Source organism: Suricata suricatta, chromosome 5 (assembly GCF_006229205.1).
Source record: "Suricata suricatta isolate VVHF042 chromosome 5, meerkat_22Aug2017_6uvM2_HiC, whole genome shotgun sequence".
In the NCBI taxonomy this organism is placed as follows: domain Eukaryota; kingdom Metazoa; phylum Chordata; class Mammalia; order Carnivora; family Herpestidae; genus Suricata; species Suricata suricatta.
Genome location: NC_043704.1, coordinates 131,802,084 through 131,874,172, shown reverse-complemented (window position 1 = coordinate 131,874,172; position 72,089 = coordinate 131,802,084). Strand labels below are relative to the sequence as shown.

The following is a 72,089-nucleotide window of genomic DNA, read 5'->3' as shown; positions in this document are numbered from 1 at the left end:
CCAGACTTCTGAGGAGGGGGTTCACCTAACACCTAACTGGTGCTGGCATCTGAAGGGGGAGCAGTGAAAGTTCTACAAAGTTCTTCATGCTAGAGGAACTGCAAACAAGACTCCAATACTACCACAGGGAGGAACTGCCCCTAGCTGAGGGAGAAAGCCTGGCTGGGGTTACAGTCACAGAAACAGGAAGCAAAACAAGAACAGGAAGGAGCAGGTCCGTCTTTCCTCTTTTAATCATGCAGTTTCTCTCTAGTGCCCCCTAACTGGCATTGAGTGGGATCAGCTTGTAAAGTGACAATGTAGTTTGCAGAACCCCAAGTCTAGGATCAGAAAGCAAAGGGCAAATTTGGAACTTAGAGATAATAACTTACTAGCACAAAGCAGCTCATTTTTACTGTTTGGAGGAGGAAATCATAATCCTACTCTGACAAAGGATAAGAATACCCAGTTTCTATAAGAAATCTCCCATGATTCCTAAACAACCACCAATGATATTATTGAAAGAAAAGTGCTGACTATTATTTCTTTTGGCAGACAGATTTGGGGGTGTCTTGGTGGCTCAGCTGGTTAAACATCTGACTCCTGGTTTAGGCTCAGGTTCATAAGTTCTAGCTCCAAGTTTGTCTCCACACAGGACATAGAGCTTCCTTAAGATTTTTCTCTCTCCCTCTCCTTCTGCCCTTCCCCTGCTTGCAGGTACACTCTCTCTCTGATAAATAAATAAATAAATAAATAAATAAATAAATAAATAAATAATTTTTTTAATTTAAAAAAGATAGATTTGTATAGGCAGTCTGTAACTGTGTAGATATTAAGAATTTACCTATTAAACATCTTAGGGGCCCTATTTATATATACACTATTAGCTTCCAGAAACATAGTATTTCTGTTCCTACAGAGATTATGAGGTCTTAGGCATTGGATTATTCTCCATAGATATTTATGGCACCATCATTTGAATATCTCTATTTTCTCAGGGTGCTGAAGGAGAAAATATTGATTATGGAATATTCTTAAAGTCACTCAGTGTGTTTAAAGCTAATAAAAAAGCATATTGTGGTCATGGTAGAATTTCCAAAGAGGTAATGATCATGGCTTCACTATGCCTATCTGTTTGGCAGTTTTTCCAGTGTATAAAATGTCTATTCATTATATTGTCCACATCTTTGTTGACTAAGATTAGACAGATTTAACAAGACAGGAAAATCTATATTCTTATACCAATTTTGACAGCCTTAATAGACGTAAAATCTTTCTGATGTCTTTTCTGAGACAGTTAAATATAGTGGTCAACCACAGCGTTCAGTGCCTTCCTTTAATTGCTAGATTGGAAGGTCGGCCTCAGACCGGTGTTCCTAGATGAGGCCTAAAGGTTACATATAAGTTGAGCACAGTTTGTTCTGAAGAAACTTCTTCAGGATAAATGGGCGTGGGGAAGAGCAGAGAAGGAGGGTGTCAATCCCCTTAGGTTTTCAAAGGCCTGAAAGTGCCAAAAAAAGGTAGACAAAGAGACAAGATCTCAGGCTTAATCTACACCTCTCCCTAAATGGAGAGACAAGGTAATGTGGTAAAAGGCAACTCAGTCACCAGCAGTCATATCATGTTCATTCTGCTTCCTACGGATGGCGGTTCATAGGATGAAAATCCAGAATACCTGAAAATGTAAGATGCTTTCATCACGGCCACGCTTAAACAGCCCAGTGACTCAAGAGGTCACAAAAGATAATGTAATATTTTAAAATGTGGCCTCTGGAATCAGGTTGTCTGAATGCACAACAAGGTATCTCTTATTCATTAGCTCATGCCTCAGTCTCTCGTTTGCAAAATGAGAAGAAGAAGAATATGCCTACCTAAAATTAATTAGGGTAAATAAAGTGTCCCAAAATATATAGTGACTTAATGGTTATAGCCGTTTCTTTCTCTCATGTAGCAGCTCCCAGTTTGTGATCAGGAGCGTTGAGCATGTCTGCTCTACTCATTCATTCACAGACGCCAGCTCCCCTCATTTTGTTACCCTACCTTCTCCTAGGTAACTGTTTTCATTTGCTTTGTCAAAGTTGGCTCCTGGGCAGACCTGCAAACCAGCTCACAGGAGTGAAAACAGAACAGTGATTCACGGCAGAAAGATTATCTTCTATGGAGATGACCATAAGGTGCACTTATCACTTCCACTTACATATTGACCCCGACATACTCACCTGCTTCAAAGAAAGCTGGGAAGGACACTGGCTAGCTGGAAGCCCATGTACTCAGCTCCATGCTTTTAGGAGAAAGGGTAAATGGATTTTCTTGTCCAAGAGGAGTCTGTCATCCTACTTTATAGGGTTACTGTGGAGTCAATGAGATAATGTACTTAGAAAAACACCTGACATTCAGTGTTCTGTAATGGCTGACTATTGATATTGCCAGGTTATGGGCTCTTCACAAATATTCTTTTTCTTCCTCTTTTGGGCATATGATAGGATTAAAATTCCCTGACCTTTTTAAAAAATGTATTTTAATCTTTTAAATATTCTCTTCCTTTTTCATACCTTTGATTTGTCGGAGAAACTGAGTCATTTTTTTCCTACAGGAATTCCCACATTCTGGATTTGATCATTTATCTTATAGAGCCCTTGTAGTTCAGTACCTGAATTTTTTCACTTACTCTAGTGTTGCTTTTCTACTCAATTTTAATTCTACTCTAAGTATTTTTTAAGGATTTTATTTATTTATTCAGAGAGAGAGAGAGAGAGTGGGAGGGGCAGAGAGAGAAGGAGAGAGAATCCTAAGCAGGCTCAGCACCCTCAGTGCAGAGCCCGACATGGGGCTGGAATTCAGGAACCGTGAGATCATGACCTGTGCTGAAAACAAAAGTCAGTCACTTAACTGACGGAGCCACCCAGGCTCCCCACCTCCCAGTATTTTTTTAACGGAACCTCTGACAGTTTGTAGGAAAGATTTTTGAGTTGTGTCTGAGCCTCTAGAATAGCACCATCTAGTAGGCTTATGTGAGTCCGCTTGACACATTATAAAAGCTAAAAAGAGATTAGGTGAAATTTTTAACAATAAATGTTACATAACCCAATCTCTCTAAATATCATTTCAATTTATAATTAAAATAAAAAACCATTGAGATATATTTTTTACTTTGACACTAAGTCTCCAAAAACAGCTAATACTTTCAGTAAATTACAATCCAGACTACCTTAATGGCCATTTTAGTGGCTAGTGGTTACCTTTTCTGAAGGCACAGCCCTTCAGAGATTAACTACCCCAGGCCCCTCTGATCAAGCTGGAAGTTAGTGGGACTTATGAATGGTTTTAAGTTCTCACTCACAAATAACAGCTTGGAATTCTGTTTTCTTGTTTCTCTTAATTTCCTCACCAAGTGGCAGAAGTATTTGCTGACATTTTCTGGATTCTGAGACGTTTAGAACTATTAGAACTTCCTTTTCCTCCTCTCATCTACTTTTGCGCAGTTGTTAAACCCAAAAGGGGTCTGTGAGCATCCTGCTCTTGTGGTATTTTGGGCATTTGCGGGTAGCTTGTAACTTAGCTTGGTTGAGGATGTTGCTGGTGCGTTTTCTTTGCTGTTCCAGGTACTATATCGGTTTTTATCTTAAGTTTTGTAAAACAACCCAGCTTCATTATTTTGTCCTATTCAAAAGCTAGATTTACCTACATTTTCTGCTTATTTATTTGTTTACCATATTAAACCCTTTTTTTGAGATTTTTTTAAATCTTTTGATCCTCTTCATCCATTTCACATGTCCTCCAAACCCCCATCTTTGGCAACCACCAATCTGTTCTCTGTATCTCTGAGGTCAGTTGTATGTGTGTTGTTGTTGTTGTTGTTGTTGTTCTTGTTGTTTAGATTCCACATGTAGGAGATATCAAACAGTATTCGTCTTTCTGTATCTGACTTATTTCACACAGTACAATGCCCTCTTGGTCCATCCATGTTGTCACAAATGGAAAGATTTTATTTATGACTGAATAACCTTCCAGTGTGTGTGCGCGTGTGTGTGTGTGTGTGTGTGTGTGTGTGTGTGTGTGTTTATGTTACATATATACCACATCTTCTTTATCTATTCATCTATTAATGGACGTTTGGGTTGTTTTCATATCTAGGCTATTATAAATAAGGCTGCAATGAATGTGGGGTACATATATGTTTTCAAGTTAGTGTTTTTGTTTTCTTCTGATAAATATTCCAAAGTGGAATTACTGGATCATATGGAAGTTTTATTTTTATTTTTTTGAGGAATCTCCATATTGGCTTTCAGAGTGGCTAAACCAGTCGGCATTCCCACCAAAAGAAACACATGGTTCCCTTTCCTTCACATCCTTGCTAACATTTCTTATTTCCCGTGTTTTTGGTAACAGCCATTCTAATAGGTATGAGGTGATATCTCAGCGTGGTTTTGATTTGTGTTTCCCTCATGGTTAAAGATGTATCTTTTCATGCACTTCTTGCCCCTGTATGTCTTCTTCAGAAAAATGTCTCTTCAGATTTTCTGCCCATTTTTAAACTGGGTTGTTTGGTTTTTTGCTGTTGAGTTGTATGATTTCTTTATGTGTTTTGGATATTAACCCATTATCAGATACATAATTTTCAAATATTTTCTCCTCTTCCATAGGTCACCTTTCCATTGTGTTGATGACTTCTTTTGCTGCAAAAAAGCGCTTTAGTATAATGTAGAACCACGTATTTATTTTGTTGTTGTTGTTGCTTTTACTGCTGGTGTCAGTTGGAAATAGTCACCTAATTACAAGTTCATAGAACTATTGACCCAGCATTTACTCATCTAGGTATTTATCCTACAAATACACTAGTACCCGGAGAAAATGACATATGTACAAAGTAACTCACTTCAGCCTCAATTCTAACAAGAGATTGGAAACAAAATAAATGTCCATCAATAAAGGGCTAGGCAAATAAATTATTTCTCTTCTCAAACATTTTTATAGCTCTTTGAAATGCTAGTAGTCTATGAACATTCACCTGTGATTACTGATGATTAAATTGGCCCCAACAGAGCCAGTAAGTGCCAATCTTCATCTCACTTTACCACAATGCCTCCTCATATTGCCAGGTCAGTTTTCCACTGCCTAGGAGGGTCATTGGGTAAAGAAATTGCTAGTAGACATGATTGTGCATTGTTTTCATTTATTCATTCAATTCATTCACTATCCATCAAATATTCACAGCACCTACTCTGTGCCAAGCACCATAATACATATTTTTGAAGTCAGAGATCTAATATGCATACAGACCACAGGGTGTCCTTACTGATAAGCAATGAGTTGGAAAATTCATGGTCAGTCTACCACCACTGGGCATGATATTTAGATGTAATCAAGCAAAGGTAAAGGTTTAGGTCAAACCTTTAGTGAGTTTGATAATGTAATATGAGTGGAAGTAGAACAGTTTGTACATAATTAATATCTTTCATTTCAATTGTCATGTAGTCCAATGTCATTATTATGACATTTAGAAGACATGATGGTGGAGGTTGTCAAAAGTTAAGTCCCATGTTCTACTGGCTCATGGATCCTGGTTAAACTCCAAGCAATATTGGGCAGGAGGTGATTAAATCAAACGTCCCATTCCTACCTGTCGGGGCCCGCCAAGTTTTCTGTCTGCCTCGGCAAGGATTATCACTCCAGTTGAGTGAGCCAGTAAACAAGATTTGCATCTGGAGGTTGGAGATTGCCATTTCCTGGTCAAAACAACTTTGGCGACTGTCTTGCTGAGCTAGACGTGAGTGGCCAAGGCACACAAAAGATTAAAACCGTATTCAGTGTTAGTTCTCCATCCCCCAAGATTGCTGAGGCAAAGTCAGGGCGCTTCTTTGATATGCATTCAACTCTGTAGCCTGCCTAGATCAGCTTGCCTTGTCTTACCCCCCTGAAGACTCTATAAAGAACAGTTCTTTGAATAAACGCTCTCTTTCACCTGATCGGAGAACCGGAGAACCGGAGAACCGTGAGTTCTGTCTTTACTCTCTGCATCTCCCTCTCCTGCCCCCTTTTTCTCTCCCTCCCTCAGGAGAAGGACAGGCGATTGCCTCTCGTGGGGACCAGCGGCCCCAGCCTTAGGGTTACGACACCTACCACTTCCCAAGGGATATTTGATGATGTTACAGAAGTATCATCAGGCTTTTCAAATGGAAAGGATATGTATTCAGTTTATATTCCAATCAGGAAGCATCTGTTCCTGCACTGAAGAATGATATTATTACAGAGAGAATATAACCACCAAAGAAACCAAAAGCACGATTTGTAGAGACAATATCTAGGTAGCTCTTCAAGCACCTAGGTGAGATTTTGACAGTATTTTTGTGATATTATCATTTTCACTCAGGGATTCATTCATTCAGTTCATATGGTATGTGCCAGATACTGTACTTGGTACTGAGTTATACTGGGGTTACCAAAACAAACATGGTCCCTGCCTTCAAGAATCTTCGAATCTAATAGTCTGGTCCTTCCATGCCAGGTGTTCCTACCATTCTGCAAAAAACTTGCATCAGCTACCCAAAGAATCAGTACATTACTAACCCCTTATTGGTGCATTATACCTTAATGCAGAACCTATAAATGTGAGTTAGACTGCTCATATTAGGCAACATATTGGCACTCTGTCTTACTTCCAATATATCTAAGCATTTTATATAACATAATAAAAAAAACTGCCACCACAAACACCATAATCAAAAATTATAACATATGATAAACCAAAAACAATAGGCTCATTGTATTAGTTATCTGTTGCTGCATAACAAATTACCCCAAAACTTAGCAGCTGTAGACAATAAACAATTTTTTTATCTCACATAGTTTCTTAGGTCAGAAATCTAGAAGTCATTTAGGTGAGTGGTTCTCGATCAAGGTCTTTCATGAGGTGGCAGTTAAAATGTCAGCCAGGGCTGTAATTATCTAAAGGTTGGAGGATCTGCTATCAAGGGGCTCCCTCACATCCCTGACAAGTTAGTGCTGGTTATTGGCAGGAGACTTCAGTTTCTCACCACATGGGCCTTCTCACAGAGCTGCTGGAGTGTTCCTGTGACATGACAGCTAGCTTCCCCCAGAGAAAGTGATCCAAGAACAAGCAAGGTGGAGCCTGCAATGCCTTTAATGACCTAATCTCAAAAGATACACACCATCTCTTCTACCACATTATACTATTTCGAAATAAATCATGAAGTATGGCTCACAGTTAAGAGGAATTAGGATCCACAATTTGAAGGGATAGTTTCAAAGAATTTCTGCACACATTTTAAAATGACTCTGATCATCTTGTATGCTTCTAGTCCCCCAAATCAAAACCACACTGAGATACCACCTCACACTGGTCAGAAGGGCTAAAATTAACAACTCAGGGAACAACAGATGCTGACGAGGATATGGAGAAAAGCGAACCCTCTTGCACTGTTGGTGGGAATGCAAATTAGTATAGCTTCTCTGGAAAGGTGTAGAGGCTCCTCAAAAAATTAAAAAGAGAACTACCCTACGACCTAGCAATAGCACTAGTAGGAATCTATCCAAGGGATACAGGAGTGCTGATTCATAGGCACTCATGTACCCCAATGTTTATAACAGTACTTTCAACAGCCAAATTATGGAAAGAGCCTACATGTCCATCAACTAATGAAAGGATAAAGACGATGTGGTTTATATATACAATGGAATACTACTTGGCAATGAGAAACTGTGAAATTCTGCCATTTCCAGCAACATGGATGGCACTGGAGGGTATTATGTTAAGTGAAATAAGTCAGTCAGAGAAAGACAGATATCATGTTTTCACTTATATTTGGAACTTGAGAAACTGAACAGAAGACCATGGGGACAGGAAAGGAGAAAAAATAGTTACAAACAGAGAGGGAGGGAGGCAAACCATAAGAGACTCTTAAATACAGAGAACAAACTGAGTGTCGATGGGAGCAGGGGTGGAGGAGAGGGTAAAATGGCTGATGGGCATTGAGGTAGGCACTTGTTGGGATGAGCACTGAGTGTTGTGCGTAAGCAATAAATCATGGGAATCTATCCTCAAAACCAAGAGCATACTGTCTACACCATAGTTAGCCAACTTGACAATAAATTATATATATATTTTTAAATCCTTTAATATATCCTGTAAATCTGCAATTCTCTAACAAAAAGAATTTTATGCCTAACTTTTGCTGAGCCGGTATCTGAAAAAAATCATGACTTTTGTGAATATGATAATCATATAAGCAAGTTGCTGTTTTCACCATGAATAAATTAATATATGCTTGATAACTGATAATTTTGCAGTTTTTCCTTAAATGCTAGTTATGTTCATCACAGACCAGCCTGACTTTCTGAAGTCTGACTTCCTTGCACTCTACAAGTGAATTTTTCTTTCCTTTTCTAAATCCTTTGATCTCTGAGAGTTCCTTCGACAATGTCTGAGTGGGACCTCCCACCTGGGACCTCCCACCTTACTCTCTAATTCTTCCAACCAGCCTCATAGAGAAAGGAAGTTGTAAAGAAATGGGAAGCCAGAAGGCCCAAGCAAGACCAGAGAACAGCAGGAGCTGAGAAAGGGTAATTGTTGTATGTTTCTACTTGCCATCTCACACTTCTGTCGTTGCCATAAGAAGGGCCCTCCCCAGGCAGCTGCTGCTCCTTCAGCCCGGACTCCAGAATGAATATACATTGAACAGAGCTGACCCGGGAATCTGCAGGCCTATAGCATAAAGCAGAGCCACCCCAGTTGACCCTCAGACTCATGAACAAGAATAAGTGTCATTTTAAGCCACCAAACTTTGGTGTAATTTGTTTGACAGCATAAGCTAACTGATACACCAAGTTTTATTTAGATGACCACTCCCACATCAATAACTTGTGACTGGAAAACATGACTGTGACAGACAACTACATTTCCTGCACAAACTACATTTTGGAAAAAAAAGGAAGAAATGGTTCTCAGAAAAAGGTTGCGGCAGGGAGTGAGGAGCATACTGGGCACACAAATCAATAGGATTATACCAGAGTCTGGTTTCCCTAACCTTTATTCAATAGGACACTTCATCCAATGAATTCATTTTTTTAAATTTTTTTAAAGCTTTATTTATTTTTGAGAAGGGGGAGGGGCAGAGAGGGAAACACAGGATCTGAAGGAGGCTCCAGGCTCTGAGCTGTCAGCACAGAGCCCAATGTGGGGCTCAAACTCACAAACCGTGAGATCATGCCCTGAGCTGAAGTCAGACACTTAACTGAATCAGCCACCCAGATGCCCCCAATTAATTTTTTTCTCTCACCTAAAACTTTCCTACTACAATTTAATAAAAGTGCTTTTTTTGGAGTTGGTGAGACTCAAAGACTTTGAGAAAAAGGGAGACCACATGGTTTCGAGCAAAGGGCTCAATAGTATGAGTGAGAAGCTGGAATGAAGGGCCAGGGTCATGCTGGCCAGGACAGAAAGCAAAGAGCTGGGGGCGGGGGGGGGGGGGGGGGGGGGGGGGGGGGGGGGGGGGGGGGGGGGGGGGGGGGAGGATGACCTGTACACAAACACCTGACCTAAAAGGGCACACATGAGACTGGTCTAGTCTTTCCCACTTTTGCTGCATTCTGTGCAGTACCACAGGAAGAGTTCTTTGAGAAAAAAATGTTGAAGGACCCACTGAAAATCATGCCAAGAGAAGGCAAGAGGACTGGGGAACAAAAAATGGCAGTCATAACTGGTTATTTATCCTTTTTTCTTATAAACCATTTTTCTGTCTTTCTTCCTTTCTCTCTCCACACATCACCACGAACAGAACTAAATAAATGGAAGATACAAAATGAGTATTTGGAGCCGACATATATACTATCCCTCAATTACAATAATAGCCTGTCCTTTAATCCAGAACTTTTCTGTAACATACCACTAATCATTGGGGGGGAGGGGGGAGGTTGATTCCTCTATTTGAAGTGTGCCACATGTCCTGTCAAAATAACTTCTTCTAGCTGCATAACAATTGTGGGTGGCCTGTGATCACCTTGTCAGAGCGTCTTTTACACCCAGAGCTGGTTGCCAGATTCCATGTTACTTACTTCCTGGCCCCCCTCCTGATAACTTATGCTCTATATATTATCTCCTTCCTCTTTTTTTACTGGCAATTGGTGGGGCCCAATAGCAATTTTAGTTATTTATGCAGCTTAAACCCTATTGTCAACATCCTTATCCTCAACACACAACCATTCCAGTGGTGTGAGCTGAGTTTTTCAGGAATAACGGATGAGCAGGGGAGGGAAATGGGCTGAGGGTAACAGAAGCAAGGCTTCCTGGGGTCCTCAGCCAAAGCACACATTGTTGCTGAGCTGCTTTTTTCCTTCTTGCCTCTATCTGGGGTGGATTTTCATTTGGAATTAAAAACAGATCACAGCTTGCTGTTTGTTTGCTATTGTCAGGTCAGGCCAAGCACTCAGGAAGAGGGTGGTATCACTATGTGCATAGAATTTTCTTGGCAGTTTAATAAGGATGATGGAATTTGCCTGCATTTGCATAGCACCTTCTCTTCTGGGCTTTCAAAGTCCTCCCAAAACAAAACATAATCCTCCCAGAAGTCAGATGTGCCTTGCCACTTTGTTCATCCTCACTCCCTTAAGCCCATTTTAGAGGACATCGTTCAGGGGAAACAGGTGAAAGCAAACAGGAGTGGGAGGTCAAGTCTGATGCTTTCCTAGAGAGCCACAATTGCAGCACTTGGGCTACTTACAGAAAAAGGATCCCTTTGTTTGGATTAATTTCATTCCCCTCTGGACCGACAGCCTCATGCCAGGGCCCACAGCTTGGTGAGTGGAATATGGGCGAGATTTAGGCACCCACTCACCACTTCAACCCAGCGTTTTTGTACGGGCACAAACACACAGCTCAGCCCTGAGTTCTTACATCCAATGAAGTACCCCAGGTCTTTGTATTTAGGGTCAGAATTCTGTCAAAGGGGCTTGTTGTATCCCCAGGACACAGTTGACCCATTGAAGAGACCATCAGTGCCTAAACATCTAAGCCAAAACTAGTTAAAAGACCTTTAGGAGTCCCTGCATGGCTCAGTTGGTTAAGTGTCTGACTCTTGATTTCAGCTCTGGTCATGATCACACGCTTTGTGGGTTCAAGCCCTACATCAGGCTCTGTGCTGAGCGTGTAGAGCCTGCTTTGGATTCTCTTTCTCCCTCTCTCTTTGCCCTTCCCCTGCTCATGTTCTCTCTTAGTCTCAAAATAAATAAACTTAAAAAAATATTTGGAAACCTCTAAAAGTCGTTGCAAACATCACCTCATTTATTCAATAAATATTTATTAAGCACTTATGTGGAAAGCACTAGTCCCCTCCAGGAGCCTAGAGCCTTTTGGGAAGACAACAAAAATTGTAATAAATAACTGTGGCTGTGGTAGGCAGCTTCTGACACGGTCCCCAGTGATCCTCACTTCCTGGTACTAATGCTGTTGTGTAGTGATCCCCTTGAATGTAGGCCAAATCTAGTGACAAAAGAGTTCTAACACATTCTGACAAATAGGACACAACAAAAGTGATGGCATATCACTTCCATGGTAAGATACAAAAGACTGTGCTTCCATCTTGCTGCTCTCTTTCTCTTGCTGGTGCTCTCTCTTGCTCTCTCACTTGCTCACTCTGATACAGCATTCAGCCACATTGCAAGATGCCCTATGGAGAGGCCCATATGGCAAAAAACCAAGAGAGGCATCCGGCTAACAGCTTTTGAGGAGCTGAGGCCTCAATACAACAGCCCACGAGGAACTGAATTCTGCCAACTACATGAGTGAGCTAGGAAGGGGATCCTCCCCACTAAAGCCTTGATAATTCCTCTTCTACCATGCAAGATTTTTCTCAGTCTAACCCAAAGTGCCTTACCAGAAATATTTCCTACTACACTCCAGCCAAACAGGTACACTCTTTGTCCTTAGATCACAGCTAGTTGATCTCCCTTTCCATGGCTTTGTTCATATTGTTTCCCCTGCTTAGAATATTCTCCCCTTTCTTTCAGAATTTGGCCCCAAATTTCATGACTCAGCTAAAGTCCTAACTCCTTCTAGAAGCTTTAACACTTATGAGTGAATACCTTGGACATAACTTTACTGGTAAAGTAACATGTTAACTTAGTTTGATTAGTCCGGATCTAGATGGCCTTTCTCCTCCTTATTCTTGAACCACCCCTCCTTCTGATTCACTGAATCAGTGTGACACATCATAGACTTCTGTTAGTTTTGCAATTCCAAGAGCAAATAATAAGTTATCAAATATGCTTATTAATTGAAGTATGAAACAAGTTAAGATTAAAGATCCCAGCTGAGATGTCTAGTTTGGGAAGAGTAGATTCTCCCATCAACCTTGACCACAGTCAAGGTATGTTCAAGAGCCTGGGATTCTATTGCTTATCATCATGTCTTTAGTAATTCATCATTACTAGTTCAAAGAAATTATTGCAATGTATATTCAAAGCATGAAATTCTTATAGTTCTCAAACACTATTTCTTACCTTAATGAATAATGTAGTAAAAAGAATGCTTCTTTTGAAGTTTACAAAAGGGGAGGAGCAAGAGAGATCCCTCATGATTCTTTGAGACTCAAGAGAAGGATATATGAATAGTCATGCACATAGATATATGTGTAGGTAGAGTTATGGCATACAAGAAAGGTCCTGATGACCCAAAGGTGATAATTGAAGAAGAAAATAAGAACTTGAGGAGCTCCTGGATGGTTCAGTTGGTTGAACATCTTGACTTCAGCTCAGGTCATGATTTCTCGATTCATGGGTTTGAGCCCCCCATCAGGCTCCATACTGACAGCATGGCATCTGGGATTCTCTCCCCATCTCTGTGCTACACCCCCCACCCCGATGTGCACTGCCTCTCTCTCTCTCAAAATAAATAAATAAACTCTTAAAAAATATAATAAGAACACGAGAAAAGGGGAAATATTTTTGATAAATTGAAGTGGTAATTGATTAGGAAAATGTAAGAAGGCTAAAATTTCATTCACATACTACCGATTGTTAGTGATCTCCTACTAGCTACCTTAAATTACATTATCCTCTCTAATTATCATAACAACCCATTTCACAACAAAAAAAAAATGAAGGCCCAGACATATTAAGTAATTTGCCAGAAGTAAATTATTCCCGGTGAAACCAAGATTCTAACACCAGCATGACTGATTCCAAATCTCCTACAACTCCCTTTTGGACATCACAAGCATGAGACATGGCCTCATACATATTTAAGAGACCTCATATTTTGTTTGGTTATCACTGGATGAAAGGCAACCTGTACCATTCTTCTTGAAATGATTCCATTATTTTTTAATATTTCAATTTTTTTAAATTTTACCAATCTAATCTGTGTCTATAGGAAAGCCACCCTTCTCTATGTCTTTAAGTGAAATGAAGAGCAGACTAGCTAACTTACCAAGAAATTTTCATCATAGAGAAGGAGAGATGGTGAAATTTGATGGAATCAGTTTATCCCACACCAGGTCTTTGGATCTTTATTATCCATGAAAAAAAAAAACTTCAAATAGGTTCTTCATTCCAGACACAAGGGGTCTTCTTATGCCCCTAAAGGAGCTTTTATGAAGAGATATCAGCATGCTATATTTAAAAAATGTTTCCTGGAAATGCAAGAGGATGTAAGGTACAGCCTTGTCCCAGAAATAGATCAATTAGCTTCTTGATTGGTAGTCCTTCCTGAGCCTTCTAGAGTCTTCCATTCAAAGAATGCCAAATGATAGTGTCTAATTAATGTACTATATTGACATTAGTCAATCTTCTGACAAACCTGAGGGTACAGAAAGAGTCGGGGAGATGCTGAAACTGGATTTATCAGGGCCTGGGAACCATGAATGCTGGCCTGTGAACAGAGGGGGGCAGCAGAGAGCTGCTAGAAAAGTGCACTCAGGGAGCTTCCAAGTGGGTAGCAGGTTCTGGTCATCATGGGGACATTGGCTGGGAGACGCTACCCCAGAGGGTGTAACTCAGCTGAAGGATTTAGTCCTGCTGAGATCCTTGGCTAGGATCCACAAATAGGATCCTCCATTTCCCAAAAGGTGGCCAGAGATCCTCATAAACCTGCTTCTGATCATGTCATCCTCTTCCACTTTCATCAATGGCTCCCCATTGCCTCAAACACTGATTCTCAAACTTTAGAGTGAATCATCATCAATCACTTGGAGGAAGTGGTAACACAGATCTCTGGACCTACTTCTAGAATTTCTGATAGATTAGTTTTGGGGCAGAGCCCAAGACTTTGCTTTTCTGGCAAGGTTCCAAGTGATGCTGATACTGTTGGATTCTGTTGGCCCAGAGACCACATCTGGTGAAACACTGGCTTAGAGAATGCTTGAGCTGCCTATCTAGCTCCAGTCCAACTTCTCTTCTAACTACTCAGTCCCACTTGCATCCCCCCACATCCTCACACTGGAAACCTCCTTCAGCCTCCCAAGGGAGCCATGTTTTCCCACACCTCTCAGCTTATTCACATTTGCCCTCTGCTGATACACCTTTCTTCCATCTCTTCACCTGGCCAATACTTACTTACCTTAGATCCCAAGTTAGAGGCTCCCCTCCTGTGAATAATGCCCTGCACTTTATTTCTACACTATGTATGTTTGTGTCCCAACTAGTCTATCAGCCTTGTGGGAGCAGAGGCTCACATTCACACCGTTATAAATCCTCGGTCACCAGTCACCAGTCTCATCTGGAGTCTCACAATAATCATGCCACATTTCTCTGATCACCTCCCTCTTCCGTTCTCAATGACTATTTCAAACAGTCTTCATTTTCCTCAAATCCTTAACCTTCACACCTTCTCTGTCACACTCAACAGATGGTCTTGCCTACTCCTTCACAGAGAAAATAGAAGCCACCAAATAGAAACCTCTCGTCTTCCCACCACTAAACCTACAAGCCCACCAGCATGTACACTCACCACAACCCCCTGAAATTCTGTTACAGTAGAGGAGTTGCCTGTGCTTTCTAAGGCTACCTAAAGCCAATTGCTGCATCTCTACTGTAGTTTTTGTTGGACCCTGTTTCCCAGTGTGAGTCACTGAGAATGGAATCCACAAACACAAATGAAGCTGGTTATTAGGTGTTTATTTTAGTTTGGCGAACGGCCCCTCCCGAGTAGGTGTAATTCCCAGGAAGAGTGCGCTGCTGAGCAGAAGCTCAGGGTTTATATAGGTCAGAGTAACCAAGCACCATATTACAGCATTTGATGATACCACAGGGCAGTGACTAGATGCCGTTCACCTATTGCCTTTGCCTTTTCCAGGTGGGATTGTTTTAACAGGATCTTAACAGATTTATTGAGTTACTTTCCTAGGGTTACCAGAATGGAAGTGGGCAAGTGAAAACAATAGTTGGTAATTTAGGGTCTAACGGTTTTCTCCTTCCTGCTTCCACAAAACCCCCACTCTCAACATGCCCTCTTCACATGTATTCAACTTCTTCCACTCCCTGGTTTTCTTCCTTCCATTTTTAAAATGTATTTAACTCTCTCCTCTATGTATTACCATCCTCCTTCAGCTACATGTCACTCTGAAATTGTCATCTTATTTCTCTTTTCTCTTGCCCACCCAAATATGTCCTAATTTTATGTTTTCCATTTCCTCATTCCACATTCATTCCAGAAGACATTTTTCCTCAAAAAAATGCTCTTACTAAGGTTTCCAAGGACCTTTGTTTAGCTTAATCCCATGATACTTCTCGGTTCCCATCATACTTGGCCCAGTTGAATTTTTCCTCCACTGTGAAGCCTTCTCTTCCCTTAGATTCTGTGACATCCCAGCCTGGTTTTCTACCTCTTTGGCCTCCTTTAAGTTCTGGTCGTCCTCTGCTTCACTTGTAAATGCCAGTGTTTTGTTGCACTCCATCCTAGAACTTCTTGCCTAAAGTCTGCCTGGATAAGCTTATCCATTTCCATTGACTCGCTTACTCTATATGTGCCAAGCACACCCTTTACTGGACAGGTCTCCAGTTCTCTGATGTCATATAACCAATTGCCTATCAAATTTTCTTTCTGTGATGCTCTGCAGGCCCTTCATACTCCACTGAACTTATGCTCTTCCATCAAACCTGTTCCTTCTCTCTTTTTTTAAAAATTTTTTTCTGTTTTTTATTTATTTTTGAGAGACAGAGAGAGACAGCACAAGCAGGGGAGGGTCAGAGAGAGAGGGAGACACAGAATCCAAAACAGGCTCCAGGCTCTGAGCTGTCAGCACAGAGCTTAACACGGGGCTCCAACCCACGAACTGTGAGATCATGACCTGAGCCGAAGCCAGACGCTTAACTGACTGAACCACCCAGGCGCCCCCAAACCTGTTCCTTCTATGTGCTTCTTATTGAAGAAATTGAATGTCAGTATTCCTGAGGACACATACTTGACATCTCCCTTTGTCACCTACTCCATATCTCACTAAATCTACAATTCCTGAATTCTACTAGTCTCTCTTCATCTCCTCCAGCAAACCAGTATCCCATCTCTCATGAATTACAACTACAGCCTCCAGTTTCCTTGTAACATCTCTGGACCCCTCCAATCCAATTTTCCCACTTTGCTAGAAAGGTCTTTCTAAAAACAAATGTCACTTCCTTGTTTAAACCCTCAATAGCTATCCATCACCATTGGGATAATTAAACCTTTTTTCATCCCTTACCCAAGCCATTTTGGCTTTCTTCAGCTCCTCCAAAGCTCCAAGCTCCTAATCACCTCAGAGTCTTCACACATGCCATTCTCTCTCCCTAGAATACTTGCCCTCCTACCCTTCTTTGCCTAGAAAATTCCCACTCATCTTTCAGGGCTCAGCTTCAGATAGTCCGTGAGAAGTTTCACTGAACTTCCACGACCACTCATTACACGCTGAGTCAAATCTTACCAGTTAAACACTATCATAGCATGCTATTCTCTTCCTTCATAGCACTCTTCACAATTGTGGTTAATTAATACTTGCAAAATTATTTTTCAATGCTTCTCTCTCCTCCTAAGCATCATACAAGAAAAGATAAAATCTTTCTTATTCTCTACCATGTCTCTACTATCGTTCACACTGCCTGGCTTGTGCTGAGCTGACAACAAATCTTTGCTGAAAAAATAATGGAAAATATATGTCACAATCTGAGATCCCACACTTCATGGGATGGTTGGTTTCTAATTCTCTACATTTTGCAGTCCTCTATATTTATTAGAAGACAAAATAATAACTCATATTTCTTCAAAGTTTTCTATTTGGCTGACACTGTCCTAAGTGTGTTCCATTCTCATGAAGTTCCTGTGCGCTGGATATTATTATTGTCTCCATTCTACAGGAGGAAACTGAGGCACAGAGACATTAGGTATCTTGCCCAAAAACACAGAACTAATAAATTATGATCTGAGATATAAATCAAGATAGTCTGATCTAGGTGCCATATTCTTAAACACTACAACATACCATCTCACAGTTATGCACAGGGGGGACCTCCATGAGCGTAGGGATTTGTGCTTTATTAAGGCTGATGTTAGAAAGGAAGACAAAAAATTTGATACACCAGTGGTTCTCAAAATTGAATGCACATTACAACCACCTAGAGACATTGTTAAGATACAGATTATAGGACTCCATTACCAGCTTCAGTAGGCCTGAGGGGTAAAACCTAAGAATTTGCATTTCTTTCTGTTTGTTTGTTTATGTATTTTTGAGAGACAGAAAGAGACAGAGCATGAGCAGGGAATGGGGAGAGAGAGAGGGAGACACAGAACCTGACGCAGGCTGTAGGCTCTGGGCTGTAGGCACAGAGCCCAATGTGGGGCTTGAACACACAAACCATGAGATCATGACCTGAGCCAAAGTCAGACACTCAACCAACTGAGCCACCCAGGCGCCCCAAGAATTTGCATTTCTAACAAGTTCCGAGGTGGTGCTGACACAACTTGTCAAGGATCACACCATGAGGACTACTGCAGTCCGTAAAGGATTTTCCCAAGATTTCTCCATTTAAAAAAAAATACGTTGTCCCCTTCTCCTACAATCTGCCCTTCTATAATACAAAAATAAATAAAAAAAGAAAAGCTGTCCAAAAGACAATATTTAAATGCAAACAAAATAGAGCAAAGATAAAATGGTGTTTCACATTCCTCATCCACTAGACTCACCTCTCTTTCCTTCAATCTTACTGCATCTGTGGCGAGGCACCTCCTTTTGAAGAAATAAATTTTTTGCGTCTAACAAAGATGAGAGTGTTACCTGGCTTATCTTCTTAATTCTCACAACAACTCCATGAGATCCCTATTATTGTCTTCATATTAGAGGTGAAGAAACTGAGAAGTTAAAGATCACAAGATCCAAGATCACAAATCAAGTACAGACTCAAATCCAAGTTGGTGTGATTCCAAACGCCTTATCCTTTCCATTAATTGACACTGTCCTTCATATTTCCATTGGCCTTTTTAATTCTTCTAAATGTACCAAAAAAACTCCAAAAAGTAATTTCTCCCACACTCATAGAAAATGTCAACTGAAAAAAGAAAATCTAAATCCATCTCTCCCTGCAAAATATGCTTTTAATGCGTCCCTGAATTACTTCTTTGAAATTGGTTGCTATTCATTCCAAATGTGTAGAAGTATTAGAAATGTTCTCTTTGTTTTCTTTTTACTTGTATTTGAGAGAGAGAGAGCGAGCACATGGGGGAAAGGGGCAGAAAAAGAGAGAATCCCAAGCAGACTCCACACTCAGCAAGGAACCCGACATGAGGCTCAATCCTACAACCTCAGGATCATGCTCTGAGCTGAAATCATGAGTTGGATGCTTAACCCTCCGAGACCCCCAGGTGCTCCTATTAGAATTTTTCTAAGAAGTATATAGCACCCCAAAATAACAATGGCCTGGTTTGTCTTTGTAGAACCACCAGACAATACTGTATTCTATCACCTTTCCGGTGTGGGTGAAGAAGGCTTTTAGAATTCCATTGCAGTGGTGTGAGGCCATACATCCCCCAGGATTAATCACAAATATTTTTTTAAAGATGAAGTTTCGTTATATCTTTGTTCTTTGTATCTTGGCTTTTGTTGGCGCATTTTAATTAGGATCTGGTATCTGCAATAAACAGTAAACATAAAGAGCTTTGCAAAAATGTATTAGACTGTTTGTTTTCACACTCTAATGCATATTTGCACAATTTTACCATGAAAAAAGGAAAACATGCTAAGCTCTTGGGCTCTATCCCAAATGTCCTGGAATAGAATCCGGAAATTACTAAAAATGCAACCAAACCTCATCATATTCCAGCAATTAACCTAAGAAACGAGGGTCCATTCTCTGTATGAAAAAAACATTTTCAAGGGGAGAAGTCTGTGGAGGAGAATGCTTCTCGATAACACACGTATCGCATTCTCCAAACCTGTTTTGAAAGTTGGACTTTTTCCCTTTCATGTAAAAGAGCTTAATAAACAAATTAGGTTGGGTAATGTTTTATTTTTCTCCTTCAGAGTGTTAAGAAAGCTTCTGTTACTAAATGAAAATAGGAAGGACTGTTAAGCATAAAACAAGGGATAAAATAATCACATGTCACCTCCTTTTTAAAAGTAGCTGGGGATTAATAATCTTCCTGTTAAATAGTTATACACTAGAATGAATTTTTATTAAAACAGTAGAATCATAGCAAGTGCTGATGACAAAGGACAGGTTGGGGGAGGGGATTATTTTAACACATTCTAATCAAAAAGTAGCAAAAACTTAAAAAAATTTTCCAAATGTGTCTCCTGTGTACAATTTTTGTTGATAGGACACCTTGATAGTGTTTGAATGCTATGCCAAATCATAAAAGTGTGAGCAGTTCAGAGGCATAAAGTCATTTTTCCTTCTAAATCTATCCCTTAATATGTTTCCAAATAAAACACAGGATTAAGTAATTTATTTTGTTGCATGATTTATTTATGGGTTGAAACACAGTAAACAGCAGATAAAAGGCATAGTCCCAGGCATCAACTTGAAAGATAAAAATCACCATATTTTATTAGAGGGAGATATATAAAAATGCCAATGTGAACTGTAAAGGAAGGAAAATTACTAGATCACAGGTCCCAAGTCTGAGTTAGACTTAGTGTCTGTAACTCCCCTTTAGGGGAATGATATGCCTGAATTTAATTAGAAATCTGCTTTTTTAAGATTAAAGTTGTGAAAAAGTTAAAAGGTTGGATAATGCAAAAATAAAAATGACTCTGAGGATCTTAGGGAATTTGAACTGGTAAACTTAGATTTTATTTCCTGCCAACTGTTTGCACGAGGATTAAGAGATGTACAGGAATTATTAGTTTTAGATAAAAGCCAGCGTTTTATAAAGCAATTAATTTTTCATTAGTTCCACATAATTTTGGCAAAAAATAGTTTTGTTCCAATAAAGCTATTACATTTCAAGAGGTTACTTTAAAATATAGCCATTAGCTTCGCATTAATTTAACCAGATTTATAATAGGTTAAACTACAGGCACGAAAGCAGTAATAGTTTTTTACAGAATATATTAGAATTAAAAGGAAAAAATTAAGATGAAAAATATTTTAAAAACAGGTCATAAAACTTCTAAATTTCTAAGCATGGTTATGCATTTATTTAAAAGGCATTTTCCTATAATGTTTGTGAAGCAGACAAAATGAATTATATGAAGTCCACCTTGAGTTTTTGCATGGGGTTATCTCGGAGCTATCAGAAATAGTTATTTTTATTACAATACGTTTATTTTATGTTACAATAAATAAAGTATACTTTTTTTTTTAGAATTTAAGTCTCCTTTGCCAGAGATGGGTTTTTTTTCATAATATTTTATTGTCAAATTGTTTTCCATACAACACCCAGTGCTCTTCCCCTTAAGTGCCCTCCACCATCACCACCACCTCTTCCCCCCCCCTTCCCCTTCAACTCTTTAAAGATGGAGAAAACAAAACTCGTTAGCCCTGAAAACTTTAGCCAAAGGGCCATAAACTCCCCTCCCCAAAGCTTGAGCTGCTTTTAATGCAGCCACAAAATTCCACTCAGATTGCCCATTCACCAGGATTGCTGGAATGTTTTCACCTCCAGTGAGTTCTTTAATTCTCACTGGAATGACAAAGAAGTCTGGGTGAGTCAAGATAACAGACCTCAAAGTCCTGACTTGAACAACGTTTCTTGACTCTTTCTCTCCAAACAGGCTTCAGTGGTTATCACTCCATCTCGGCCACTATCCACCAGCTCCAACCCAGAACCACCTCTCTCCAGCTCCCTGGGTTATTCTAGTAACTCCCTCAAATCCCACAGTTGTTTCTAACCCCACTCAGGTTCCTCACTGTGAACAGAATATTTTTGTTAAAAATGTAAGCCATGTCCTATCACCCCTGAGTTGAAAATCCACTGGTTTCCCCTGCCTCTTGAGGAAAATCTCATTCCTTGCCATGTCCTGTAGAACTCAAGACTTTTGTTTCTTTCCTCTTAATAACACATTCTATTGCAGTCAATACATCCCAAACCCACAAGTTTCCTTCAAGCACTCTGCAGCCACTCCCCCACTCCATACCGTCATGCACCAGGCACCAGGTGAATGCTGAATCCCTGTGTTCCCACCACTTTGGTTCTAAGACATTTGTTCCAACATGTTCTTGGTGAGACTCTGCTGACGTAGCTTTCACATTTGTTGCTGTTTTTGTACCTCTCTTTGTCCTTTTGATTAGGCACCCAACACACTTATTCATGTAGGATCTTAATTCCCCCTCAAACACCACTTTGTAACGTACTCTCCCTACTTCAGCGTAGGCCCAGAATCTTCTACATAAGCATTGCTCAGATAGGAAGCAAACTAGCTGTTCATACCAGCCATGGTGGGTCCAGGGAAATGCCACATTTTAACAATAAACTGTTCTCTAATGATTGCACCTGTATTGATATTGTCTGTCCCGATAGATCATTAGGTCTCTGAGGGTAAATAATATACTTAAGTATTTAGGTCATGTTGGTAGTATGCTGAGGACTTATCAGATGTCATATTCAACATGGACTCTGCTCAGGACATGGTAAGACCCTGTGATGAGCTGGCTCAGAGAGGGACATTAAGGCAGGACTGAGGAAACGAAACTAGGAGGAGGCAGACCATTCATTCATTCATTCACTCACCATCCACACAGCAACTTCCATGTCCTGATAGCTATACCAAAGGATGCAGAATGAAATAAATAAAACATAGCTAGTTGCTTTTTATTTATTTTCAAATTCTTGGCATCCTATCATCATGAACATGACACACACCTGCACATACACACAGTTTTGTTTCTCTGCTCAGTATCATTAAGTTCACCTTAAAAAGAAAAGTAGATCAGTGTGTGTGTGTATATAGAAACCCCAAAAGATAAAATGGAAAACAATGAAAACTATTAATAGAATCCACTTAAATGGCACATTACTGGATAAATGTACAAAAACCAATAAATTCCAATACAAATAATTATTTGAGTTATTTATACAAAAATAATTAAGTAAACAATAGCCAAGTAGAAATTATTCCCATTTGCAATATCAATGAAAAGTTTAAGATAGATAATAATAAACCTAATAAGAAATTAGTATAAAGAAAATTCTAAATTTTTGAGGCACATACAAGTTTGTGTAATTTAAATGGAATATAATGATCTTGTATCAGAAAAGCTCATATGAGGGGCACCTGGATGGCTCAGTTGGTTGAGCATCAGACCTTGACTCAGGTCATGATTTCACAGTTCATGAGTTCAAGCCCCACATTGGGCTCACTGCTGTTACTGCAGAGCCTGCTTCAGATCCCCTGTCCCTCTCTCTCTCTGCCCCTCCTTTGCACTCTCTCTCTTTCAAAAATAAACATTTAAAAGAAAAAGAAAAGAAAAGCTCATATGAGTTATCAATTGGCCCCAAAATGATTTAGAAATATGATGCAATACCAATTGAAGCCTTCTAAAACTTTTTGGAATAAAACAAAATCATGTTCTCATGAAAGGATAAATGAGGAAGAATAACCTCCAAAATGGAAAGAATAATTTTGTTAGTTATTTACTGTTACATTAAAAAATCACCCCAAAATTTAGCAGCTTAAAACAATGAACTTTTCATTCATTTTTTCTTTGTTTTCTTTTAAAGCTTATTTATTATTTTGAGAGAGAGAGAGAGAGAGAGAGAGAGAGAGAATCTCATGCAGGCTCTGTGCTGTCAGCACAGAACTGGACACGGGGCTCAATCTCATGAACCATGAGATCATGACCTGAGCCAAAATCAAGAGTCAAATGCCTAACCACTTGACTGCGTCATCCAGGTGTCCCCAAACTTTTTATTATTTCAACTTCTGTGAGTCAGAAATCCAAGCATCGTTTATTTAGCTAGATGCCTCTGGTTCAAGTTCTCTCACAAGGCTGAAATCAAGGTATTAGCTGGGGCTGTGACCTTATAAAAGGCTCAACTGAGTGGGATCCACTTCCAAGCTCACACATGTGTTTGTTGGCAGGACGCCTCCTGAGCTATTACACTGAGGGTCTAAGTTGTTTGAGTACACTTACAGCATGGCAGTTCGCTTCCAACAAAGGGAGAAATCCAGGAGAAGGAGAGAGAGAGAAAAAAACTTCAGTGTATTTTATGGCCTGGTATCAGAAGACACACTCCATTTCCACAACATCTACTCATCAGAAGCAGGTGACTAAGTTCAGCCCATACTTAAAGGAAGAGGAATTAAGCTCCAGCTTATGATGAGAAGTGTCAAAGAATTTGTGGACTTATTTGAAAACTGCCACACTCATGATATCAGGCTCCGATGTTTGTGCTCCCAACCAGCACATACACCACTTCTCTCATATGAATCTTTACACCAGTTTGTATGTGTAAAATATTTCAGAATAGTTTAAAGGTTAAATGTAAAAATTAAAACCATTAAATGAATCATAGGCAAGTATTTTTAAATGTTAGGAGGGGTAAAAACCATTCCAAGCAAGATACCTAAAGTAGAGGCCAAAAGAAAGAAAGAAAGAAAGAAAGAAAGAAAGAAAGAAAGAAAGAAAGAAAGAAAGAAAGAAAGAGAGAGAGAGAAAGAAAGAAAGAGATAACAACACTAAAAATAAAGATGCCTACATACCAAAAACCACTGCAAAAATTTTTAAAGTCAAAGAGAAAACTTGGGAAAAATTTTGTACCATATCTGATAAATGAAGAGCTCCTGTCACCAACTTCAAAGGGTGCTTTAAAGTCACTAAGAAAAAGATATATACATTAGTAGAATATGAAATTGACATAAATATGCAATTGAAAAGAAGAAATAGAAAATACCAATAAACACATTAAGGAAATATTCAATTTATTTGACCTTTAGTCATCAAAAAATAGCAATTAAAAATGAGATCTGTATGTTCTCTCAAGTTGGTAAAGATTGGGAAAATTACAGCATTGTCAAGATTTGGAGGGAAAGGGAATTTCATACATCTGCAGTGTGTATACATTGGTATCTACAATGAAGTTTTCAAAATGTACCAAAAATCTTAAAGAGTTGTATTCCCTTTCACATAACAACTTTACTCTTAGCAATTTATCTTAAGAACTAATTGGACAAAGATAGAAAGAGACATGCTATTACAGCATTTTTTATCATAGCAAAAAAATTTTTTAACAACTTAAATGTCCAAAAACTGAAGGTTTAGTTAAATAAATGATGGTACAGCGGTGAATGATGGAATATGATGTCATTAATAACCGACATGGAGAAATTCATGAGGTTAAATGAATAACATATTTTAAACAGCACATATAACAGGATACCACTTTTGGAAGAAAGCTTTTTAAACTGTATTGCATAGAGCATATGTTAATAGGTTAAAATGCTGTATAGAGCAAAATGTTAATATTGTTATATTTAGATGATACAATTTAGAATGACTTTTTATTTTCATGTTTATTCCTGTTTTTAAAATTGTGCCTATGAAATAAGTGCAAATTATAAATCCAAAGTTATTTCTTTACTGACCCCTTAGTCTTTCTCCTTGCTCCCTCACTAATCGAATAAATGATAGACAAGGCTGGAACCTGATATTATCAGTTAATAAATCATTAACCCCCTCACCCCAGCACAGCCTCTGTAATTTGCATAATAAAGAAACGAGTCTGAAATCCCCTGCCCAGGGATCTACATCTGGTTTAATGAACCTACTAGTGTTCTGCTTTTTAAGCTAGAACTTTAGGCAACATATCCAAAATGATAATGTGTTCACACTTAAAGCAAGTGATCAAAAACTTACATGAATATGAGTCTGTCTTACACACCTAAAAAGCTCACAGTTGCTTTTATCAAGGTAGACTATCATTTCTCAAAACCGTGCCTATGTCATTTGCCTCTGTCATTTCCAAGGTGGTTGAAAGTTTAATTTTGAATATGAAAAACTTTAGACTGTATACACAGGTCTACAATTACCAGTCAATCATTCATATTGAAATGGAGCCAGGGCCAAATAAATGATCCATGTATTACTCTTATGTTTTAATGTATTAATGTTTTTAATTAAATTAGGCAAATTCTGGCAAACTTTCTATCAAGGAAAACAAAGTCCAAGAAAACAGGTACCATTTTTTGACCTGAGACTCTTATTGACGTCAGTGTTTTAAAAAGTCAAAAATAACTACAGAAATTGCATAATAATAAAACACATTTCAAAAGGCAATAGCCAACCTAAAGTCATCATTCACTTTTTTTTAAGTAGAGTATTTCTATATTCAAAAAAGCAAGAAAGAATTTTCAATACTTTGTAACTTAAGAGGAGGAAATTCTAAATTGTAATTGCTAATAAAGAATAATTGCTAATAACTAATAAAATTACAGAAGCTCCTTTATTCCTTTAAGGCAGCATATACCAGATCAAACCAATATAAACTTGCAAAGACTTTTTGAAATTATTTGATTCATTTACTCATTTGGGAAGAGTTTGATGAATGACTTGCTAATATTTTCTTGTATTATCATTGATTATCTTTGGAAGAGAAGTGGCTGAATGGTACTTGTCCTTTCAGAACATTGAAAGAAAGGTTTTATCCTTTTAGAGCTATCAATTCCCACTGAGAACCAACCCCCTTGATGGTATTAAATAAATAATAAGAATAAAGCTATAACATCCAATATCTGATTCAGCACATAGCTTAATGAGTTGTAAGGTACTGTTAAGTGCTTTGAAATCTTCAGAGAGTGGAAAGGACAATATACCATATCACCCATCTGGAACATAACATCATCTTAGTAGAGATTAATATTTCAATTCTTCACTTTATTTCAATATTTTCACTTGGATCTCTTTTCCATTGCCTACCTGCATTTCATGGAAACAGCTAGAGGTTAAGATAATAGTGAAATAAGCACAAATTCTTAAGGAGTTTAGAAATATTTGGGGGGGTGCTTTCTATCACTGGCGTTTAATACGTGCTTATTGTATTACATTGAGTAGCGTCCGACTAGTACTTAGAAGAAGCATCTGTTACAGCAGAAACAAGCTAAGCCTCAGGAGATTGGGGTTTTCTTTTCAATACCTGTGGGACAACTAGCTGATCATGCACCCAGTCTGGGTCTTCAGAGTCTTCTCATCAAAAAATGACGGTTAACTAGGTAGCCTGGATGGCCCAGTCAGTTGAGGGCCAGACCTTGGCTCAGGTCATGATCTCAAGTTTGTGAGTTCAAGCCCTGCATCTGGCTCTCCACTGCCATCACAGAGCCCACCTCAAATCCTGTGTCCCCCTCTTTCTGCCCCTTCCCTGCTCATGCTCACTCTCTCAAAAATAAACATTAAGAAAACTTTTTTTTAAAAATCTCCAATTGCAATATTCTTTGAGCACATGGTATCCAAGTAGAGAAAACACCTATATCTGCAAATATCTAAGTAGAAATTTGCTATAATGTAGAGGTACTTCCTTAGAAACCTCAACCTAAGTATGCTCAATCTGTGAGAACTCCAAGCTCATACACTGAGAAAACCAAGTTCCCTTCCAAGGAAGGTAAAACAATCACCTACCAATATCGATTCACCTTGACTGATGACACAATTTGTTCAAAATGCTGTTAGAATCAGACCAGCAATTCAGAGCTTACCCATTCTGAACCAAGGAAGTTTATTTTTTACAAGTGAACATATCAAAGACTGTCATCTGCCAGCTACACCTAAATTCTTTAAGGGTTAAGTATGTTAAAAAAAGAAAAATAACCAAAAGATTTCCAGTAATTATTTGGCCTAACAGCTTCTTTCCTCTTCAATATTGTCAAGAATTCATTTCACAAAACTAAGTTGGAGAGTTTTAAAAATTCTACTATGATTTCACTCCTGGTAGGTCCTGCTCCCCTGAGATGGAAATGTTGATTTGGGGAGGGGGAATTTGGTACCAGACAAAGCCGTGCCTCCCCTGAGAGATGAGTACACTTCCTCCTTTCAGATGGCTAATTTGTAATCTATCGTGCCTCCCTCTTACCCAGCCTGCCAAGAAGCTTAGATATACAGGTTGAAACTCAACCATGGCAACCACAGCTAAGTGATAGTTAGCATATTTTCCTTGTCCTTTCTTCTATATCCTGCTTTTCTATTTTATTAACCTTGTTGCTAAGTCATTTTTTATAAGCCATTACAAACTCTTGAAAAGAGGTGAAGTATAAATAAATACAAATGTAAAATGAGCATAACATATAAAAATTACAGTCTACATCCAAAGAACAACATCTTTCACCTCCATACAAGGATATTAAAATTAGAAGTGAACTTATTTGGAAGTGAACCACACAATATCAACAAAATTTAGACAAGTAAGTAATGTGTTTATTAGATGTTTGTCAAGTATCTCAAACCATTTTGCTTTATTAATCTCTTGGGGTAAATTGAAACCTCTCTGAACACTTAGAGTGCTCAATTAAATTAAATATTTTGTAAAAAATACATGGAACTAATTTTTAAGTGAGTATCTTTATTTTTTTAAGTTTATTTACTTATTTTGAGAGTGAGAGAGAGCAGAGGAGGGGCAAAGAGAGGGAGGGGTATAGAATCCCAAGCAGGCTCCATGCCAACTTGAAGTTCGATCTCACAAACCGTGAGTTCATGACCTGAGCTGAAATCAAGAACTGGATGCTTAACTAATTGAGCTACCCAGGCTCCCCATGAATGTCTACCTTTAAAGTGAAAACAAAACCATTTAGAACCAGAGACCCTGTTTTATTTAAGGGAGTATTGGCTGCTCTAAAAAACCCAAAATGTGTAAAACCTAAACCAAATTTGAAGTTTATTTTTTGCTCCTCTAAGAGACTGAGGGGGTTTTTCCTAGTTAGCAGGCAGATCTCTACATAGCACTTTAGGGACATGGATTCCCTCCATCTTTGGGTGGCCATCCCTTAGGGCATCAGCTAGCAGAAAAGGAAGAGAACATAAAGCATTGGCCTGTAAATAGTGTCTCACTCTCAATCTTATTTCATTGGTGAAGACCAGTCAGGTAACCACATCTAGATTTAAAGCAAGGGAGGATGGAGTGTTGGGGGAGGTGAGGGAATTAGGACTAGGGAAGTTCAGGGCTAAATGGCCACTTTCCAGTAATGACTCTATACAATGGAAAGAAAGCACATAAATTTTTGTGGACAGCTTGCCCTGCCTGCTACAGGTTAGCGCCTTTCCATTCTTCATGTTTTCTTTTTCCAAACTCTCTATTGTCTATGCAAAGAAAAACACTCAAACACAGAGTTGCAGTTTGGCCGCATAGCTTGCTGCTTGTCAGAGCAGGGTGCTGGCAGGGAGAGCTGCTGGTAAAAGGTGGTTGAACAGAACCAAGCAATCACACCAAATGCTAATGGACAAGTTTATCAAATGAACATCTTCCTTCTAGGTTGTTGAGTCCATGAGAACCAGATCAACTAGATATTCCAGAACAGATTCAATCTTCATGTTCTTTTCATCGGTTTAATGCATTACAAAATATGAAACCTCTGAAAGATTTCTCTGATTAGTAAATTTACAAATGACAAAATTGCCTTTGTTGAGCCATATATCCTAACGTTGTTCAGGAAATATGGTTATCACCTGGGTTATGGGTTTAGCTTAGCCAATAAATAGCTGTGTAACTTTAGACAATCCTCTTTACCTCTATGCACTCAGATCCTTCACTAAAAAATAAATCAAGGGATTGAATCAAATGGTCACTTATATTCAATCAAGATCCAAGTGAAAAATTGCAATCTAAGTGGCAATATAAAGCTAATTCAACTTGAACATATTTTTAACTTAATATATTCTAGCATCAATGATAAACCAAGCGATTGTAATAAATACATCCATTGACTAGATTTTGAACAAGCAGTGGTTTGTTAAATCTAAAAATCTAAAAATTGCCTATGGCGTATGCCTGGGTGCTCAGTTGGCTAAGTGTCTGACTTCAGCTCAGGTCATGATCTTGTGGTTCATGAGTTCAAGCTCCACATTGGGCTCTATGCTGACAGCTAGGAGCCTGGAGCCTGCTTTGGATTCTGTGTCTCCCTCTCTCTCTCTGCCCTTCTCCTACTCAGGCTCTGTCTCTGTCTCTCAAAAATAAATAAACATTTAAAAAATGTAATTGTCTATGATGGAGGCTAATTTTTTTTCATACACCAGCCTAGAGTCTATATAGGTCTTTACTTCTTTACAACCATGACATTGCATGTAAATAAATCACATTGCACAACTTCTTAACCTAGTTATCTAAAAAGAGAGTAAGTAAATTAATCAAAATGTGTTATAAAAGTAAATACCAGGGGCGCCTGGGTGGCTCAGTTGGTTAAGCGTCCGACTTTGGCTCAGGTCATGATCTCATGGATAGTGAGCTCACACCCAATGCCAGGCTCTATGCTGACAGCTCAGAGCCTGGAGCCTGCTTCAGATCCTGTCTCCCTGTCTCTGCCCCTCCCCCTCTCAAAAATAAACATTAAAAAAATTTTTAAGTAAATATCAGTCTTCCCCAATGGGTATTTTTTGGGCCAGTTAGAATGTCATTTAATAAACAACCAAATGCCTAGCTTAGTGAACTATAAATCATAATCTAGTTACCCAATTGGATAACTCTGCCTTCCTTAAGCAGTGCACTGGGCCAGGGAGCTGCTGCAGCAGAAATGTATGCCTTTTCCACCCACTCTCCCTTAGAAGAGTCCATGGTTGGGGACCTGTCCAACTCATTTCTCCATGGTCTTCTGAGAATTTCATCAGAGTTCTATATCCATTGTGCCTTCCCTACAAGTAACTTCAAAATACATCACTCAACATCTAACTCTCTGATTAAAAAGCAAATAGCAAATCTTTAGCTTTGGCTTAATTTGATTTCCAAACCCACTAGAGACATTTGATGCAGTCCTAGAAACTGGTAGACATCATAAAAGAGGGAGGAATCAACTCTACCTAAGTAGGGGATCAAAGGAGGAAATTTAGAAAAGGTTTTATAGATAAAATAGCACTTGAGAAGGCTGTTCAAGGACAGGAGGGGCAAGGTGGCAGACAAGGAGAGGCATGAGCTAGAGAAATAAACCAGGACCAGGTCATGAAGGACCAGACACAGGAGGCTAAAGAGTTTGAATTCCATCCTGTGGATAATGGAAAATCCCTGAAGGTTTTTAGGCACTAGTAATATGATAAAAATTTTGCATTTTACTAAGATTATTATTTTGGCAACAGTGTGGAGGATAAATTATGGGCCAGAATGCAAATAGGGAGCCAGTCAGGAGGCAATCGTGGTAGTTATTACAATGCCAGCTTAACATACACACTATGACAAAGTTCCTAGCCAGAAATCACCCCAACCCGTAGGCAGACTCACAAGCAACAGGAAATTTCACACAGACAAATGCTCCTAATCTGAACATAGATGCTTCCAGGCAGTAATGTTAGCTCAAGTTGTATTTATGAAATGTGTAGAGCTAGATGAGAATGCTTTCCTTTTTATTGATTACTTTCAATTACGCATTACCTGTGATAGTCCTTCGCCAGACTCAGTGCTCCTCTATCTGTGGGAAAGGACCAGGATTTGTGTTTTCTTTTTCCAATTTGTTGTGGACTGACACTTTTGTCAAATACGACAATGGCCAATTACTAGGAAAATGAAATGAAAAAACAAAGAGTACAAAACACAAGCTCTTTTGCTAATTATATTGAACAAACATAAAATAATTCTGTCAAATTGCTATCAGAGTTTCTGAACGTTTACTCCCAGCTTCTGCCACAGACCAGTAGGAGTTTGCAGACTGGCACAAGTCCACAGACCACACTGTAAGTAGCCCCGGTCCAGATGGACATAGCAAGAGGTATGGAAGCACAGGAAAATTGATAACCTCCAAGAGCATCGCAGACCCCTTCTTGTTTAATCTCCCTGAAGAGACTGAATAATGAGAGTACTAAAACTATTAGACAGAAGTGGTCAGACACAAAGTCCACATTTGTATCATGAAACAATTTAAACAAAGCAGCATTTTTATTAGATTTGGGTCGTTGGGGGTGTTTCCCTCCTACACAACTTTGCTTTAAGCAACCACTGAGACCAATATTTAAACATGTTAGCGCTGATGAGCAATGCCAGAAAAAATATAATCAAACAAAGTGACTAAATTAATAATTTATACACTAACAACTATGTGAAAATATAAGGCATGAGGAATTCAATTAGAAAAAAATGTAATCCAAATTAGAGTGCGTCTCAATTAAATTAGATTCCCCAACAGTGCTGTAAGTTTAGTTAAAGCCCATAGCACTACAATGACCTTAACATCACTAATGGCAACTTGACTTAGAGCATATGTGGTATATTTGAACCACTTTATAAATACTTATGTGGATGCTTTACTTCAGCTTAAGTGGTAATAAGACTCTTCTCAGACTTCTCTTTACAGTGTAATAATAATAGTTATTGAACATTGGTGATGCTTCAGAGACATTATCTCTTTAAATATACCCCAATAACCCTGTAAGGTAAGTAGTGCATTCTCTCATTTTAAAGATGAGAACATTGAGATTCAGAGAGGTAAGTATCTTATGAAAGGTATATAGTTGTTAAGAGCAGAGGCCAAGTTGAAACCATATCTCCCTGATTCCAAAGCCTGTCCTTCTAGCCAAGTTGCTCTGTTATACTCTGCCTAGATGGCCAGCTTCAGTGGTGGCCCAGAGGTTGTAGACTGCCTGGATGGAGTCGTTTTATCAGCTTTGAAAGAGAGGGAGATACACTAGTTCTTGACTCTAAATAGGTAGTAAAAACCCTAACAAGGTGCTACCATCCAGGTCAGCCCTATCTCTGAAACTGCCAGTCTTTCTTTGAACTTTTTATTTTGTAATAACTATGTACTGATTAAAAAGTTGCAAAAGCAGTACAGAGGATTCCCATATATCCTTTATCTGTTTTCACCTAATGCTAACATTTCACATAACCGAAGTGCCATTTACAAAGTCAGGAAATTGAGGCTCCTGGGTGGCTCGGTTGGCTGAGCATCCAACTCTTGATTTTGGGTCAGGACATGATCTCATGGTTTGTGGGACTGAGCCTCGTATCAGGCTCTGCACTGACAGTGCAAAGCCTGCTTGGGATTCTCTCTCTCCCTCTCTCTCTACTCCTCCCCAACTCACACATGTACTCTCTCTCTCTGTCTCTCTCAAAAAAATTAAATAAACATAAAATAAAATGAAATAAAACAAAATGAAATAAAATAAAATAATACAACCAGGAAATTATATTGTTATGATAGTCTTACTTAAGCTACAGACCTTATTTGAATTCTGGCAGCTTTCCCATCAATGCCATGTTTCTTGTCCCAGATCCAATCCAGGATCTGTCATTGCATTTAGTTTTCTTCTCCCTTTGGTGTCCGTCAACCTATGACACTCCCTCAGTCTTTCTTAGTCTTCTATAACCTTGACACTTTTGAAGAATACTCTGTTATACTGTAGAGTATCCCTTGATTTAGATTTGCTGGATATTTTGTCATAATTAACTTAAGGTTATGGGTTTGGGGGAAGAACACCCCAGGGGTTATGTGCCCTTCCCAGGGTATTATGTCAGGGGATACATGTTGTTGATAGGTCTTATTATTAATGCTATTAACCTTAAACCCTTGATTAAGGTGTTATCTACCAGGTGTCTCTACTGTAAAGTTACTATTTTTTCACTCTGCAATTAATAAATATTTATTTGAGGGGAGATGCTTTGAGATCATCCTGCCAGGCTTTTTAATGTTGACATGATAGGTTGCGTGTTAATTTTAGCATTTATGATGCTGACTTCAGAGTCACTCTTTTATGTGACTGTTCAGAAGAGGATTGTTGGGGTAGATGATCAGAGCACAAACCTACTCATTACCAAAAAGGAAGAACAGCCTCTAGGGGCCTGGAAGAAGGGTAGAGAACAAAGTGAGAATGGTTAACAGAGAAAAAATAAAGCCCTAGAGAACCCTAAGAAGAGACTACAAATGGTCTTGCATCCCATTTTTCAATATCCCTTTATTCCTATAAAGGAATGATAGGAATTATTCCCATAAAGGAATTTAATTCCTATTAAATTCCTACAGTAATTTAATTTCCACTCATGCTCAAGTTTTAGGAAGACTAGTGGTCTTCCAGCTTGACACTGTTTCGCAGCTAGATGTGGCCCTGTGATTAAGTTCTCAGCGATGCCATGTGAGCTGAAAGTGTTGAGTGCACGTCATCTAAAGACAGTCCTTGCCCTCTTTCCTCCTTCCATAACCCTAGAACAGAATTTCTTACTCGTTTTGTGTCATAGACCAGTTTGGCACACTGGCGAGCCCCTGAGACCTTAACAGAATGATGTTTTGAATACATAAAGGTACAAGGGTTGTAAAGGAAACCAATCCTCATGAAATATAGTTGTAAAATATTTTTATTTTTTATTATTTTTTTTCAATTTTGGAGAGAGAGCACATGCAAGAGGGGGAGAGGGGCAGAGGGAGAGAAAGAGAGAATTTTAAGCAGGCTCCATGATCAGCATGGAGACTGATGTGGGGCTTGATCCCGCAACCCTGGCCTGGGATCATGACCTGAGCTGAAATTAAGAGTCAAACGCTCAACCAAATGAGCCACCCAGATGCCCCTATAAAATATTCTTAAATAAATGTATGGTATATTACTCTATGTACTTCTTTATTGACATCTTACATAAAAAGATTTAACAAGGGGTCTAATGACTAGCATAGTTTTAAAGTGATAAGTGTACGTGGTAGTTTGAGATAACTGTAGTAACGATACAGTGATATGGAAATACCTGTGAATTCTATTGGTGTCAACGTCACTAGTCCTGCTAACACTACTATGGTTTGTTGTCTATAATTGTAAGATACGTTACATTTCCATTAGAGGTTTTCCTACTCAAGTTCATAAACATCCTGAATCTCATCCATTGTCCCCAGAACAGAGAATATTGGAGCAACAGGTAGAAGAAATCCGAGAACCACCTGTCTGCCCTAGACACCCTCCTTATTGACCTCTGGACTATTACTCAAAAAGAGAGAAATTTCTATCTTGTGTGAACCACTTTGTCATGCCTTTTCCATCTATGCCTCTTGGTTACAATAGTTAAGCTGTACTCCAACTCAGCAGTTCTCAAACCTTTTAATCTTTAGACCCCATTACAATCTTGAAAATTATTGACAACCTCAAACATCCTTTGTATGGGTTATATATATCAATATTTACCACATTAGAAATTAAAACTGAGAAATTTTCATTTTTTCATTCATTAAAAAATAACAATAGTAAACCAATTACATGTTAACATAAATAACACTTTTATGAAAACTAGCTGCATTTCCCAAAACAAAAAAAAAATTAGTGAAAAGAATAGGCATTGTTTTACACTTGTGAAAATCTCTTTAGTGTCTGGTTTAATAGAAGACATCTGGGTTCTCATATCCTCTTCTGCATTCACTGTGTTTTGTTTTGTTACTTTGGTTGAAGTAAATGAAGAATCAATCCTCACATAGATATGGAAAAGGGAGTGTTTTAAATAGCCATTTCAGACAACTGTGGGTCTTCTTTTTTGATATTATACAAAAACTTGACAAGTAGTACTTTCTTAAGTTTGTGGTAATGTGGAATCGGGAACCACATCACTGAACTTTTATATTCTGTCACATTAAAATCTCTTACTCTATAATTTGAATGTCACTCTTCCCCTCACAAGATTTTGTAACATTATGGGGGCACCTGCATGGCTCAGTTGGTTAAGTATCTGACCCTTGGTTTTGGCTCAGGCCATGGATCTCATGGTTTCCTGAGTTCAAGCCCTACATCAGGCTCTGCACTGGCAGCATGAAGCCTATTTGGGATTTTCTGTTTCCCTTGCTCTATGCCCCTCCCCCCCACACACTGCCTCTGTCTCTCTCAATATATGTAAACTTAAAAAAAAATTTAAAGATTCTGTAACATCATGAATCGGTCATTTTGAATATACTGGTTCACTGAGTTATGCAGATCTTCTAAATGTTGACACATGTCATTATGCAATATCAAAAAATCATGTTGGCTAACATTACCATGGATCTCATAAAAAAAAGTTTTTAAGAATTGAGAAGCCGTCGAGCTCATGGTGGTGGATACAAGTCTTCCAAAATTATAATTTTCACTTGAAAGCTCAAATGTCATCATTGGCAACAGATACTGTCATTTGTTTTCCTTGAAGTGACAGGCTTGCTTTCTTCATTTTTGAGGAAATGTCTGCCAAACACCATAGCTTGTCTATCAGTCTTTCTTTCAAGTAAAAATGGTTTTCCGCAAAAAAAGTGGCTAATTCATCTCACAGCTCAAACAACCCTTTTCCTTGAGACAATGATCACACAGAAACGTGCCTTATGTACGCTTCTCACTCTGTCCCCCAGAGTACTGAAAAAACATACCCATTGGTCAAAATTTGATAAAAGTTAATTTTATGCTATTAATAAATCTAATAAAATTTCTATTTCTTTGTCAAGGAAATTTTCAAATGAAACTGGCTTTTTATATATGTGCTGCAAGTGTATGGCAGTGAATGCCGTCACTGCTGGTATTTTGGTACCATGGCTTTGATGTGGGCTGAGATGCCAGCAATTTTGCCTGTCTTTGCTTTTGCACCATTGGTGGGATTGTCAATACGGTGAAGAGGCCAAATAAAATCTTAGTATTATTATGAAAATAGTCTGACCTGTGGAATGCCTGAAAAAGTCCGGGACCCGTGAGGACAAAGGAAGCTGACTTTGAGAATCGCTGTTCTAACTAATACAACTTCCAGGCTCTAAAGCAGGTAATAGTTTGTATGGATGTTGCTCCAGGAAAAAGGACATAAAGCAACAAGAAATTAGTCAGTGTGAAGTTCAGTGCTCTACACCATGACCCTAGCCAGTCTCATCGCTAGGAAAGTGGGGACCTTGATTCTGCAGGCTGCCCCCGAGCAGGCCAGCACCTGGGTCTCATTAACTTCCCTGACCACTCACATCGAGGCTTGGCCTAGAGAGTAATGTGATTTACAGTGTGAAGATCTGGCCCTCATTTTTCTTATTGTGTTGCCCACGTAGCATTACGTCCACCCTCCACTTCTTTTCCAACTGTCTATTTTCTGAAACTGCTCTCAACTCCACCTCTGTCTGGTTGTTTTGTAGTGGGATGAGTAAGGGTATGGTATGACCCAGCTCTCAGGACACAGCTAATCAATGCAGGTGAGGGCCTGACACCAGCTGTGCCCATAACCCTTTCCTGAAAATTTTGACCTTGGGATTGCAAATTGGTCAGTCTTTCTCCAGATGCCTGAAGCCGTGAGATAGAAACCAGGAATTCTCAAAATTGGCAAACATTAGAACCTTGTAAACCAGACTGCTGGGCCCCACCCCAGATTCTGATTCTGTAGGTGTGGGGCAGAGCCAGAGATTTCATAGTTCTAGTGAGTTCCCAAGTGAGGCTAATGCTACTGGTCTGGGACAATACTTTGAAATTGATGTAAATTTCCAGAAGTATGAGGGTTCAAGATCATGTCTTCATTGTACAACTAAAGAGGTTGGGGAAAAACCTGTGGTGAGAGAGAGAGAGAGAGTCATAAAGAAAGAGATGGAGAGAAAGAGAGAGAGCATGCACTTGAAATACAAAGATGGTTTTCACAGAGACTATCCCTGAAGTTCTCCTTGGGTCCATAAACCAAGGCATGGACATAGAACGGGTGCCACAAAGCCTCTTGCAGTCACCTGGAGGTTCAGCCAAGATCTGCATCGAAGCTGCTAGATAGTGAAGAAGACCCCCAAATGCCAACAGTATTCTCCACTGTAGCTCAGGAGAGAGCATAAAGGATGGAAAAGTACTCTCTGGGTAAGAATGCACTGGTTTGAATCTGACTCTGCTGCTTGCTGGTTGTGTGATCATAAACCGTTACTATAGCTCGCTAAGCCTAAGTTCCTTATATATCAGGGAGTATGACAACAGGCTGACATGTATGACAACAGGACTACTCATAACATCCCCGTGAAAACAAAACAAGATATGCAGGGCAGCTTGGCACAACTTCTGGCACATGGTAAACATTACGTAAATGCTGATTATGGTTATTACTATTTCTTGTCTCTAGTCTGTTCTCATTGTGATCCTGCATCTATAAATGTAAATTCATGGGTCCTGGTCTGCCTCCAGTCTCAGTCCTCTGAATTTGCTTCTTATGCTTGATCTCTGAAGGCTGTCTCTCATGCACAGTTCCTCACCCCAGGTCTAGCTCTAAGGGATCTAACAGATAGTTTCACTAGGAGATAGTTCAGACCTCCAAGCCATCATGGTTGTAATTCCATCAAAGGTTGAGAGTCTTCAAGGGACTGTCTTGGCCCCAATCATCTGGGCAAGATTTCCAAGGCAAACAAGGCCTAGGAAGGTGGATTTTAGCAAGCTGGTAAGAAGAGTCAGCTTACCTGTGCTGAGATACCAAGATAATGGAAGTAAGACAAGGTTGGAAGAGTTCAGATCCTAGATTCAGGTGTTATTGTGGCTTCTTTATGCAAAGGCCATGGCTCTTGGGGATAGGCATCTGGGATCAGATAAAGAATCTGATAAGGGGTAGACCCCACTCCTGTCAGCTATAACACCAGCAGTGCCAGACTTTGTCATCATCTGCCACTCAACCATTTTAAAAATCAATCATGGTCTTCCATTTCTTCCATTTTTAACTTGGTTGGTCCTGTGTCCTAAAAATCCAGGACAGCCACCTGCCTGCTACAGGGCCAACCTCTATAGGAAGCCAACCCTGACTTTCTAAGAAGGGACAATGCAGAAAAACTGTTAACCCTGTGAATATTTCCATCTATCACCCTCCTCTTTGTCACTCTCAGAAATTCTCTCTCACACACTTATATGTTTCTATGGTCCTGTTCTTCCCCCAATTCATCTGGCTTCCCCTACTACCTTGGTAGGCAGTATTTCCATGACACATGTTTAGTGTTACTTTAAGCTACTAATTGAGTTAATTCACTATGCAACATGACAGGGGGGTAGGCACTAGAACGCAGTGGTGAAGATGAGAGATGATACCTCTTTCCTTCAAGAAGCTTGCAGACTACCTATGCCCTAGTCTTTCCTTCATGATCATCAAAACATTGGCACCTGATCACGGTTTACTATTCCAGACTCACTCTTACATTTCCCAATAAATATCCACAAGGAGGATCATTCAGTCCCCCTGCCTCACAGCTCCTCAACCTCCTATAGTCTGCATCTTCTCTAGTTCAGCAACCCAGTCCTGTGATCATGCTGTGATCTTGTCCTCACCTATACCTGGGCCAACTGTAAAAAGTTCAACTCTAATATATGACTTTTTCCCCCCACAATGACTAGTTTTCCCCTCTTGGTTATTTGTCTACTCTTATACCTGCTCTGACCTCCTTAAGAGATCCAAGTCCAAGGAGCTCTCCTGTCCCCTCCCAATCTATTAACCGCTTCTTACTTTATTCCCTGCTTTATCCAGGTTAGATCCCATAGTCTACCACATCAACCCCTTTTCTGCCATGTAACCTTTCCTTTTTGTCCCCAGACTTCGACATTTTCCATATCTATTGGTGCCTCACTCATCCTCCTCATTCACCCGTATCCCCCCAAAGACTGACTACAATGAATACCTGCACTTCCATCTCTGAAGACTTTTTCCTAGCTATGGAGAGACTCAGCCAGAGTACACAGGGCAAGTTAGAAGTGCTAAAGAGTTAATGCTTCTGGAAGCAACTCTCAACTAATGGTGAGTGAGGAGATACAAAAACACCATGTTTGGCAGGTCACAGATGATCCTTACCATTGACCAGAAATTCTCCTGCTTGTGATGGTCATCTCTGCCTCTCATCTCCCAGTGCCCAGCCCAAGGAAAGTTCTCACTCCCTCTTCATGCATCTCTTTTTGCTTGACAGATGAAGTGGAAAAAATATCAGAGGAACGTCATTAAATTCCTTTTCCCATGCTTCTCCCCTGCCTTTAAAAAAGAAAAACAAAGTAGCCTTCCTTGCTTCTTTCTCTCACTCATTTCCAGGAAAATTTGTCCCTTCTATCCACAATTAATCTTTCATCAGGACTCTGGATCCCATAGCGCCCTGCCTTCATTACTAAAGGTCTCAAATCCCCCCTGAACTGACACATTGATGAAAACATCTCAACTGTCATTGTAATTTACCTCCTGGCAGCACCTACCCTGGTTGACCACTTCTGAAACTATTTCTTCCTAAATATCTGCGATATTCTTACATTGCCATTTTCATGCTGCATCTCTCATCACCCCCTGTGTTGGCACTAGTCAGACACCTCTTAAATGTCTCTCCACCTACTTCCAGTCTCATCGCCAGTACCATCATCTCAAACCAAGGTCACTCGGTGATTCTGCTACTGGCCTCTTCTACCCTGCCTCACCCTCCAGCCCAAATCTATTCCTTAGACCATAGCCAGGGTGCTCTTTTACAAGGTCAATGCGCAATTTAAAGTCTAGCAGTGACTACTCATCAATTGGGCCTGGTGGATGTCAAGATTAGCAGCAGAGACAGGAGTTGTTAAAGCTGGGCCCCTTCCTCACCTTGCTCTGCCTTGGAGATGTGTGATGTTTTTTCACTGGGGAACTACTATATCTCTCTTGGAAAATCTCACCACATTTATGCTTGAATACCAGGACTTTTAAACAAGCACATCTGACTTTCTAACCCAGCAACAAGTGTGAAACACTGTGTATGTTGAATCATTCTTTTGTCTTTTTTTTCATTTTTCATTTTTTTTAATTTATTTTTGAGAGAGAGAGAGAGAGAGCATGAGCAGGGGAAGGTCAGAGAGATAAGGAGACACAGAATCTGAAGCAGGCTCCAGGCTCTGAGCTAGCTGTCAGCACAGAGCCCAACATGGGACTTGAACCCACAAACTGTGAGATCATGACCTGAGCCAAAGCTGGACACTCGACTGACTGAGCCACCCAGGTGCTCCAAATCATCCTTTTGTCTTGACTTCTCACTCACTTCTAAGCCCTAAGCCCTGCACATCAGCTGCAACTTTCTGAAACCACTACCAGATTGATATTGATCAACAATTGATATAACAATTGTTAAACATTAACTAGGCTCCATACTTAATATGGGGCTTGAACTCACAATCCTGAAATTAAGAGTCACATGCTCTATCATTAAGGCAGCCAAGCACCCCTCAATGCTCATGTCTTTTAAGTCTTCAAGAGGAATCATATGCTACACACAAAGTGAATTCAAAATTTTGGCCACCAAGAGTTTCAAAATTAAACCTGTGTTTTAACTTCATAGATGACCAAAATCCCTATCTATAGTATCTACAAAACTTTGTCCTTATTTTCTATTTATGTCTTGATCTTAAAGTCTTATTTGGATTTTCTCCCTGATGTGTTAGTTTTCTATTGCTACATACCAAATTTAGTAGCTTAAAACAATGTACATTTACCAACTCTGCTTCTTTAGCTCAAGAGTTGGACAGAACTTAGCTAGTTCTTCTGTTCAGGGTCTCACAAAGCTACAAGGTAGGTTATGGCTGGACTGCATTCCTTTATGGAGCTCAAGATGACATAGTTGTTGGCAGAGTTTAGTTTTGTGCCGATGTAAGACTGAGGTTGTCACTGTATGCCTGGCTGCCAATCAGGGGCCATCTCATCTCCATGGAGCTTCCTCCTAATTCCTTGCCACATGGTCCTCTCAGACCCTCTGACACCATAGCAGCTTACTTCTTTAAAAGCTAAAGGAGAGCTTCCCCAGTCTGCAAAGACAGTCTTAGAAAATGTCACATAACCCTGGAAATGGCTATGCTATCACTTCTGCCATATAAAGTAGCTTAATCAAGGGAATAATTATCCCATTATATATACAGATCCTTGTCATATTCAATATAGAGGGCATGTACCCCAAGGGGCAAGAATCTGAAGGGCCATTTTAGAATTTGGCAAGTCACACCTATTTTAAGTTTTTATTAGTTACATCAGAAAAAAAATTTTACATAACTATGTATTCTGAACTGTATCTCAAAAATTTGGGAAAGCAAGTTATATAGAATCTTAAGAGAACATCTCACACTGTATAGTAGATTGATTCTAAAAATGACCCCCCTCAATTTTTCCCTTCCCTACATCCATACCTAATGCAATGTGACATTGAAGTGCATCCCAGAGATTTTTAGACTGTCATGTCTTGCTTTGGCCAACAATGCAGTTAAAGTAACAGTATGAGAGTATCAAGCCTAAACTTGAGGAGTAGTTGCATGCTTTTATTCTCTTTGTTTTGAAACCACACCATCGCCGTGGTAACAAGCCCAGGATTGTTTGCTAAAGAATGACATATGCTGTGGGGCAAAGATGAGCTCCCATCCTGGTGAGTCCTAGACCAGCTGGCCCCGAGCTAAGCTACCAATTGACCACGGACCTATGAGTGAGTGACTCAAGACTAGCCAAGCCTGTTCCAGATCAGGAGAACCTCCCTGTCAATCCATCAACTCATAAGAAACAGTACAGGATTGTCATTTTAAGCTACTAAAATTTGACTTGTTTGTTATACAGCAATAGCTAACTGATGTATGTGGGGAAAGGCAACACACAAAGGACTTGGCCTTGTAGTAGAAGTAAAGTATCCTAAAAAGGCGTAATTCATTCAGAGTACCCTCAAATTTCTGTTTCATGTAAAAAATCACTACTGCTGATGATGGGATGTTTTCAGTCTGTGTGTCTAAGTAATCTCCATTCAAAAGACTGATGTGTGACCTGCAGTTCTTTCTACAATGAATAGAGCAATAAAGAGATAGAGAAATCAAATAGCAGAAAAAAGAATTCTGCTGTGCTGTTCTAGACACAGCTGCCCTAATAGAGAAATGTGCAGTTTCTACTTTCCTTGCAGTTTTTCAGTTCAGAATTACTTTAAAATAAATCCCAATGAAAGCAGTAATCAATTATGTCGAGAAGAAAACAAAGTTTGATCTGAAAATACTAACAGAATCTAGCATTTTAGAAATAAATTACTGTGTCATGTCCTGTGGCAACATTGTATCAAATTCCTTAAAGATAAATTGTAACATCAACTCCTGAATGTCTGCATGTGGATTATCCTTTTTGTAGATTATCAAGGGCAAACAGTTAACTTCAGGTTTTTATCCCTCTTCTCCTCAGTGTATTTCTCTACACATTTCTCAATAATATCAGTGATAACATGGTAAGGGGACAGAAATTTAGTGAAATACAGTGATAATTCACTTTTATCGCATTCTACAAGAATAAGGTGTTCAATATGAGTAAATTTCCAAGATAGCCTAAAAGTTATCCAAGTACTCTTGCTTTTTAAAAACCTGTACCATTCTGATACAAAATTTTCTAAAGCACATTTTACATTTTTCTCCCATATGAAACAGAATGTACTTTACTCCTTAAACCTTTATTGTACAAGGTACCTTAGTAGACAATAAAACGAGGCAAAGGTGAATCACACGGGATTCCAACCACAAGTGGCTTAGAACTGAAGGAAAGAGAGCAGATAATAAAACATGTACATAGATTATTCTAATAGTGACATCATAAAAATGATAAAGAAAAGTGAGATATAAATTTTATTTTTTAAATTTTTTTATTTTATTAATGTTTTATTTATTTTTGAGAGAGATAGAGAGAAAGAGAGAGAGACAGCATGAGCAGGGAGGGTCAGAGAGAGAGGGAGACACAGGATCCAAAGGCAGGCTCCGGGCTCTGAGCTGTCAGCACAGAGCCTGACGTGGGGTTCCAACCCACAAACCGTGAGATCATGACCTGAGCCGAAGTCAGACGCTTAACCAACTGAGCCACCCAGGTGCCCCAAGATATGAATTTTTTAAAATATTGAATGCATTTAGTGACATGAGAGAAGGCTTTGTGGAGTTGGATCTGAGAACAAGAGAGCTGAGACTGGGTGTAAAGTTTAAGGAACTGCTAAAAACTCAGCAATCAAATATGTAACAGTTTAACATATGATTTTTAAAAGTCAAAATCAATGCAAAAATATCTATAATGAAAAAAATGTTGCAATATTGAAGAAAGACTGGGTTGGAAACAGTACCATGCAAAGCCATATTGGTGTCTGAGGCCAAAGGAAAAATCAATAGAAGACTACTTGGGTTGGTGACTAAAGACCTCAGTTATAAGTAGGAAGTTATACCATTTTCTGGAATTATAGTCTATCGTGAAAAAATAACAGTCTACCACAAGCAATGATCATTTTTGTGATCATTTGCCTCTTTTTACAAATTTTGGGTGCCACCCCGAGTGGAATATTGAGAAAGTAGACTGCACAGGCATCAGCGGCTTGCTGCTAGGAGCAGATAGTGGCCTCAAATGCTTTGTCTTCTAAACAGTTAGTATTTTAGATGGAACCTAAAACCTGATACCAACCTTCCAGCTGTAAGTCAGAACATTGGATCAGAACTGCTCTAATAACAAGATTAACGTGTTTTTCTCTACCCTTTCTGCTAGACAGCTCACAACGCAGCCTGAGGCAGCCATCACCTTGGAGGGGATTAAGATTGTTAAACAGGAATGCAAAGAAAAAGAGAGCTATAGCTTTCAGCTATAAATGGCTTGGAAAATAGGATTTTTAAACATGCAGCTAGACTTCAAAGTTAGGCCTTGTCAACAGAATCGGAATTTCTAAGTTCCCTTATCTCTCCTTTTAACTTATCAAGAGGGAAGTCGACTCTATATAAAGTCTCAGGGAAGGTAAGTGTCCCTCCACGGTTGGCCAAAGCCATGGGAAAAGAGTAGGCCCCAGGTAATGAGGATCTTATCTATAGGAAATGAAAAACCCCATACCTGCTGCTTCTTATACAAAGGTATTTAGGGAAGTGAGAAACAAAGGAGGAAGTAGATGACCTCTTCTGGAAATAGCATGTTTGAGACTTGAAGGAAGTGAAGAACACAGGGGATTTTCCCAAATGCAATCTTAAGGCGTGAGAAAACGCTGCCTCCCAGACTGCCCTGATTCCAACTTCACAAACAGCCCCATTAAAGTCAAACAAGAACAAGGTTAGCCAGAGTAAGAGCCAGGGTTAATGTTTTCTAAGGTATGCAAAGAACTTGAAAGTTCCTCCAACCTGCCAAGAGGAGATGGAAAAGAAACTGAGATGAGAGTCAAAGGATTTCTGGAAACGACCATGACAAAAGACAAGGTCACCACATAGCAGAGACCATGTGGTAAACTGCCTAAGTCATGACCAGGGGAGGGTGTGCCAATGTGAACCATGGCAAGGCCTAATAAATAGGTATGCCTATGGGTGCACAGGTTACACAGTGGGTGGTCACATGTGGGAGATTTCCAGGTCCTGAGTATTTCCTATACTCTCAGTTAAACAAGCTACCCCTTTACCAGTTTGTGTAATTTAGTCTCTCCTCTTGGCTACATGGTAAGATGAGAACCATGTAGACAGATGACAATTCTATAGAGATCAGATGAGCCAGAAAACACCATGAGATGGACACTGTCAGTGCTCGACCCAGACCCTCTTGGATCCCTTTATAGGTTCTGTGTGCACCAACACACACACACACACACACACACACACACACACACACACATACACACGTGCTTTTACTTCCAATGCCTGTGCCTGAGACTCTCCTTCAGAGGTACACAACTAGGCTGCTGGATCAGCTTTATGCACCTGCCACCTAGAGCTAGAAGTGTCATGGGAGTAGACCTTAAGAAATGATCGACGAGGGACAAGGATATGTGAAGGGAATGGGAAAGCCCAGTCTCTGTTGGGAATAACTTTGAGAAATAATTTAAGACTACTACCATCCACCTGCCTTTGCCTGAAATTGCACCCTTACTTGGCTGCCTCCTCCATTTCCTCTCTTACTGGTTTCTTCTGTTTGTTATAGTTGCTCTCGTTCTTTTTGAGTTTCCCGAAATACAGGCTTAATTCATTTATTTTTATCCTTTTCAGTATAACATTAAAGTCTATGAATTTTCCTCTGGGTGCAGTTTTGATGTATCATGGTAAATTTCAATAGAATCTGAATATAATAGTCATGTATTTCTAAATATTTGGTTGGTAATCGCTGGCTTAATTTTTCTCTTTGATCTAAAAAATAAACTAGAAGATTGTTTTATCATGTGTTTAAATTTCTATTTGGTTAAATATAAGTAAATGTCCATGTAAAAACCTGTACATGAATGTTCATAGTAGCGTTATTCATAATAGCTAGAAGGCAGAAACCAGAAACAACCCAAGTGTCCATCAACTGCTGAAGGGATAAATGAAATGTATTATTTACATTTATGTATGATATTATGGGATATCATTTAGCAATGAAAAATAATGACATACTAATACATGCTATAACGTGGATAAACCTTGAAAACAATACCCTAAGTGAAAGATGCCTTTCACAAATGACCACATGTTGTACGATTGTCAAATATGGGCGAATCCATAGAGACAGAAAGTAGGTGAGTGGTTGCCAGGACTGGGGGAAGGAGAATGGGGAGCAGCTGCTAATGGGTATAGAGTCTCTTTTGGGGGTGATGAAAATGTTGTGCCATTAAATAATTAGAATGGTTAAACAACTCTGAATACTAAAAATCACTGAATTGTACATGTTAAAAATACTTTTATGTTTTTTGAATTATATGTCAACAAAGCTCTTGTTTGCAAGATACTGTTGGAGCGCAAAATGTTAAAAAAAAATTGGATGCTCCTGTATCCATATATTATACCCATATATTCTAGATCCATTAGTTGCTTGTTTCTATATCCATATCCAGAAAAAATAGAATTTTTAAAATATAGCATCTATACATGAAAGTATACAAACTGGTGTACATCTTGATAAATTTTCTAATGATGAACACACCAGTGAAATGACTGCCTAGATCAATATAAAAGGCTTTTTTGTCACCAGCACCCTAGAACCCCCCTAATTACTTCCTTCCAGACGCTACCTGGAAGAATCCTCATCTCAAAGTCTGCTTCTAAGAAACCCAACCTAAGACAGTGTGACTCATGGATCCTTTTTTTTTTTTTTTTTTCCCTTAACCAAACAACCAGAAGTCATTCGTGTGAGAAGAGAGGAAGAAAAAGGAAATCCAAGAGTCTAAGCTTTTCCCAGAAGGAACTATAATTAGAAGTTATTCTTTGTGGGAATGCCTATGTGGTTCAGTCAGTTAAGCGTCTGACTCTTGGTTTTGGCTCCGGTTACGGTCCCATGTTTTGTGGTTTCGAGCCATGCATCGGGCTCCATGCTGACGGTGCAGAGCCATCTTGGGATTCTCTCTCTCTGCCCCTCCCCCAGTCACTCTCTGTTTCTCTTGAAATGAATAAATAAACTTAAAATAAAAAGTAGTTGTACTGTATGTGACACAATTATTTTCTCCAAATTTTTATTGAATTCTAGTTAGTTAACATGCAGCGCAATATTGGTTTCAGGAGTAGAATCTAGTGTTCATCACATACACACAACACTTAGTGCTCATCATAGCAAGTATCCTCCTAGTACCTATCATCCATCTATCTAGTCCATCTTCCATTCATCTCCATCTACCCTCAATGTATTCTCTATCGTTGAGTCTCTTGTGGTTTGTTTCCCTCTCTCTCCCCTTCCCCCCCCATATGTTCATCTGTTTTGTTTCTTAAATTCCACACATGAATGAAATCATATGGCTTTTGTCTTTCTATGACTGACTTATTCTGCTTAGCATAATGTACTCTAGCTCCATCCACATCATTGTAAATGACAGATTTCTCTTTTTGATGGCTAATATTCCCTTGTGTATATGTGTATGTGTGTGTATACACCACATAAAGATTTTTTCATGTTTATTTATTTTAGAGAGAGAGGGAGAGAGTGCATGAGTGTGTGCCCATGAGTTTGTGAGCAGAGGAGCGGCAGAGAGAGAGGGAAAGAGAGAATTTCAACACAGGTCTCAATCCCACGAACCATGAGATCATGACCTAAGCCAAAACCAAGAGTTGGATGCTTAACCAACTGAGCCACCCAGGTGCTCCAAGATTTTTTATTTTTAAGTAATCTCTACACCCAATGTGAGGGCTCAAACCCACAACCCCAAGATTAACCCCTTCACTGACTGAGTCAGCCAGGCACCCATAGAAGTTATACTTTGAATATCCTGGTTAAAATGAAAAAAAAAAAAAGACTGAAATAGTAGTGAGTGAACATCATCACAGCTATTCAAGGACTAGGGGACCATGAGGAAAGTTAAAGCTGATATAGTGACGTGAAGCAACCACCAGTTCCCTGCACATTTGAAGCCAGGTGTGTTCATGAGGTGACCCCATCAGAGAGACACTGTGTGTAAGGCACAGAGCTCAGGGACTGACATATAGCTGTGCACCCACTGACGGGTAGTTATTAACCACTGTCTTGTACTGTGACCCTAGAGAAGTAATTTAACTTTTCTTGGCCTTTATGTCCTCAACTATAAATAAAAGAAAAAGATGCTGTATTATAGGTGGTTTTCACATCAATAGTAATCTAATTGTAGCTGGTTCAAAGAAGTTCCACTTTTACATCAGAAAAGGCAAATATTCATCCAAATAAATGACCAGCACGGCATAGATTCCAGCCCTGGAGAGGCCATGATGAAGACACCTGCTTCTAGAGGGCAGAGAAAGAAGTCAAGTTTCCCTGTGGCCTTCAGCTGCCTAGGACTCTCAGGGTGCTCTTTGAAGAGGCAAATCAGTCCCATGGTGGAAGCATGTGCTCAGCTGTCCCTTTGACAATAAGCTAATCCCCTATCCTGTGAAAAAGACTTGGACTTGGTCAGTTATAAGCCAACAGTTAAAGAGGCCTACTTTAAAAATACAACAACCTAAAATGCTGTAGCAAAAGAACTGAGTGAAAAGGAAACTAGTGGCAATGAATCTCACGCTGGTGAGGGTGCTCTTACAGTTGAGTATTCAGTCCTGACATTGTCAAATTTTATAGGATGGTAAAGCCTACCTCAACAGAAGAATGAATTCAAAGCTCCTTTGAGTAATATTCAAGATCAATCATGATCTGGTTCTTTATACTCCTTCAAAGTCACTTCCCACCAATTCTATGTGCTGTTGGGTCTTAGAATATTGCTCTGCTCTTCCCCCCAAAACATGCCCTATGTTTTTGCACCTGCTTTCCCTATTTGGGACTTTTTATGTATTTTATATTCAACAATTCCTATTTTGCTTTGAAGGTTCAAACTCGCTTAATAGCCAAATGGATTGGATTGTGTTTTTTAAAAATACAGCTTTAAAAGACAGTTTGAGGGATAATTGGAGAATTTGAATATGGCCTGGATATTAGATCATAGTAGGAAGTATTGTTAATGGTATAATGATTATGTAGTAGAATGCCCCTACTTTTAAAAGATGCACATGAATTATTTACTATGGAATGCTTGATGTCTATAACTTACTTCCAAATGGATCAGAAAATATGTAAAGAGTAGATAAAGCAAGTATAGCAACATATTAACAATTGTTTTATCTACACAGTAGGTATTCAGATATTCCTTGTGTTGTGTTTTTCAGTATATGTGCTGCCAAAGCGAGCACTTGAGTTGTGTTTTTCAAACCTCTATGTTTAAAATTTTTCATAATGAAAGTTGGAAGGTAGGGGAAACTAAAATAAGTTCTTGGTATTACCTTAAATCAAATGTAAACAATATGTTGATTTTTTTAAGTAATTACTTAGATGTTGTCTTCTCAGTGATGCTGTCTTCAACCTCTACATTGTGGGCCTACATCTTAGCCCAGTACAAGTACCAGGATAAGGCATTCTTGTTGACACATAAGCAGTAGGATAATTTTTCAACTTACTGTTTGTGTCTGGTTCCCACTGGTTTCCCCTCTCTCACTTCTCCAATGTGAGCAGGACTCAAGGGACTTTGGCCTAAAGAGCCAAACCTGGGAAACCGCTTGTTAAACTGTAGGGTCCTATTTTAAGTGTGTTCAGTCAAGTTACTTGTATAAAAAAATTACTTCTATTGGAGTTCAGAACCCCAGCACTGGAAACTAAAGTAACCATGGACAGTTTTATGAAAAAAAAGTGGTAAAAAGAGAAAAGAAAAGAAAAGAAAAGAAAAGAAAAATCATAAGCAAAAATTCAATTTGGATTTGGGAGAAGGTATTCTTGGTAGGATATAAATATGGCTCAAATAAATATGGGAATGACAGAATGGCTAAAGTCTGTTTGTACAGCAATGGATAGAATTCATTCATTCATTCATTCATTCAATCAGCAACTATTTATCGGTACTTGCTGTGTACAAAACAATGTACCAAGGACCTAGAGTAAAATGGTAAGCAAAACAGACAATATCTGAAGTCCTAGATTAGATGTTGGCAAGTTTCAGAGCTGTGGACAAAATAAAGTCCACCACTTATTTTTGTGAATAAAGTTTTATTGAAACATAACCACTTATATTTGCTTACATTTTGTTTGTGGCTCTTGCACTACAATAGCAGGGTTGGGTAGTTGTAACAGAGTCTTATGGCCCACAAAGTCTAAATTATTTATTATTTGGCTCTTTACAGAAAAAAAAAGTATTGGCTCTTGCCTTAGAGCATATAGTATTGTGAGAAGACAGATATTAGTTAAATAACTGCAAATAAATTTAAAATGTACCTTTGATAAGGGCCATAATAAAGGAACTTGACCTAACCAGAGCAATAAGAGAGGATTCCCTAAGGAAAATAAAAATTGGGGTCAAAGCTGAAAGTTGAGTAGGAGCTGACCAGAAGAAGCAGAAAGAGAAGGACATCACATGCAGAGGCCCTATGGGAATATGGTAAATTTGAAGGAATAAACAAACTTCACTGTGGCTACAGTTCAAAGCACAAGGGGCACATGGTACAGGATGAGACTGGAGAGGAAGGCAAAGATCAGACTACAAAGGACCTTGCAGGCCAGGTTTGGAGGTTGTCTTTAAGCTTAAAGTAAAGAGATCTATTGATCTCTTCAAGCAAGTGAGTGATATGATCCATTACATTCTAAAAACATTGCTCAGCTTCCTGTGGAAGAGATGGGAGTGGTGTCATATTCCTCCTTGCCTAAACCCCTGCTTTGCCACTCAGAACAACAAAGAAGGGGCCATGATTTTACCAAACTACCCAGAGAATTGTTTGTTGTCTCTGAATCTCAGCCTCACAGCCCTTTTCATCTGATGTGTCCCTAGCTGCAACCTGGGACAGTTTTGCTTTAACCCAAGCAGGTATTTCTGAGCTCAACTAGCCACAGGAAAGATTCCCTGTGATATATCCTAATAGCCTGTTTGGACCAACACAATTGCCTTACACTGTACCAACCCAGAATTTAGCACTTGAGCTTCCCCCACCTGCCTTACCGATTTCCTGCAATTGGTCCACTGCACTGGGTGTTTGGAGTTTCCAGGCTCTCAAGTCTCAGTGTGGCTCATGCAAATGTTTAGTCAGAGCTCCTGGCTCACCAGCTTTTACAATTTGATGACTTTCAGAAGACATCAATACTACTGATTATTAAACCCTTGCATCCTCTGCAACACTTGTGACCACAAGGAATTGTTCTAGCACCTATCCAGTTATGCAATCCATGAAAGTCATCCCTGACACCTCTCTCTACCTCCCATCCAATCCATCACCAAGTTCCATCCATTGTAGACATAGCTATTGAATTTGCCACTCCCCATCGCAATAGATTAATTGACAATTCTATGTCTTGTTTACATTTCACATCCATTGGAGGGTCAGCTGTGTGCTGCCACATGCTGTCTTCACTTTGTGTCCCACGCTGAAGGAGCAGCCTCTATCCAGAACATTGCTGGTGGTCTGGCAGATAACAGACAACATGTGAACTTCTTGCTGTTCACAAATGCCCACGTCAAACATCAGTCTTGTGTGTACAGTCTTTTGACCCCCAATGAACAACACACAGCCCCCACTTGGCCTGTAACACTTCTTTAACAAGAGGTAAAGAGCCCACAAAGCCCGTGCTGGGTTTATCACCTTGAATGGGAATATCTTCCCTTGTTTCAAGGTCAATGCTGCTCCTTTGTTCCATTTAAAGCACATACGTCAAATGGCACCAACTTAACTGCAATCTCTATTCTCCATAGGGAGTGGGGTAGGGGTCCTTTCACTACACACAAGAGGGCTGTACCTAGGTGAATTGCCCTACTTGCCCACAGGAGAAACCCGCTGGCCATGGGGGACCAGCCGCCACTATTCAGGATGATCTTGCTTTTCTTTTCTCTATCTAAGTAGAGCATTATTCCATCCAGTGCTTGACGTTGTTGTGTTTTCCTTGGAAATTCTGATACAAAGATGCAGTAGGTGGAAGTGTTTAGAGTCCTTCTGGGGATTGATAACCAGTGCATGGCACTCTGCTCCTCTGGGCTTGGTAATTTGTGCAAGATACTCTGCTCCACAGCTACCCTTCTTCCACCATTTTATTAGTCAAAGCAAGTCACAAGGCCATGCCTGAGTTCAACAAGACAGGAATATATAATTTTCTCTCAAGAAGAAGATATACAGGTATGAGTTGTGGCCTGAGCTTCAGAGACAACATACAAGTCCTTGAGAAGTCTAGTAAAATCATGGTCTCCATTTTGGGACTCTGACTGGCAAAACAGGTTAACAAAGAAGAGATTGCAGCATTGGGAAACATGACAAGGGACAGTCATTGAAATGAATTAAAGAGAAAAGAGACCTAAGTCAGGAAAAGAGTCTCATACAACCTATAGTCATGACAGAAATCTGGGAATAAGAGCAACTATGAAGGAAGAATTAACAGAACCGATGGGTAATCCAATACGAGAGGTGAGGGAGAGAAAGCGTTAGAGACAATAATACTCTGAGCTCCCTAGGAAACTGCATTCTGATAACTTTTGACTTTTTGACTCAGCAAAGCTGGAACTACATTTCCTAACATTCTCTTTTCTCTAAGATTCCAGGTTGGCATTTGCCACGAGAGACCTTCTGCGTGAAATTTGGAAGTCAGAAGCGAAGCATCACTGGAGGTCAGTGCAAGGTGCCAGAGCTGATGGGAGCTCGTGTGCACTGTCACTGATCTGCACAGGGTAGCACTAACTGGCAGGTCCTCCTGCTCCCACCAAATGTCTTCCTTCAGCTTCTCTGAGTGCTCTCTCTCTCAGAACAGCATGCCCCTGTCGGAGGCAAAAGGCATCAGCCTCCCCCACAGGACCCCCATAGTGCCAAGGCTGGAGTTAGAGATGGAAATACATATCCATCCTTCCTCACAGATTTCAGATTGTCTTCGCTCTTGACCACTTCCATCTGTCCTTCTAGATGGTCTGGTTGACCTACAACAACCTCAGCTCCAACACCTTTGACTGCCCTGCCAGCTCCCACAGGGGTAAATATAACCACTTTAGTAGTCACTCACAGCAGCTCTGTTTTTCCCATTGATCCTGACAGATCATGCACCTAATGCCTTTTATGTGATGACAATGCTCAGCCTTAAAGTGTGGGGTTTTCTCTGTCTTTTTAAAGAATGCTCTTCATGGGGTGCTTGGGTGGCTCAGTCAGCTTAAGCACCTGACTCCTGATTTTGCCACAGGTCATGATCTCACATTTCATAAGTTCCAGCCCAACAATGGACTCTGCACTGACAGTGTGGAGTCTGCTTGGGATTCTCTGCCCTTCCCCTTTTCTCTCTTTCTCTGTCTCTCAAAATAAATAAATAAACATTTAAAAAAAAAGAATGCTCTTCAATACAAAAGAAAGAAGTGTGTCTAAGTGAACTCACTTGTGGAAAGTCATAGCTATGAGTGGGAAGCGCATGCCCACTTAAGCTGCATCTGTTAATGTAGTCCTTATGTAATGACATATATATGTCATCTACTCAACCTTTCTCCTATGACTCATGAAGACAAAAACGGTTGCAGGAGACCTTGACCAAGGCTTCACAGAGAGTCTCGCCAAAAGCAAAGAAAATGTAATTAACTCCTTCTTCTCACTCATGTTTGTCTCTCACTGCAGACATAATTCCCAAGGCTTCCCTCTGCAACCTGCCCCCACCTTCCCAGCATGAGTTCCTTACCATCAACGAGAAACAGAAGATGACCAAGTTCAATGCTGACTTGCACTTCCCTTTAAGGAAGTTCTTATTGTCCTTCACCCTCCCTGGATGTTCAATGCCCTATCAATACCAGTGATAATTTATGTTTCTCCCAGGTACAGGTGTGACATGCATAGTTCACCCACTGTTCACCAGCTTAGCATACAGTACCATCCTACCACCCTTTCTTCAGTACCCTGAAGCCTCCATCTGCCAAATCAGAAGAATCCAGTTCGTTCCAGAAGCTGTCCTTGTCTAACATGTGCAGAGAGACTCATTTATATTCCAGATCCTGTTTTTTGTTTGTTTGTTTGTTTGTTTTACTGTTTGTTAATGGGGCAGAAAGTCAAACACCTTACTAAGATGTCTCACGAAATAATTTGGACTAATGGGTGGAGAGCTAAAATTGTCCAGGCAGTTCAGTGAGATGGTGTTCTGGGATCTCTACCTCAGGCACACAGTGACATGAGTAGGGGTAGATCATCCAGTCACGAATATATTCTACTAGCACTGTGGGAACTGACCAGCTCCAGGTTCCAAAACTGGTACTTTAAAGGGAATGCCCATCAGCTGAATCCTACTACACAAAAAGCTACACTTGGGCTGATGCTGTATTCAGGGCATCCAGATTGGTAGGTAAAGAACCATAGTTACTGATGTTACTAAGATTAACTCTAAACCCTACCCATTGGTGAGCATGCTGCTCACCTGCTGCTAAGCAGAAATAGGACAGGTAAGATACAAAGCTACAGATAATGATTTTTCTGTGATGGTAACGGGGTGGATTAGTTCTCCTCTAAACATGTTAAACATTCCAGTGTCAGGCATTAGAAAAAAGGCAGGTCCTCAGACAAGAAAGTGGAAGTTTGGAGGTGAACCTAACTCCAGGTCTTAAAGAGGGAGGGTTTCTAGGCATGGACTTTTTCCTAGTATATGCTAGAATGACTATTGATGCCTTGAGAAAGAGAGTGGTCTGTGAGGTCTGAAGGGCAAGGCCATAATTTAGACACCAGATAAGTGGCTTCATAGTACTCTTAGTATTTATTTGTTTCACATTGTTACCTTTTATCTGGCACAATGGTTCTCAACCTTGACTGCACATTAGAATTGCCTGGCAAGCTTTTAAGTCTACCTCCCCTCTAAGCTGCACTCCAGTGAATTTAATTAGAATCTCTGAGGGTGGGGCCTAAGCATTATGTATTTGGTATTTATCCCTATCTAATATTTGTGTGTGTTCGTGTGTGTATACAAATACACATATATATGTAAATATAAAATTGGTGTGTATGTATATATATATGATTTCTGAATATGCATTGTGTTGTATATATAATCACTGTGTACATATATATAACCTATGTATATGATCAGCATATATAAGGTACATATTCAATAAATATATTCACAAATATGATTATAGGATTACATACATGTGTGTATGTATTTAACACTGCAGGTGATTCTAATATGCAGCCAAAATCAAGAACTGCCTTAGTAATCTTTCTTGGATATATTCCAATCCTGCCTCAACTTTGCTACTGAGACAATGTGAGGCACATATGCCGAAACAGGATGATCATGACAGTGCTTTTACTGAGAAGAATGTTAAATGAGTTAGGGTGGCTAAAGATTTGCAGTACAAGATCTAGTTTTCCCACCCCATATGAACATTGATAAGTTCGGCACATATAAATGGTTTTCCAAAAGATAGACATAAGCTTTCTTGGAGCGACTCTCTGAAAATGACTTGTTTCAATAATACTATGGTAAAATATTTTTAAATTTATTTTTGCCAAGGGTTGTCAATATTTTAAAGAAAAGAAAAGGTGTCTAACATTTGGTTTCCTTACAAGCAATGGATGAAATTTAGGGGAAGGTAAGGTAAGAATCTCCTCCAAGAATCTCAGCTAAACAACATGTATACCTGTAGAAGACCAGTCCTTTCCCCTTGCACTTTTCCTCCTGAATAATAGTTTATTTTTTAAATTCTTCATTCATAAGCTGAAATTCTCACTTTAACGATTCACACTGGTTATAGTTCATGCAATATATGACTATAACTTAAGGTGAATGGTTTTTGCTTAAAAGTGTCTCTTGATGACAGCGGCTAAAGAAATAGTTTGGAGTTTTCTTAATTGCCTTTGAAGATGGTCAGTGAATATAATATATACCCAAAAACCCACTTTAAAAGTTGTGTTTTGGGAAACATGGCGGACAACGTGGACCAGGAGGCAACAAACCACCAGCACTGTAGAAGAGCCCCTGGATCTCATCAGGCTCAGCGTGGATGAGTAAATTTACATGAAAACGAGAAGCAACAGGGGCACCTGGATGGCTCAGTTAACTCAGGTCATGATCTCACAGTTTGTGAATTTGAGCCCTCCTGTCAGGCTCTGTGCTGACACCTCAGAGCCTGGAGCCTGCTTTGGATTCCGTGTCTCAATCTCTCTTTGTCCCTTCCCTGCTCGCGCTCTGTCTCTCTGTCTCTCAAAAATAAATAAACATTTAAAAAAGTAGTTTAAAAAGGAACAACAGAGAGCTTTGAGGTGATTACATACTTATGATCAGCATTTAAGTATGCTGAGATGTGGAAGAAACTGTGATCACTATAGAAATTGATGAGGAAACATACAAAAGGATATATGAATCAATAAAACAGAATACTCCGATGATCTTTGTCCTGGGAGATGGTGTGGTACTAGTTGTAGCCCCTCTATTGAGAGTTGGCTGAAACAAAGAATTTATTATGTATGGAATATAAGAGACTTTGCATGCTTGCCTCTTTAAATGAAGAAGACATTCAAAAGAGAAACTTATGTAAATTTTATTATTAAGAAATGACCAAGGATTCTTCCACTCCTGAAATGAGTTGATTTGCAGATAACTCAGAAATTCTTCAGTTAAAGACCATTTTTATGTATTTTTTAAGACTTTCAATAAATGTGACCATTAGGATGCAACACTTTTTTTTTAGTTGATTTGTTTTGTTGTTTTCTTGGACAATTTCTGATTTTTTTTAGTGAATGTTTCCTTTCTTTCTTTTTTTAAATGTTTATTTATTTTTGAGAGAGAGAGAGAGGCAGAGAGACAGGAAGACAGAGGATGTAAAGCAGGCTCTGTGCTGATGCAGAGAATTGACATGGGGCTCAAACTTATAAACTGTGAGATCATGCCCTGAGCCAAAGTCAGATGCATAACCAACTGAGCAACCCGGTGCCCCTGATTTTTTTCTTTAAATTAAATTCTATGTTTCTTTTTTAATTTTTAATAGAAAAAAACAGTTGTGTTTTGTAGATGGAATCCATAAATCAATTTGATATACTTTTAAGTTATATACTTTGGAGATATTTATCTGTTACAGCAATGATTCTCAAAAACATTTTTCCAGCTTTATTGAAATATAATTGGTACATAACATTATATGAGTTTAATGTATGTGTAAAAATATGATTCATGTATATACATTTGACCATTGAACAGTACACATTTGAACTGTGTTTGAACTATGTGAGTCCCTTTATGTGGATTTTTCTTACAATATGCTACAGTACTGTAAATTTATTTCTCTTCCTTAGATTTTCTTAATAACATTTTTTTCTCTAGCTTACTTTATTATAGGAATGCCATATATAACATACAAAATATAAACTATGTGTTAATAAACTGTTCATGTTATTGGTAAGGCTTCTGGTCAGCAGGAGGTTATTAGTATGGTAGTTTTGGGGGAATCAAAAGTTTTACGCAGATTTTCAGCTGAGGAGGAGGTCAGTGCCCCAGTCCCTGTGTTGTTTGAGCTTCAGGTGTATTATGAAATAATTACCACAATAAGGTTAGTTAATACCCCATCACCTCACATAGCTATCATTTGTTTTTGTGTCATGAGAACATTTAAGATTTACTCTTAACGACTTTCAAGTATATAATACAGTTAACCATAACTATTCATTGTTAACTACAGTCATCATGCTGTACATTAGATCTCCAGAACTTATTTACCTTCTAACTGGAAGTTTGTACCCTTTGATTAACACCTCCCCTTTCTTCCCATCCCCCAGCCCCTGGCAACCACCATTCTGGTCTCTGTTTCTAGGAATTCATTGTTTCTGATTCCACATGTAAAAGAACATGTAGTATTTGTTTGTCTTATTTCACTTAGCATGATACCCCAAGGTCTACCCATGCGTTTTTTCATCCATTTATCGATCAATGGACACTCACCTTGTTCCTATGTCTTAGATACTGTGAATAATGGTACACTGGATATGGGAGTACAGATATCTTTCTGAAATACTGATTTCATTTCCTTTAGATAAATAGCCAGAAGTGAAATTGCTGGATCATGTGGTTGTTCTATTTTTAATTTTTCAGGAACCACCATCCTATTTTCTATAGGGACTGTAGGAATTTACATTTCCACCAGCAGTGTACAAGGGTTCTCTTTACCAAAAACATTTTAAAAATCTACTCTTTATTAGTTTAAAAAATCCATAAAGCCCCTTACACCATACACAAAAATTAATTCAAAATGGTTCAAAGGCCTAAATCGAAGAGCCAAAAGTATAAAATGCTTAGAAGAAATCATAGGGTCATATCTTCATGTTTAGATTTGAGGACAGTTTCTTGTATATGACACTAAAAGCACAGGCAACAACAACAAAAAGGAGATAAACAAGACTTCGTTAACATTTAACAATTTTTGATAATATTTTGTTTTTAAACTAATTACATATATATACGTTAGTCGTGTATTATTAAACACCTTACAGTTTACCAAAGTTGATGTTTTTCCACACTTACATTACATTAAAAATATTGTATTCAAGTTACTCACCTGTGCCTTTGACATCGTCATCTTCACTATTATTCAAATCACTTTGGAGTTACTGAGTATGGTTCTCCAGAGCACATTATTGTTTTATTTTATAAATATGATTCTGGCTCTGAAATGTTTATTCTAAGCCAACAATAGCCATTCACAGAACACTATCAGTTGGCTTTTTCACTCATGTTATAGTTGCGTAGTCTTAATCTCTAAACATTACCATTTGATGTATGATTCTTTAGAAAAGTATATTAAATATTGAATAAATAAAAAATATAACATTAAAAAAATAAAAATTTTCTGCATCAAAGAACACTCTCAAGAGTATGAAAAGACAAACTACAGAATGAAAGAAAATATTTGGAAATAGCATATCGGTAGAGGTTTAATATCCAGAATATATATAGAACTCCTACAGCTCACCAACAAAAAGACAACCCAATTTAAAAATGGGCAAAGGACTTGAATAAACATTTCTCCAAAGATGATATACAAATGGCCAATCATAACATTAAAAAATGTCCATCATCATTCATCAGAGAAATGTAAATCAAGACCACAATCAGATACCATTTCAAATTTAATAAAATGGCTATAAATAAATAAATAAATAAATAAACAAACGAACAACTGAAAATAGGTGTTGGCAAGGATGTAGAGAAAGTGGACCCTTGTATCTTGGTGGTGGGAATGTAAAATGATACAGTCAAATTGTTCCTCAAAAAGCTAAACATAGAATTACCACATGAACTACTGACTTCATTCCTACGTGTATGCCCCAAAAGAACTGAAAACAGGGATTCAAGTAGATACTTGTATGCCAATGTTCACTGCAGCACTATTCTCAATAGCCAAAAGATGGAGACAACTCAGTGTCCACTGACAAATGAATGGTTAAGCAAAATGCAGTATCCAAACAATGGAATATTATTCAACCATAAGAATGAATGAAACTCGGATACAAGCTACCACATGGATGAAACTTGAAAACATTATGTTAAGGGAGAAAAAAACAAAAAAAATTATGCTAATGGGGAGAGAAAAAGAAACATTATGCTGAGGAAAATAATCCAGACACAAAAGGGAAAATATTGTGTAATTTCACTTACATGAACTATTGAAAATAGGCAAGTTTATAGAGATGGAAAGTAGATTAGGGGTTACCAGGAGCTGCAGAGAGGAGGCACTGTGTAGTTATTCTTTAATGGGTACAAAATTTCAGTCTGGGGCAATGAAATAATTTGGGGAATAGACAGTGGTAATGGTTGTACGACACAGTGAATGTAATTCATGCACTTAATTAATGTAAAAATGCTTAAAATGGCATTATGTCATGTATACTTTACCACAATAAAACTATTTTTAAAAAACCCATTAAACCAACTATTTTACTTACTAACTTCTCCCAGTTTCTACTGTCAGATAAATGTCACTGAGATTAATAAGAAATGTGAAGTTACTTTTGATGAGAATAAGGAATGCATTACTAATTTATGCCAGACACCAAATACAGATGTTGTCAAAGTATAAATATTACCAACACATGGCATTAGTTCATAGGACACTCAGGAGACCACCCTAATATGGGAACAAGGCTTCACAGACCACTGATCTAGAAGGAAATGTATTATGGAATATATATACTCTGATTCCAGAAAGACAGATTTCCTTTTACCTACTGATTTAATTTTCTCTTTCAGTCAATTCTATTATATGTGGATTTATTATAGCTGAAGTTAGTTTTTAAAAAGAAAATAAACACAGAAGGTAATGTGGGTTTTGAGTAAGAAAATCAATTTAATTTGCCATTATTCAGAATTGTTGTTTTAAAGGAAAAAAACATAAATTCTGACTGTCTCTATATTGTCAACCAGGTCATCATAACACAGATTATTTAGACATTGCCAATAGATTCCAGTAAAATTTTGAAGCAGGGGAATACAGGTAATGTTGTTTTTTTTTAATCACAGGTCTTTCTTTATGCTGAATATGTATTTGAGCATGCAAAAAAACAATGTATTTTCAAGCCCATTAGAAATTCAGATGCACAATTTCCTTTCATCTGATCATGTAGAAATGGATTAATACAGATAATATGAACAGAGAAAAATAAAAAAGATGTCATGTTGGATATTCAATAATCCATTACTCTAAGATAAAAGTTTTCTAATAGCCATTAAAAAGGAAATCAAAGAATATATAAATTTTAATTTAGCATAGCATTGCATCACATCATAGCTGATGGGAGGCTTCCAAAGCATCTAGCAACAGATGGATTACTGGTCATTGACTAAGAATTTAAAAATGCCAAAGGTAAAGAAAATTGGGCTGCTCCAAAAAGATTTTAAATAAAAAGAAGTTAAATTCCCCATAGTAAAAACCTTATGGAGAGCTATTATAGATTTAGGCACTACTGAATAAAACTGTAGTTAAGAAAGCCAATTATTTTTATAGAGAAAATAAATTTTCCTATGATAATTCAGATAAAACTGGAAAATGGATAACTGCCCTAATAAAAAAGAGAAAGAAAGCTCAACATAACAGCAATTTATACAAAACAAGGAGTGACAATGAGGAAAGAGACAAGGGATATTTGTAAGGCATATATGAGTATGTAAATCTGAGAACATGGTAAGTGTGGTAGATATAGAGAGTGGGGAGGGGGTTAAAATTTGCAATTTCTTCTTAAATAAGTTTTTTTTTTCTTAATATGAAAGACTGTACCTACCTTAAAAGTGTGCATATGGGATCATCCAAATTTGGGGGAAGTCTAAAATAGGACCCATGTGTCCATGTTTCTGTAGACATATTTCAGTGTGGAAGACTCAATCCCACATTTAAGTCACTGTGTTTTACTGAATTGCTCCTAAATAATTAGCCAGTCCTGTGATAAAACATTTACTTACGTTAGTCAGGACTCTTGATTATAAATGACAAAGACTAACGTAGGTTGGTTTAAGCTGATAAGCAGGCTACATTGGTTACCACAGTGGAGCAAAAATATAGCTGCTGAGCCTAAGGCTTGGTGATCTGGATTTACCACTGCCTGGATTTTCTTTCCATTTCTTCTTATCTCCAGTCTTTGCCTCTAATGTCTGCATCCATCTCCATTTGGGGAGAATAAAGCTTAGTCAAGTCAAGCTAGGATTAACTAATTAGAAGCATGAGAAAGAACAAGAGGAAAAGAATGTCTTTATGGCAAGACAGTCCCAATTTCTTTTTTTTTTTTAGTGTTTTATTTATTTTTAAGAGAGAATGTGTGAGCACAGGAGGGGCAGAGAGAGAAGGGGACAGAGGATCTGAAGCAGGCTCTGCACTGAGAGCAGTGAGCCCAACATGGGGCTTGAACTCACAAATTGTGAGATCATGACCTGAGCCAAAGTCAGATGTTCAACCAACTAAGCCACCCCAGGCACCCCAAAGTTTCCCCAGTTTCAAACTCTGAGATTCCCCAGTACCAACCATGTTTTTGAAACTCTTCCCTCTGGTTCTGTAAGCTATTGCAATATCATCCAGATAAAGCCCCACGTTTGGCACAAGCTAGTTTGAGATGGATTTCTGTCACTTGTAACCAACATGTCCACATTTACATAATATACCTCTCTAAACAGTGCTGGAGAACTGAATTCCTGAAAGGGGAAATGCATGGGCAAGTAAATGTCAACCCAATAGTTTATGATTTGTTACGAAAGGAAGGAAGACTATTGTTAAGTGGGGCTTCAGGTGAGGGGCTGGTGCAAGTAATATGTGAGGCATGAAAGGGAAGCAGAAAGTGAAGCAGACCAAAGTTATAAAGAAAGGAAATGGAGTTGATGATTTGGATATGTTATACTGGTCAGCAGAATTGTTAATTGCCATGCTTGACAAGCATCTACTGAGCACTCTATGGGCCAGGCACTGTGCTAGGTGCTAGAGAGACCAAAAAGATGTATGACACACATTTGTGCCCCCAAGGGGTCCATGTTGTGATAAGGGACACAGAATTTCTCACATTACAGTTCAACAGTTTTAGTGATGTGGTCCAAAAAGAAGACAAAGTAAATATTTATTGAGTCTCAATTTTGAAAGAGATTTGTCCCAGATGGGAGGGTGAGGCAGAGTTCATGCAGAGTGACATTAACATGGATATTGACAGATGGGCATCCTTAGCACAAATAAAGTGGGAGGGTGGGGAAGAGAAAGGATGGAAAAACAAACGCTCCAAATAGAAGAAAAAAGGCCACAGCACAAGAGTGTGTGGACATCATTTTGTTAGAATGGTGGGGGGTTGCTAGAAGATACCACTTCTTAAATATCAGGCTCAGGGGTTTAGAATGAAATCTACTGAATGAAGCATGAGTGCAGGTGTAGAAACAAAATGGAGCCGGATTAATAAGACAATGGCAGGAGAATGAACGGACACTAGAAGGGAAGGAATTCAGGACAATTCCTCAGAAGTCTATTAAAATGGTTCAGATGAGAGGTAATGTGTAAGTCATTTGATAAGTCATTGAGGAAAAAGGGAAATTGTAGTTTTAGAAAATATAGAGGAGGTAGGACAGACATTGGCAACTGATTGGACAAAAGGAAAGATGATGCCAGGGTTGCATGGTCTCTAACTGAGCTGGGCATGGAAAGAAAGAAGAGCAGGTGTGTAGAGGAAAAGGCTGGTTCAGGCCATCTCAAGTTTCAGGTGTTTTGTGAACATCCTGGGATAGAGGATCAGGAAGCTGCTAAGTGTGAGACATTGGAGTTCTGATGAGAAGTTGGGAACACAAGTTTAGATTTGGAACTACTCTTCAGAGAGGGAGTAGTAGAGGTCAAGAAAGTGTAGGAATAAGGAAAGAAAGAATGGAGCAAGAGACCTAAACAGCATTAACACATAGAAACTACTCCTTCCTTTATTCTCTGATCTCTCCTCTGGTCAAATGAAGGCTGTTGTGGAGGCAAAATGAAATAAGAAACACAAAAAACTTTGAACACTGCCTGGAACAAGGCAAGTGGTCAGTGAACATTGTCCTGGAGGATCAAAGAGCGTTTTGTTCCAATGAATGAGATTATTAAATAAATATTATATGTTTTCATGACAGGATATTAAGCCATTGCTTAAAATCATGTTTCTGAAGAACAATGAGATGACTTAGGGAAATGCCTTTAATTTAATATTAAGAGGAAAATCAGAATATAAAATAGAAATTTTATGGAGCACATGGGTGGCTCAGTTGGTTAAATGTCCCACTAGATTTTGGCTCAGGTCATGATCTCATGGTTTGCAATTCAAGTCCCTCTCAGAGCTCTACACTGACAGTGTGGAACCTGCTTGGGATTCTCTCTCTGTCTCCCTATCTCTGCCCCTCCCCTGCTCTCTTTCTCTCAAAAAAATATAAATAAACATTTAAAAATAAATAAATAAGAATTTTACTAAGTAAAATATGCAGACACACAAACAACACTTGCAGTAAAAAATGTTCATGGTAGTTATTTCTAGATAATGGGAAAAATAGGGATTTGTTTCTTCTTTAATAATTTAATTTAAATACTTAAATAAGTGTAAGTATTTCACTATATTGTCTGTATTTTTATGATAAGTAACATTTTATAATCAGAAAACAATTTTTAAACAAAGAAAGTTTGATCAGTAGCATCAAATCATGTAGAAAGTTGAAGGAGGGAGGCCATTGGTCTTGGTATCTAGAGGGTCACTGATGACAGTTTTAGTACAATAACAATGGTCAAAGCTACTTTAAGAATAATTATAAAATATTCCATCTATATAAAAATATTTAAAGAAACAGAACATTATCAAAGTGGTTCAAAATTGTTGAAGCTTTCTGTCTCCTTTTTTCTTTTTTTAAAGCTTTTATTTATTTTGAGAGAGAGAGCAAGCAAGCATAGGTGCATGGGAGGGACAGAGAGAGAGAGAGAGAGAGAGGGAGGGAATCCCAAGGAGGTTCTGTCCTGTCAGAGCAGAGCCCAATGCAGGGCTCAAACAGAAGAACCAGGATATCATGACCTGAAACCAAAACCAAGAGTTGGAGGCTCAACCAACTGAACCACCCAGGCGCCCCATCTGTGTCCTCCTTGCTAATAACATTTTCTTTCTTTTCCTTTCCTTCCCATAAGAGGTAGAGATTATTCAGAATGCTGTGCTTCAAACCACATTGTGGATGGTTAGGTGAGCAGCTGGTGAGAGAATGGCGGCAGGGCCCCTGGAAGGCTCCTGACTCGGTGGTGAAGTGGAGGAGAACAATAGGAAAATAGCTTGAGGGGAGTGTGGAGCGAAAGGAAGGTTTTTAATTTAGACAAGAGAATAAGTGAGCATGTTTCTGGCAGAAAGATATAAAGAAGCCAGATAAAGATTAAGACTTCAAGAGAGATAGGAAACTGTAACTAAACAATATACTCTCAAAAAGGTAGGAATGATTGAAATAGGCACTTTGGGGTAAAATTCAGCTACATACATTCTAATCATTAACACAATTCCATATACTCAATTTAATAGGTTGATTTTCTTTGTCCTTCATATATTCCTTCAGGGTGAAATATGTTACATTAGCATAAACCTTTTTTAAGCAGGAAAATCCCTTAGAAATTTCATAAAAGCAAAGAAATGGTTAAAACTCAACAAAACACTAGCTGAACACACAGAAAGAGGAATGTTGCTGCAATTCCTTGAAGAATTGAACCCTGTAAAAGAGACGATTTCTTCATTTTTATTTCAAATAGTGTCACATGCATAAATCAATTTGTGGTCCCATTTTTACATTATTATTGAAAATGAATAAAAAGAGCTACTTGGCTGTTCAAGATGTTACTCTATTTTTCTCAACAAGATTATGCAATAATACCCAAATTTTAACCAACAGAATGAGTTTGGGTTATGGAACAAATTATTCATAGAGCTAGGACTCGCCTCATAAAAGGTAGACTCTCGCGAGGCAATATGAGCAAGGTCTGAGTATTATTAGTTGCGCCCCAAATACCTCATTCTCGGTTCTGATGATGGTGAAATACATTGAATTAGCTTTTGGTAATATTAAAGTGGCTATGTGCTTTTTTGAAGGCTTTAAAGGATCTAGTCTCAAGAATCCATTTAAAATATTCAGTTGGTATGCCTACTTCTACACTTTGAAAACATTTCTTAAAATTAATCAGCATTAACCTGCATTCTTTATTTAAAGGATAAGGTGATCCAGGATAACATCTGTCTCCATAATTATATTTGCCTGATATTAAATTGCTTTTGTACATATTTTAGGCAAAATTATAATATATTAAAGTATTATGGACACAGGCAGTATCTCATTACTTACCACTGAAAATTATTTACTACTTAATTTAGAATTTTCTTTTGTCAAAAAGACATAGGGGCACATGGCTGGCTCAGTTGGTAGAGCATGTGACTCTTGATCTCAAAGTCATGAGTTCGAGCCCCATATTGGGTGCAGCAGAGATTATTTTAATTATTTAAATTACTCAGTTATTTAATTAATTACTTAAATTAATTAAAATATAATAAAAAACATAAAGAGTATGTTATGGCTCTGTTTCTGAGAGATATCACATGGACATACATTTGAGTCTCAATATTTTATGATTAGAAACATCAAGTCACATTCGGAACAAGTCTCTGAAATTGTTTTCAAATTGACTCATTAATTAAACAATATTATTCATGTGTAATTTTCATAGGATTATACTTGTTTAAAAAACACCAAAGTTTTCCCATATGGTGAAATCTTATTATTCTCATCTTAATAAATATTTTGAACATATTTCCAAAAGAAAAAATTCTTCTTACTGAACTACTATTGTTCTTGGGTAAGTTATTTAACTCCCGAGCTTAAACTAACACCCACAAACAGCTTGCTTAGCCACAGCCTTCAGTCATGCATTTGTGGGTCCTATCCATGCCCCACTGACAGATTATCACACTCCTAGGAAAAACTCAGTCATCATTGATCGTGAAGGACTTTGTGAGTATATCTTGATGACCGGTAATTCTCAAATTCTGGCAGGCATCAGAATCACCTAGAGGATTTAAAAATACAGTTACTGGGCACCAGCCCCAAAGTTTCTGATCACAGTACGTGTAGGGTAGGACCCAAGAATCTGTATTTCCAACAAATTCCTGAGTGACACTATAGCTGCTTGTGTTGGGATCACAGTTTGAAAACTACTAATGTGAACAATTTATTTAAATGTACACATCTGGGGGCACCTGGGTGGCTCAGTCGGTTAAGCATCCAGCTTCGGCTCAGGTCATGATCTCATGGTTTGTGGGTTCGAGCCCTGCATCAGGCTCTGTGCTGACAGCTAGCTCAGAACCTGGAGTCTGCTTCAGATTCTGTATCCTCCCCTTCTCTCTGACCCTCCCCTGCTCGCACTCTCTCTGTCTCTCAAAAAAATAAAATTAAATATAAAATAAAAAACATTAAAAAAATAAAATAAATGTACACATCTGTTAGACACACTCATAATGACAATGCCATTGATTTTTTAAGATTTCTTAAAGATTTCATCTACAAGGGTAATCACTTTTCCTCTGAGTATCTTGTCCTTTTGGATTGGTTCTAATAGTCATCTCAGCCAGAAGCAAGGACAAAGGAATTAAAGAATGCCCTGAAGAATTTACAATTTCGCATACCTGTTGTCTCCCTCTCTATCTTTCTGCAATTAATCCACATCCTTGGGAAAAGCCAGGTACGATCCAGCCTGTGACCACATAATCATCCTAAAATGAAGTAGATTCATTCCTCTTCCTTATGGACAGGAATATGTGTTTGTTAGAAGACTCCAATGTCATTTCCTGCATGGAGATCCTATTGTTCTCTTAATATGAAAAAAAAATTGTGGGCTATTAGAAGCAAAAAGGATCACTTTGAAATCAATGGACCAAGCAGACCTTTTGTTGTATCAGACCTCTGTGTTAGTAAGAGTTCCTTATAGGAAAAACAAATCTTTCTAAATATTTTTAACAACAACAACAAAAAAGAGATTTAATATGGATGGTAAGATGCTTGCAAAATCATTTGAAAGAGTTGGACTATTCAGAATGCTCTGCTTAAAACCACACTGTGGGGAGTTAAGTGAGCAGGTGGTGAGAGAAATATCTCTCTTTTAGATACATGTCTCCATCACTTTGCTCTTCAAGAGAAGAAAATGGCCTTCGCCTCATTTCTGCCTTCTGAAGCTAGGGCATGTGCATGTAATTGATAGAATACAATTTGCAGCTAGAAGCCAAGTTGTCGTTTTTTAGGCTGCCTGTCTTTGCAGTACAGGAAGATAAACTAAGATTAAGGACAAATGCAGAACAAGCTGATAAACATGCTGATATATTTTCATGATGATTACCTATCACCATGTGAAAAAGTCCTGATTTATGCTGGTTATCTCCTGTTCTTCCTTCTCCTCGCTCTCTTGTGTGTGTGCGCGCACACACACACACACACACACACATGCACACAGGTACATGTGAACATAGCTAGGTGTATATCCACTTCTTCATTTCTGTAAGTGGGAGTCACTGTCTTTTAGTTCCTAAATCTTTGCATTAATTTTTATTCTTTTAATCAACAGAGTGTTCAACTTGGAAAAGACCTAGATAATCTAGGCCTTCCTCCTACTTTCCAGATGAAGAAGCTAAGGCACATGACTAGTAAGTGGTGGAGCAGGGAGCCAAATCCAGTTCCAGCACCCTGGGAATATACTCCTTCCACAAAACATGCCATGTTGTCATGATACTCTGTTGATTGTTCTTTTTAGATCCCTTATGTTCATCCCTTCATCTCTGTCTCTACTGCCACAACCCTAGCTCAGGTCTTCAACACCTCAAACATAGATTCAAGCAAGAGACTCTGAGACAATATTTCTTTATTTCTTGACTTCAACCTACCCTATATTCTGCCACTATCTTTCTTCATTCTCCTAAAAATTCCCCACTATTGCATCTCTTACTTTACTTGCTGAAATAGCTAATGCTGCTGAGTGGATAAAGTTCAAATTCCTTAGCTTGGCCCACCCAAAGCCAATCCCTCTTATCTTATCTGATGTCACTCTTGTAGAAGAAGATTGGAATCACAGCCACTTAATGATGGGTGTGTACTATAAAGTACCAGAAGGAACCAAGAACAAGAAGTGGTTTAGTATTAGGTCAAAGACATAATTACGGATCAGATTTGATTTTGGGGTGTCAGGTCAAGAAGGCCTGCCAATCAAAATACATGAAAAGTTGGAATAGGGTACAATTTAAGGCCAAAGCAGAGTAATAAAGCTGAATATCAATTCAGCAATAATGGAGCACAAAACCACAGAGCTTTGGACAAAAAGACCTAACTTTTATGTTAAGTTCCAACACTACTAAAAACACTTTGAAGCCTGTTAATTAACTTCTTTGAGATAACTTCCTTATTTGTATAATGGAGACAATGATTGAAACCTGGTAGGGGTGTTAAAATAAATGAAATAGGGGAGCCTAGGTGGCTCAGTTTGTTGAGCATCCAACTCTGGATTTCAATTCAGGTCATGATCCCAGGGTTGTGGGATAGACCTCCAGGTCAGGCTCCACACTGAGCATGGAGCCTGCTTGAGATTCTCTCTCTCTCTCTCTCTCTCTCTCTCTCTCTCTCTCTCTCTCTCTTTCCCCACACACACTTGTGCTCTCCCTCTAAAAAGAAATAAAACATAATAAATGAAATGAAATAACATGTCTGAAATAATGCAGGAGAGTAGCTGGCATGTATTAGGTATTATTATGTATCATTTTTTTATCTTTTCATTCCTTATTCATTCATTCTACAAATATTTATTTAGCACCTACAATGTGCCAAGTACTATTCAAAGAGATTTTATAAGTACTATGCAATAATGCAGTGAGGAACAAAATATATGAAATCCTGGCCTTATGGAGTTTACAAACTAGCAGAAGAGACAATCGATAAGGGAGCTTGTAAGAAATGAAACACATGAGCAAAGGGGGAAAAAAGATAGGAAGTGAACCATAAGAGACTCTTAACTATAGAGAACAAACTGAGGGTTGCTGGAGGGGAGGTGGCTGGTGGATGGGCTGAATGGGTGATGGGTATTAAGGAGGACACTTGTTGTGATGAGCACTGGGTGTTGTATTTAAGTGATGATTCACTGAATTGTATTCCTAAAAAGAATATTACACCATATGGTAACAAACTGGAATTTAAATTAAAAAAAATAAGTGAGCCTAAATATAATTACAGACAGGGGTATGTGCCATGAAGATAAAGAATTAAGCGGTATGAGAATGACCAGCAGATGGGACCAAATTTAAATTGGGGCTGGTCAGGAAATGCCATTACAACTGAGACATGAAGGAGAAGAAGTTAACTAAGAGAAGAATGAACAAAAGTGTGACCAATAAATGCTAATTATTTTCTGTACCTGCATTGGGAAAAAGAGGTGGTTATCATTAGGTGGCACTATGGAGGTCAAAACCAAACCCGCTGGCTGCAAGAGCTCAAAGTGGTTGTCTTGAAGGTGAGAAAATGCAGAAGGGTCAGTGATGTTCTGGAGCTGGCTCACAAAAGCTGATGGTACACCTCTCTTCCCAACTCTGTGTTCAGTCACGTCACATTGGTCATTTGAAACTGGCCATGGATGGCATATTTGCAATGCGGAAATCAGCATATATTATGTGTGAAGGCCTTATTTTCCTCCAGAGAGGAATTAGAACTGGATTAGAACATGAAATCATTCTAACTATGAATAGTGTATATCAGCCAAAGGCCAGCCATGAAAGCAAAACTATGGTAGGTATTTCAAACAGAAGTATTTAATACAGAGATTTGACACAAAGACACTGAAAGGGTGAAAGTGAGATAACCTATAGAAAGAATCAGGAAAGCTACCATCACCAGGGCTAAGAAAACAAAGAGGGTGAGATGTTGTGACTAGAACCTAAAAGTTCTGTGGGGTTATAGGACAGGGAAGGACACCTTCATGGAGCTGATTTTTGTTCAAATCTTTGAAAAGTGGCCATAACCATGTGGGTTGGGTGCTAGAAGATCAAGGAGACAGGGTTGGAAGATAATGGCAGTAAGATTCTGGGGATAGTATGGCAGGTGCTAGGACAGGTGCTTGATTGGGTAGGAAGAGGGAGTGTGGTGAGGCTGCTTTTTTAACGGCCACCTGTCCTCTCCTGCTGGAGGCAGACAAACCTGATTTGAAAACCAGGAGAGGGCCCATTACCCCCCTTCTCATGGCTTCGAACCTCCTATCAATGCTTACTATCAGTAGAATATATCTGGAAAAAGTCATTTTTGGAGTCCCAGTCCCAACATCACAGGGCAGCCTGTAAGTAAGGAGACTTGGAGCTCAGAAAAATAGGCAAATAACTCACACGGTAGTTGTGTATCCTTTCACAATTTGTAGTTGAAACTCTATGGGACCATAAGGACTAGTTCACTGCTAAAGTGGTTAAGGCATATTTTTGTTATCAGAAGAATCAGATGAGTCTCATGACCTTGGAAGACAGATTGGGAGGCAAGTCTTCCTGGATCTCTTGCATTTCTGCATGTCTTATGAGCAGGAGCACTGATAATTTTGTTATCCACTATTTTCTTGCAAGACAATTTATATAACAAATAGCCTCAGAAGGTAGAGATGGTGTCTCTCTCTGAAGCAGAAGGAAGTTTGTTTGTCGTCCAGTAGAACAAAGATACTCTTCCCCTTTCCCCCTACACCCCTTTTCCCCCCACCAAGGCAAATGTTGGAACAGTTGGCTTGCAAGAGGCATGAAAGAAAAGATTATAGAAGACTGGAGTTTCCTAGGCTATGGTTTCTCAACTATGACACAAAGCCACTGCACCTGACTATCTGATGTGTTCTGTATCATCTTGACACTCCCCATCTCCTCCACACTACCATTTCCACTTTCCCACAAAAACCCAGCAGAGCAGAGAAAGCTGAAACAAGTCAGTTACCATGAGGCCATCTGCTGTCAGTCTTCTGAAATATTAACAATCTTCATTTGCCATTGTCTCCTTTCTTACAGGTTTTGCCAGTTAGGTTTATTCTTTGTTGTACTTTGAGTGAGATTTTAGAAGAAGGAAGCCGTCAGAGGACTTCATATGCCATACATAAACAGATTAAGGTCCTGCCTTGTAAAAGGACAGCTGCTTTGATATCATTTTAGGTGTGGAAATGATATTACATGTTCACCAATAAAAATCTTTCTTTGGGAACTTTATTCCCCTTTGGGGCGAAAAAAATTGCTTTGACTCGTTTGCCATCATTAATACTGACATGCAAATGAGCTTAGGTCTTTGAGATAGGGAGAAAAACCAGAGTCCATTTACGATGCTGAATGGTGGTCTGCGGTGGTATGCCTCCTAGAGGAAAAGGCTGAGACTGGGATCTGGCAAATCTGACCTACTTCACAGTTTTACTTGGAGCTCAGCTGAATATGTTTTCCACAGAGCTGAGGTGTGTATCTCTACAAGTCTCTGACTTTCCGGGAAATAAATAATGTATTGAACTCAATAATCTCACTGAAGCTTTAACTCCATCCCCGCTCCCCCCGATACGTCCCTTTCAACGTAGAGAGAAAGCACAGCTTCTGCATCTTCTGCCCATTAAACGAGATTAGTTTACCTTTCCACCAGCTTAAACAAAATAGCAACTCAATGGTCCTCCTAGGACTAACCAAATAAGAAAATAGTGCTCTAATCAATGTAACTGCTGGGCTTAATAGTTTTTTGATTTTTGGTCTAAATTTTATTGCTGTCAGTTGAGTAT

At 38.9% G+C, this 72,089-nt stretch overlaps 1 long non-coding RNA gene and 1 pseudogene across 1 annotated transcript; one reads left to right on the top strand and one right to left on the bottom strand.

The window, feature by feature from the left end:
- Positions 1 to 36,943: 36,943 nt before the first annotated feature.
- Positions 36,944 to 39,392, bottom strand: LOC115291691. The gene is made up of 3 exons (XR_003908621.1): positions 39,266 to 39,392; positions 37,896 to 38,011; positions 36,944 to 37,015 (listed from the first exon to the last, which is right to left on the bottom strand). It is a non-coding gene; the product is annotated as an uncharacterized LOC115291691 (long non-coding RNA).
- Positions 39,393 to 55,728: 16,336 nt separating this feature from the next.
- Positions 55,729 to 56,252, top strand: LOC115291050 (annotated as a pseudogene).
- The last annotated feature ends 15,837 nt before the right edge of the window (positions 56,253 to 72,089 follow it).